The sequence below is a fragment of the Muscardinus avellanarius genome (assembly GCF_963383645.1).
Source record: "Muscardinus avellanarius genome assembly, chromosome: 11".
NCBI classification, from domain to species: Eukaryota; Metazoa; Chordata; class Mammalia; order Rodentia; family Gliridae; genus Muscardinus; species Muscardinus avellanarius.
Window position 1 is genome coordinate 36,184,806 of NC_137797.1, and position 60,948 is coordinate 36,245,753.

Here is a 60,948-nt window from a genome sequence, read left to right on the forward strand (position 1 = left end):
AATCCTCTTGTCTCAGGCTTCCAAGTTCTGGGATTATAGGCATGCACCACCACATCCAGGTGAAATTCAATAATAATTCATGATAAAAACATACCTCCACAAGGTAGATATAGAAGTACATACCAGAACCCCAAATAAAAAGTATATGCCTCAATACAATAAATACCATATGCAGCAAGCAAACAGCTAAAATTATACTCCATAGTGAAAAGTTGAAAGCAAATTCTCCAGCCAGGCTTGGTGGCCCACACTTATAAGTCCCAGCATTTGGGAGGCTGAGATGGGAGGATTGCGGTTCTCAGACAGCCTCAGGTACTGAGTGAAGCCTTTTGCAATTCAGTGAGATCCTGTCTCAAAGTAAAAAAATAATAATAAAAGAATAAAAAAATAGGGTTCTGGGTGTAGCTAAGAGATAGAATGCCCCTGGGTTCCATCCTCAGTACTGAAAAAAAAAAAAAAAAGCTGATTCCTCTATGATTGGCAATAAAGCAAAAATGTCCCTCTTTACCATTTTATTGAATGTTTTATTGAAAGCCTTAGCCAGAACAAATAGGCAGGACAAAGAAATAGAAATTATCCAAATTGGAAAGGAAGAAGATTAATTGAATTTGTTTGCAGATAAAATGGCCTTATAGAGAGAAAACTCTCAGGAATCCAAACAAAACTCTTAGATCTAATAAACAAATTTAGTAATGTTTCAGGATATAAAACCAAAATACATGTATCAGTAGCATTTCTATAAACTAACTGCCAACTGTCTAAAAACAGAAATTAAGAAAACAACCCCATTCATAATAATATAAAAATAAAATAAAATACTTAGAAATCAATTTAACCAAGGAGGTGAAAGATTTGTATACTTAAAACTATAACACAATAATGGAAAGAAGAAGATGCAAACAAATAAAAAGAAATGTTAAGTATATTATTAGAAAGAATTAATATTGTTAAAATATCTATATGACTCACAATGATTTACAAATTTAAATACAATTCATAGCAAAATTCCAATGGCACTCTTATTCAAAATTGGATGGAATGATAAAAGTCTCCTCATAGCTAATATAGTCTTAAAACATGAAAAACAAAACAAAAGCTTATATTTCAAAACTTACTATGAAGTGATAATTATCAAATCTGGCCTGAAACTAGACACATAAAGCAATGGAAGATAATAGAGAACCCACAATTAAGCCCATTTATTTGTTTTTAACAAAAAATACCAAGAACACACACGAGTGAATGTACAATATCTTTAATAAGTGGTTCTGGGGAAATGAGACATCCACATGCAGAAGAATGAAAGTAGATCCTAACCTCACACCATATACAAATATTAACTCAAAACAGATACAGGACTTTAACATAAGAACTGAAACTGCAAAACTGCTTAAAAAAAAAACTAGGTGAAAGAATATAACATTGATCTGGACAATGATTTCTTAGAAAAGATCCCCAAAATATATGCAAAAGCAAAAATAGACAAATGGGACCACATCAAACCAAAAAGTTTCGGCAGATTAAAATAATTAGCAGAATAAAGAAACAGCATGTAGAATAAGAAAATGTATTTATAAACTATGTTTCTGCCAGGCGTGGTGGCATGCTTGTAATCCCAGTACTTGGAAGGCTGAGACAGGAGGATTGTGCAGGTTTGAAGCCAGCCTGGGCTACTTAGTGAGGCTCTCAGCAACTTAGTGAGACCCTGTTTCCAAAACAAAATATAAAATAGGTCTGGGAATATAGCCCAGAGGTAGAAGACCCCTGGGTTCCCAAACAACAACAACAACAAAAAACAACCAAAAAAACCCTGTTTCTGACAAGGAGTTAATACTCAAAATAATATGAAACTCAATGTACTCAATAGCAAAAAAAAAAAAAAAAAAAAGAAAAGAAAAAAAGAAGACCTAATTTAAAAAAAATGGTCAAAGGATCCTAATAGAAAAATATCAAAATAAATATAAATCCCAGTACTTGGGAGGTTGAGATTGGAGGATCACAGTTTCAAGGGCAGCCTTGGCTACTTATCAAGACACTCAGAAACTTAGCAAGACCCTGTTTAAAGTTAAAAATAAAATAGAGCTGGGATGTAGCTCACAGTAGAATGTCTGGTTTCAAACTCCAGTAGAAGAGAAGAGAAGAGAAGAGAAGAGAAGAGAAGAGAAGAGAAGAGAAGAGAAGAGAAGGAAGAAAAGAAAAGGGAAAAGGAGATGTTCAACATCACTAAGAAAATGAAAATCAAAATATAGATATCACTTCACTTCACTTCAGTAAGTGAAGATATCACTTCACTTCAGTAAGAATGGGTATTATCGAAAGATAATGAATGAGTGCTGGGAGGAGATAGACAAAAGGAAACCCGTGCATGCTGCTAATAGATTGTAAACAAGTACACCCATTATGGAAATTCATATAAAGGTTTCTTTAAAAATTAAAAATAGAACTGCCACTATTAGGTATAATATATCCAAAAAGAAAATTAAGTCCATATACTGAAGAGACACCTGTATACCCACATTCATTGCAGCACTGTTTACAATAGCCAGAAAAAAAAGGAAACAACCTGCTTGCCTATCAACTGATGAATGGATAAAGAAAATGTGGTATATGTACAGAATGGAATACAATTCAGCTGTAAAAAAGTGTGGAGGTCTGTCACTTGGAATAACATGGATGGAACTGTAGACCATTGTGTAAAGTGAAATGAGCCAGTCACAGAAAGTCAAGTACTGCATAATCTCACTAAAAAGTGAAATACAAAACAGTCCCAGAGAAGCTGAGAGTAGAATGGCAATTACAGAATTATGGGTAATGTTGAGAGAAATTTATGGAGGCATATAAAATTTCACATAGAAATAGTAAGTTTAAGAGATCTACTGTACTATAGCATGGTGACTATAGCTAACGTGTGTATGTGTGTGTGTGTGTGTGTGTGTGTGTGTGTGTGTCTGTGTGTCTGTGTATTACTGGAATTGAACTCATTCTATTTCTGAGCTACAACCTGCCCTATATTATTACTTTTATTATTTTTGGTTTTTCATTTTTTATTTTTGGTGGTACTGGGGCTCCTGGAAACCCTTCTACCTCCAGGCTACACTCCCAGACCTATTTTTATATTTTTTTATTTTGAAACAGGGTCTCTGAAGCCAGTGTGGTTGGCTTCAAACCTGCACGATCCTCCTGCCTCTGCCTCCCAAGCGCGGGGATTACAAGCGCGCCCACCATGCCCGGCATTATTTTTATTTTGAAACAAGGTCTCACTAAATTGCTGAGGGCTTAGCTATATTTCTGAGGCAGACCTCACACCTGTTATCCTCCTGTCTCAGCTTCTCAAATACTGGTATTGCATGCATGTACCACTATACCTAACTAGCATACGGTATTTTTGAAAATTGGTAAGATAGTAGATGTAACATTTTATCACCATAAAAATGATAGCTATGTAAAGTAATATATATGATAATTAGCTAAATTTCTCACTTCACAGTATACGTGTACTTCCCAATCATATATATATGAAATATACATGCTTTTTGTCAATTTTTTTAAATAAAAATAAATTTCTTAATTTATCCTAAGATCTTTAACTACTAGTCTTCTTTTACGTCCTCAGGCCAAGACCTTCTTTGACTGTACCAGTCTTTAACAATCAGGAATTGTTTTGTGAGACTGAAGACAGAGAGTAGTAGATGATAAGAATTTTTTCTGGCTCCAGGCCCTTGTAATTGAATGCTTCATCTTCACAGTAATGATAGCAAATATTTATTGAGCCATTTGTTTCTCACAGTATTTCTAGGAGTTACAATTATATGCGCACACTTCTGGTAGAGACACAGAGGCACAGAGAATATGAGTAACCTGTAATGGGAGAGTGAGAATTTGAACTCTCAATGTCTACCTTAAAAGTCCGTACTCTCTACCACTCCGCTAGAAAGCTTATTATACTCCAATATATTGATTTGGGAGATGGATCATAATTATGGAGAGATTGCCTGGATGGGTCACTTTCTCTGCACATTTTTGTGTTTCACTACCTGGAAAAATGCCTTTTTGCCTACAATAGTATATATCTTTAGATATGGTAATGCAATCTCTCACATTTCAGGTAAGTTTGTCAAATGGCTTTCAATAAGTCTTAATTAGTTATTATTGCCTCATAGAGAGACCTTAATCCACAGTACAGTGGGTATATGCAGACATATATTTGATTTTAGCATTTTATTTATTTATTTATTTATTTATTTATTTATTTATTTATTTAATTTATGGTGGCACTGGGGTTCTTGGAAGCCCTTCTACCTCCGGGCTACACTCTCAGACCTATTTTTTAAAATATTTTTTAAAATTGGAAACAGGGTCTCTTAAGCCAGCGCGGCTGGCTTCAAACCTGTCTCTGCCTCCCAAACGCGGGGATTACAAGCATGCATCACCACGCCAGGCCTGATTTTAGCATTTTAAAGAATGCAATTTGTTGCAAATCATTTAATATATAAAGTTTGTGTGTGTGTGTGTGTGTGTGTGTGTGTGTGTGGTACTGGAGATGGAACCCAGGGGCCTTCTACCTCTGGGAGATACCCCAGCCCTATGTTTTTATTCTTTATTTTGAAACAGAGTCTCACAGAGTTGCAAAGGGCCTCACTAAGTAGTAACTGAGGCTGTCTGCGAACCATGATCCTCCTGTCTCAGCCCCCCCGAATGCTGGGATTACAAGCATGTGCCACCACACCTGGCTCACTATATAAAATTTTTACATTGAAAAAGATTTGGTTGTGCCGGGCGTGCACACTTGTAAACTCTGTGCTTGGGAGGCGGAGACAGGATGATCGTACAGGTTTGAAGCCAGCCTCGCTGGCTTAAGAGACCCTGTTTCCAAATAAAATATAAAATAGGTCTGAGAATGTAGCCCAGAGATAGAAGGGTTCCATTCCCAGTACCACCACCACCACCACAAAAAAAAACAACAACAAAAACAAAACAAAACTAAACAAAACAAAACAAAAAAAAAACAGAAACAAATTGGTTGTATGGTTTCTCTAGAAAAAACTTAGAAAGTGTTGAGATAATGGACACATATTCCACACAGAAACAATCTGCAAGAGTTATCCAGGTCGTGATGTTCATTAGCATCACCTGCTTTACACTGCCAGGCATTTTAGTTAGCAGCTCTTGTTAAAGAGTTTCACTAAAAAAAAAAAAAGCAAAACCAAACCAAATACTGCTATCACTTCACGAAGTTGTGATCTACAATATTTTTTAAATATTGATATCAAGTAGTCTATAATTGTAGTGACCTTATTTATTTAACATTCCCACATTAAAGTACATTCAAAATAGATGTATGCTGGGGCTGAGATTTCCAAAGGGACTGGAGTGTCCGATCACTGTATTTCGTATCTAGAGTGATCCCCAAAGGCTCTCATGCTAGATGCCTAGTCACTGGCCTGTGGCACTGTTGGGAGATGGTGGAACCTTTAGGGAAGAGCCTAGGGGCCTAGAGCAAGAAGTTAGGTTACTGGGGGTGGGGGGCGGGGTTGTGCTTGACGAGTATATTGAGACTCTGGCCCCTCTACTCTTGTTTTTGCTTTCACTGTAATGCGTTGTGCTGCCACAGGCCCATAGCAACAGTCGAGCAACCATGGACTGAAACCCCTAAAACCATGAGCCAAAACAATCTTTCCCTTTAGTAAACTGATTTTTTTCAGTTGTTTTGTCACAGTGACAGAAAGCTGGCTAATGCACATTGTAAACTAAATTGGGTGACTGTTTTCAGGAAACTTTAGAGGTACACGATTTATACCTCTTCAGAGGCCTGTTTACAATATGACTTCCCCCAGAGCAGGGTGTAAGACATGGTCTTTTTCTAACCTAATGTTGAAAATAATATACTATCATTTCTGACATATGTTTTATGTGTGTCACTAAAACCTATCTCCACTCAAGAAGAAGGAAATCAAATTTTTCTACTGAAGGAAAAAAAATAATCTGTAAACATACTATTAACACTTCAACACTGAGTTTCTTTCACAGTTCTGAGAATTCTCTGTTCATAAGTGTGGCAAAATGAATTAAGGTATAGTTTTTATGGGTAAGCATCACATTAAAATTAAACTTATTTTCATATTAAAATTCAAATCATTAAATTGTTATAACAGTATAACATTTTTGAAAATCCTTCCACCAATTGACTGATTTCTTGGATCATCAGGAAATCTAATATCACCTTTCCTTCCCAAAAGCTGAGACCAGAGGATCGTGGTTCACAGACAACCTCAGCTACTTAGTGAGGCCCTCTGCAACTCAGTGAGACCCTGTTTCAAAATAAAGAATAAAAAATTTGGCAGGGGGTGTAGCTCAGAGGTCAAAGGCCTCTGGGTTCCCAGACCCGCAAAAAAAAAAAGAAGGAAAAATTAAAAACATATTTAACTTAGTTCATGTTCTAGCTTTTGAGTTGCCCTAATTTTATTGTTCTCATAAGTTTTAATCTCAAAAATTAAGAGCACAAAGTCAGATCTATGACCATTAACAAGCTTAGCAAGTTCAAATTCCCACAGGCAAGTACAAAAATTACCCTAATGTAACAGGGACACACAGTACTTCCCAACCTAAACTCACAAACTTGCACACTTAGCTAGAATTTGCAGATCTATAGTGACCAAATGCTGAAAGGTTTCAAGAAAGTCTTCTCTCATAAGCCTATAGGTTTTTCCATTCTATCCTAGTGAGAAATATATAAACTTTGAATTTTCTTACGGTTGTATTTGAATCATTCTTAGCAACCCTGATATCCTTCAGTATAGCAGGACAACTCTCTTGATTGAGAAATTCTATAACACTGAAGCTTAAGTGAGAGTGTAGACTTTGGCCCCGGAACTTCCTAGAACTCTAGATTTAGGTACCAAGTCACTCACTTCTTCCAAAATACAAAGGGATAGAAAGAGGATATAGTGTTTTTTTTCCCCCCAAAATGCCAAAAGACACTATGATGTCCTTTTCTGAGAAAAATCAGTCCAAGTTAATCAGCTTCATATAATTGGTTAGTATGCTTGAGCTGTCAAAAAATATTACAGACAGGGTAGTTAAAGCAATAAGAACTTACATCTTTACAGTTATGAAACCTAGAAACCATGACCAAACTGCTTAACACAATTTCTGATGATTGCCCTCTTCTTTGCTTATAGGGAGATGGCCAACAGCTGGTTGTATCCTCACATCAACTTTTGTCTGTGTCAGCAGTAAGGGAAAGAACTTGGTATCTCTTCATTCTTTTAGAAACAGTGTCCTTATTTGAGTAGGGCTTCCTTCTTTTGATCTCCTTTAACCTTAATTACTGCTCTAAATGTGCCATCTTTAAATACAATCACATTGAGGGTTAGGGCTTCAACAAATGGATTTACACCAGGACGGCAGAATCCATAAAAATACTATTTTGGTCAACATTCTCATTACTGTGACTCCAAAAACCTGCTGACAACAATGTAGAGGAAGGAAGATTTATTTGCTTCCATTTCTGAAGCACTCGGGAGTTGGTACATGTCAAGTCAGATGAGGCTTTCGGATGGCACCATGAGCAGAGAAAGAAGGGCTCAAGAGTTCCCTCTCACATCATCTTTCACATCACAGAGGTCTGAGCTGTAAGCAAGAGAGAAAGAGAGGCAGGGGAGGCCGGGCCTGGTGGCTCACGCTTGTAATCCCCGCGCTTGAGAGGCCGAGACAGGAGAATTGCACAGGTTTGAAGCCAGCCGCGCTGGCTTAAGAGACCCTATTTCCAAATAAAATAAAAGTATAAAATAGGTCTGGGAGTGTAGCTCGGAGGTAGAAGGGTTTCCAGGAACCGCAGTACCATCAAAGAAAGAAAGAGAGAGAGAGAGAGAGAGAGAGAGAGAGAGAGAGAGAGAGAGAGAAGGAAGGAAAAAAGAAAGAAAGAAAGAAAGAGAGCCAGGGGAGAAGGGAGCATATATAATCCCCAAGGTCACATCCCCAGGGTCCCCTTCTAAGCAACCAAGCCCCACCTACAACATGGCTTCCTTGCCTACATGAGGTCTAGGGGAACATTCTAAATCCATACCATAATTAATATCATAATAATTGGTAGAAGTGCTCTCCTCTAATACATAGGAGGCTAAGATGTTTTCCACATTGTAGTAAAAGAAAACCAATACACTGGTGAATTCAAATTATACTCACAAAGTCTTTCATAAGTTTACAAAAATGAAATTCCAAACTTAATAGCAATTTAACTATCAATTAATTGAGAGTTTTTCAAAGGTAATGTAAGTGAGGTATGGGAGAGTTAGTTCAGTGGTACAGCACTTACCGTGCATGAGCAAGGCCCTAGGTTCGACCCCAAAACTCCACAAAGGTAACACAAATTGATACTTCAATCCTAATCCTCTTTAGTAGATTTACTTCTTCCTCTTCCTCCTATCACTCCTCTACTTTCTACATAGCTCAATTCAAGGAATAATATTTTGTATTTTTTTCTCATTCATCTTGAGATTTTGAAAGCCAGACCTGTGCCTTCTCATCTCTGAATAGCAGGCTTTTAATTTAGTGCCTTGCATATTCTACAATAGTATTTGCTATATCAAAGAACAAATTAGCTTTAAGTCAATGTTTCTGTTAAACATGAACCAAACAAAAGTGGTAAGAAATAATATTTACCAATCAAATTTATTAAGATTTTGTTTGTAACTTTTTAACATGAATAATTTCACTACTTTAATGTTTGATAGCAATTATCAGTATTTGTCATTACATAGTATCTTCAAATCCTATAGATTTCTATGTTATATTAAAACTCAGTTACATCGTTTAAAAAAAAATACACCAGGATAGTTGTGTTCTAACCATATTACTATATGAAGTTTGGAAATTAATTTGTTCTTTTTTGGATTGAAATTTTATAGCAGAAACAGGAGGCATTGTGCAGATAAATCCTGTTATCTATTTCAGTCTATAGACTTTACATTGTTCTATCTTATGCTTTAGTTGAAAATAAACTATACCTGGTTTATTAACTTGGTTAGCAAGGCCTGTTTTTGCTTCTACTCCATGCAAACATATGTCCTTGAGCAAGCACATTTATCCCTGGATTATCTCGCATGTTCTTCATTTATAGAATGAAAGACTTGACATGGAAGGTATCTATGTTTTTTACCAACCGTAAAATCAACTTTGCCTCTATTTTCACCCTAATTTTTTAAGTAATTATTCAATCACCATATGGCTTTCAACCTCAATTTTCTTAACCATAAAATTCTGATAGTATTTTTTTCCTGCTGACCACACCATGAACAAGTAAAATACCAAATATAGACATAGCCTGTGTAAAGCACTATATGACATCAGGATATCATTTACTGTAGCAGGTGAATGTATATTTAGAAGTATTTATATACTCATATACCCACATTTGATTTTATTAAAGTATCTGTTTCACAGCCTTCAAAACTTTCTTTGAAGTTGAGCATTTTCTAGCAGTAGCCAGCCCTACATGGATTTTTCACTTTTATCTCATTAGAGTTAATAACAGCCATGGCAACTAAGTGAAGAAATGTGGCCTTTTATTTAGGGCACAGGTATCCGGCCAACACCCAACCAGTCAGCTATTCAAATCCTGAGTTTAATTAATTAAAAGCTATTTTAAATGGACCTGCCTACTGAAGCTGGATGACTAATTAGACACCCTGCCTATATAAGTCCTACAAAGCTTAGGAGCACCATTCTGAACTTTTATAGAGAATCAAAAGAACACTGCTACCATAGAAAACAAGAGCTGAAACACAATCTCTGCCTTTGGGCTTTAACTAAACCATTCAGGTTTATATCTTCTGTACTTAAAACCTCTTAAGTTATTTCATAGTCCATGACACAGACTTCCAGTATTTAAAAGGTTTTGTGGGAAAAACCACATCCATTATAATATTTAGACACAGTTTCTATTATCATGGGAAAACTTAATACAAGAAAGAACTGCAGGAATGAGATGTTCATTGCAGAGAGTAGCAGTAGGAGCAGTTCTGGAATTCAGGTTAACTATTTTATTTCCCAGTAACTTTGAATTCTCCCCCTGACCCCCCTCTTTTGCACAGGGTCTTTTTGCTGCATCCTTCCTCTTCAAAGACTGTCATCCCAATTTTTTCCCACCCTTCTAGCCACCTCTAATTCTGAGTTCTCTTTTGCCCAAAGGAGGCAACTATGTATTTTATTTTAATTTTTTTGAGAATAGGGTTTTGAGTAAATCAGATAAACTGATTGACTATAACAAGGTATCTAGTATGTTATTTCCTCACCGATTACCATGTAAGTGGTGACAAATTGGTGCACAGCCAAGTAACTGTGTGTAATCCAAGATTTAGAATCTCGGTTCTGCTGTTCTTTTGATGCAGGCCCTCGGGAAAACTGGCTCATACCAGCACAGATGCCTGTGATAACTATACCAGCAAACTCATTTAATCATTAAAATGTGAAGAGAAAATTTCTAGTAATAAACATATCTCTGTATGAGATAGCTTTTATAAGAAAAGAAAAATAGTCCTTTTTAAATTTGCATTTAATGAGAAAGTAAGGGCATTGTTATTACTTTCTGTAATTTTCTTTAGATAAAAAAAAACCGAGGCTCAGGCAGGTTAAGTAATGTACCCAAGGTTTCTATTATTCTGTCCAGAGCTGCAATTTGGGTTTCTACCTATGTAGTTTCACTCCTTATGCTTTTAACTCCGGTGACATGTCTTCCATGTTCTTTAATGAAGCTGTGCATGCTACATCTAAACTTCAGAAAAGCTCACTAAATAAAGAGCCTTCAAAGCCAGACTACAGAATGTATGCTTGATTCTGAGAGAGTCAAAATAATTTAATCTGAGAACAAGAGCAGTATTTTTATGGAGTGTATGTGTATTTGTGTGTGTGTGTGTGTGTGTGTGTGTGTGCGCGCGCACACACACACACGTGTGTGGATTTACTGTGGACTGAACTCAAATGCTTTCTAACTCTGAGCTATGTCCCCAGCCTTATCTCATGTTTTTATTTTGAAACAAGACCTCCTTCAGTTGCTGAAGCTCTCACCAAATGGCTGAGTCTGGGCAGGAACTTTCAATCTACCTGTCTCATCCTCTCAAGTAATGGGATTATAGGTGTGCGCTACTATCTCTGGCCCTGTTTTTTATTTTAATTTTATTGTGCATATGTAAGGTAGACAACATAATGTTGTGATGCATATATAGTAAAATGGTTGCTATTTTGGGTCAAAGTAAAACATACATATTTTCACATAGTTGCCCATTTCTTCCTCTGTAGTCAGAGCAGTTATACTCCACCTGAGCAGTAAGAATTCTGAATGATCCTGTTACTAACTGTAACCCTCATGTTGCACATTTGCTTTCTAGACTTGTGCATCCCATGTATTTTCTCCCTTCTATACATTTTCTTACGTCTTCCAATCTCCTTACCCCACACTGGTAATCAAGAGTGAGCTTTCAAAACACCTAGCTTTAGAATGCTTTGGAGGAAGGTGATAATTTAGACATTGATATAAATGGCTGCGTGACTAAGGAAGGCAGTGTGCTCCACTGTGTGCGTGAATATGAGCAGCTCAGGTAATTCTGAAATTTAGTTGTCAGAAAAGGGAATAATGTCTTCTTAGGATGAAGAGAGGCTAGGTATATGCTTTAGAAAATGAACTAGACCAAGAATGTATATATTTGTTCCCTTGAATATATATTATTCAAAAAGCAGAGTTTTTTTAAATCAGAATGTATTTTTGTATTGTTCAGCTTTTGATAACAACTTGATATGTAGATTAAATAATCTTCATTTACTGGAGAAGAATAATCATTCATTTATTTCATTAGGTGTTATGCACCATCTTTCATTTTGATGCTTCACGTGTTAATCTAAATATAAAAGAGAATATGTATTTTTATTTATTTTGGCTGAATTTCATACTCATAGATGAGCAAAAGGACATTTAACCATTTTCTATCTTCTCCTTTTTATATTTAAGTAATGTGGAAACTATATCGATAAATAGCCCTCATTCTTTTCTGAATGCATCTTCTTTGTTCAGGAAAGGACTCATACATTCTCCTAGTTTTCAAAATATAATTTCCAAAAGTCCAACATGTGTTGATTTTACACAAATATATAGGGGGAGTGTCAAAAGTAAATTTAACTCATTAACGAAGGATCCATCAGAACTCCAAAGCTGGTCCAAAATAGTATTATAGATCAATGATGTATTATAGATCGCAAGGGTGCACCACCACGCCCGGCTCAATGTGGCTTTTTAAAATAGAGTTTTGTTAGTTGGGCAGGGTGTGCATGTCTGTATCCCAATATTTGGGAGGCTAAGAAAGGAGGATTGCAGATTCGAAGCCAGCCTCATCAATTGAGCAAGACCTTGTTTCAAAATAAAAATAAATAAAAAAGCCTGGAGGTGTAGTTCAGAGGTAAAATGTCCCTGGGTTCAATCCCCAGTACTGTTATTTCCCTGTTATTTTATTTTCTTTCCAAGTTCTAGCTTGATCGTTTTTCTATTTAGGCTTTAGTTCCCATATTTTTCTCTTCTTTGTTATTCCTCTGAAAGAAGATAACCCTATGCATTTCCCCCCAGGTTTATTAAGGTATAATATATACTGTAAAGGTTATTAATTTTTTTTTTTTGGTGGTACTGGGGTTCCTGGAAGCCCTTCTTCCTCCGGGCTACACTCCCAGACCTATTTTATATTTTTGAAACAGGGTCTCTTACGCCAGCACGGCTGGCTTCGAACCTGCGCGATCCTCCTGTCTCCGCCTCCCAAGTGCGGGGATTACAAGCGTGCGCCACCACGCCCGGCATAAAGGTTATTAATTTAATGTGTACAAACCCTCTGTGTTTCATTCCTATACATCAAAGAGCTTGTCATGAAAAGTATTAGTAGACTAGTTTATGTGAGAAATAACAACATCCTAAATCATCTTAAATGAGATTCATTTGTGATAACCTGAAACTCAGCATAAAATTATGCTAATAAAGACATAATACTGTTCCCTCTTTTTAACACTCAGTAATTGAAAAATACAATGTATATACATATGTAAATAAAGTTAACTAATGTGGAGAAGCAAAACTAGGGAAACGAGAAGACATCTGTAAATGCAAAATCCTTCACAAATTGACTGCAATAGTTTGACTAGTAAGTAAATGGCATAGCTTTAGGGGATTATATTTTGAGCAACTTAGAATTGTTGGGCAAACTCTTATAGTAATTTAAATCTATTTTCATGATGTGCTAACAAAATAAAATGAACAGAAACAAAAGTATTGCCAAGAATTTGTTGTACTTACCGTGTGTGGATATATATGTATATATGATGCATAATTTGTGCATATTTACTTAATATGTTCATATGTAAATATATACATATATAAACATAAACATAATATGACACACCTACATTTTTATTGTAAAAGTTTTCTTTGGTGCCATTGACTAGAGATCCAATTCTATCTCCCAGGAATATGAAAATGTAACTAAATTATAATACTATTGTAATTGTTCAATCTACAATGATTTGGAGTTTTATATATAGCAGATTTATTATGATACAAAATTATAAATAAAAACAAGTTTTAAATAATAAAATATATAAGATATAAACACACACACACACATATATAGAGAAATATACATATAATTTAGAGAACTAAAGAATTATGATAATAACAAAAAATATTCTTCTTAGCACTGTGGAATCCAGCATAAATCAGTAGGTATAAGAATTACAGAAAACTTGGCTGGGTGCAATGGCACTCACCTGTTATCACAGTACCTGGGAGGCTGAGACAGAAGGATCACAAGTTCCAGGCCAGCCTCAGCTACCTAGCATGACCCTATTTCAAAATAAAAAAAAAATACAAAAGGCTGGGCATATAGTGCAGAGATAGAGTGCCCCTGGGTTTAATCTCTAATGCACCCCCCCCCACACACACACACACTCAGACTCAGAAACTTTCACTTTATTTTTCTGTTATCCGGGTAGATGGGGGTTCCAAAGAAAGCTTAAGACATTTTTATGCTTTGCTGAGTCTCAGGGCGACTTAGAGGAACCCAGTCTTTGGTTTCTTTCCTCAGTCTTTCTCACTGTGCAGAAGCCCTGGCTTGGAGGTTGGGGAGCTGGGGATATGGGATAGGTAGTGTAAGGGATGGGGGGTCAGAATCCTAAGAAAAAAGTCCTGAGAAACTTCCCCATGGCTTCTTCCCTAGACAGTGCCTCCCTGGGCCTCAGGTCCCTGTCTCTGGGTCCACGCTGGACTTAGGCCTCAGGCTTCTGCATCCTGCCCAGCTCCCCAGGTCCTGGGTTCTTTCTATTCCAGGTGGAACCTGCCCACTCCGGAACCTCACTGTAAGCTTGAGTTCCTTGACCTTCTCTCTCTTTTCTAGCAGAGGCCCTGGAGCCTTTGCTGGCTCAACTAGAGCCAGGGATGAGGTAGGGGGTGGTGTTCCCAGGAGAGAGTCAGACAAACTCCCAGCTGGTTGCTTCGGAGATGTTGTGATAAGTCGGCCCTGGAGCCCTTTGGTCCTTCAACTTAGGGAAAATGATTTGGGGAAGGTAGAGGAGTGACTTGTGATTGTCATCTTAGAGGCTTAAAAGCCCCGAATGGTCTGTACGCCCACCTTGACCCAGTCTTGGCTCTTTTCCTCTTGACTTAAGGGACAGAGCTGGCTTCACACCCGGGGGCAGGGGATTTTTTTCTTGGGATCACTAGGCAGGGAGTTTTGGGCCCTGGCTGCTGCGGCTTACCACGATCAGATTACATTTCACAGACTGGAGCTGGCTAAGAGTTGGGGGTATTTACTTTTCAGCCTTTTATGTGTATTCACCTTGTGTGGCTGGGTGTGGGAAGCAGGGGGAAGGGTGTTTTCAAATGGAGAGAAATTCCCATTCCATGGGTATTACCGTGCCTGGGGGTTGGCAATTCTTAAAGTTCAGTTAGTGTGCACAGAATACAATAGAGTCTCTCTCTCTCTCTCTCTCTCTCTCTCTCTCTCTCTCTCTCTCTCTCTCTCTCTCTCTCTCTCTCTCTCTTGCCTCCAAAGTTGAAGCTGGGCAGGTCTCCAGAGTGCAGCAGCCTCAATAATCCTGCAGTTCAAAGTTAGGCAGCCAGCGGTTGCACAACTTCCAGCAACTCTTTCAGCCGGCTGCTAATGAGCTGAAAGCCAGGAACTTCTGAGGAGGTGAAGAGGAAGCTTCCAGGCCTCCTCCCTTCACCCTCGACATCCAGACATCCCCACCCTCAGCGCCAGATCACTTTGAGATACAGTCCTTGTAATTCGCCTGCCGGACAGACCATGGCTCCCTTTGGAAGAAACTTGCTGAAGACTCGGCATAAAAACAGGTAAAGCTCTGTGTGTGTGTGTGTGTGTGTGTGTGTGTGTGTGTGTGTGTGTGTGTGTGTAAGTGAAAGTTTTTAGTGGTGTTTAGATTCTGTTGAGAACTGCTTTTGAAGCACAAAGCCCTGGGGAGACAGGTCTCTTATGAATAGTCAAGATAAGGTAAGGTTATAGTTCAGTATTAATGGTATTTGCTAGCACAAAAATACTAATGAATGATCGTCTCTGATTCCCCCTTTTTACCTTCTGGCTTTCTGATTCCACAACTAATGTCAACCTTTTCTCTTTTGGCTACTCTGCACTTTCAAGGATAGTAGAATAACAAGTTTCTTTTGGCTCAGGCAAACTTTAGAATGTATGTGTAGAAAGGGTTAAAAGTTTCATGGAGCTATAACTAGAATCCACAGCCTCTAATTGGAATGAAAATCACAGCTGCTGATATAATCTGGACCCAGCACTGTTGCTTTGGTTTCCCCTGGAGAACAGAGCATTCCTGAACCTGGAAAGTTCCCAAGCGAAAATATTCTGTGCGGAAACTTTTGTGAACTGGTTCTTTTGAAAAATCTTCAAAAACTTGAGGTGGTTTTAGGCACTAAAAAGGGATTCAAGCAGCTGTTCTCCTTAATCCTTATTATGACTGGTTTACTTTGCTTTAATTTGATATTTCAAGCCCGCAGTTCCCATAGTATAAATATATGTACTTAAAACATGTGCGAACACACACACACAAACACACAGGCTTTCTTGGGCAGATATGTGTTTTCCAATCCTAGTAAATATTTGACTTATGCCTCAATTATTATATTTTTACTGCCCAAAAGTGAAGATAATTTGAGAATTGGGCTTTATTTTATAATACATTTGTTTATCGTAAGGGCTTCTCTGGGACTCTTCTCTCAATCATGCTTGCTTATACTTGTCATAATTTGCTTAGGGTAAATTTAAAAGGATACAATTATGTGGTAGGAAATGATATAATTATTTAAAAGTGTCTGCATGACAATATAGTGATACAACTTAAAAGTAAATCTCAAAACATCACCTACAAATGTTTATTTCAAAATTTTTGTTTTTAACCCGTTCCAAATATATTAATGATTTGGGTGACTGGAGTTTTTTAGAAATTAAAACAGTCATAATAAATACTATAAAATGGTCTAAATTTGTTTTATCAGATAATAGCTTGATAAGGTATAAACGTGGTATTTATAAAATAAGGATACTTTATTATGTATACTATAGTAAAAGCAGTTTGAGTGTTTTAAACAAGTAAATAATGTTTTTCAGAAATAGACTTTTGTTTTAATGTTGACAATGTATTTAAAAATATTCCAGAGGAACCACACCCTCCAAAAAAATCAGTTTTAATTGATTTTTCTATTGTGTTATTATGGTAGCCTTTTTTGGCATTTGTCTAAATGTCATCAAGAGGCATTAAAATACTTTGAAAAGTTTATTGTTTTATAAAACAAATCATTTCCTGATAGTTACATATTAAGAGTGTTTGCTTTATTTAGAAAAGTTAAGTTATTCAAAAATTCTGTCACTGGTATGTCAAATAACAATGTGATGCAATTTTGCATGCACCTCAGTTAGTTTTCCTTAGAAAAAGTACAGTATCCACTTGCATTACATCAGTTTTGCCACCACACCATCTAGTTTGCCTATAAAATAATTGTATGACAATAATTGCATTGTTGGGCAGGAAGCTAATCCTATCACTGAAAGTGAGTATATTAACACTTTCAATAGGACATTTTCTATGCAAAATTGTGGAAAGGTAGAAAGGAAAATTAAGATGTTTAATAGTGTTTCAAGTTTCTCCGAAAAAGAATGGAAGGTGATGTTGGGTTATGAATGCAAGCGTGGTTTTGGCAAATGTGGTTGGTAATAACGAGAATATTCCTAAGCTGTTCTAATAGTTGATTGCTTCTCTCCCTGCTTTATGCTTTTCTGAACTGTAAGAAAAAATCAAACCACAGCAGTAGTGAAGACAATAAAAATATGAGTATTTCAAATTAATTAGTGAATAAATCACATGGCATATTGAAATAGAACTGATATGCTTTGTTGGTGGTTAGCATTGCTATATTTGAACTCTGTTTTGTGTCATTTTTTAAACTTGTCAAAGCTGAAGCTGCAGGTAAAAACTAATTGCATGATTACCTTTTTCCTTTTAGTTCATAAAGTTCTATGATGTTTTGGCTAGTCCTAGTTCAACAGACAGAAACTAAATATTTTTCTTAAAGTATAAATGATTTATTCTTTTATCAAATGTTTTTGATGATAAAATACTTATCTAATAAGGGCTAATGCATTTCATTATACATCTTATATGTAATATATGGAATTTTATGTATATTGCACATAAAATTTTTATAGAACACAAAGGAAGAATTTGAATGATATATTTGTATGCCTTGTGATATGTAACAATGACAAGAAGTAATTGATCATAATTGGATATTTAATCAGCAGGAAAAAGAAGACCTTGCCAAAAGGAATGTGGGATATTCGAGAGCATAACATTTTGAGAAAGTTTGTTTACTGATTTTTGCTGCATGCCTTTTCATTTTTATTCACTCTTGGAGTAGGCTGACCAGTCAAGATTAAACCTCATGAGATGGGTCTGTAATTGTTCTCATAATAAATAGATATTTGAGACAAACAGGATGCAAATCAAAGTTCAAAGGATGAGGCATAAGAACTTCTAGAAAACACAAACTATAAAGCTTGAAGAGGGTGGGGCTGTGTCTGTCTAGACACCTATGTTTTCATGCCTAAGACAGCGCCGGCAAGTGGTGGACCTATAATACAGTTGTTTGTTTTATTATGTAAACTGAAATTATAATTTATACTTGAACTAGAATATAGTAATTATTTTATTCCTTATTCATCATGTGATGCAAGCTAGTATTATATAAAACTAGATATTTTAAAAGTCCTTGCCATTTGATAAGCTGGATATAGTGGCACACACCTGTAATCCCAGTTCTTGGGAAGCTGAGACAGGAGAATCACAGGTTCAAGGCCAACCTCAACCATGTAGTAAATCTCTTACAAACATAATAAGACCCTGGTCCAAAAATAAAAAAAAAAAGGGATGGGAAGGCTCGAAAGTAGGGTGCCCCTGCATTCCATCCTCCATACAAGAAAAAGACATTTGACATAATCCAAAACGCAATTATGCGATTACTGTCAAATAATTATATGACAATAATTTCATTATTTAACAGGAAGCTAATCCTCTAATTCTACTTACCAGATATTTTATAATTTTATGGTAATTTTTTATGAAATTTAAAATTTTTAAGAAATTATCATCAGAAAATATGAGAAAAATCCACAGTCCTAGAATAATTATACTTGTACATATGGATTTGAGCTTTTTATTTCAAACTTTTATAAATAAAGGATACAAAGCCAATCTAAAATTTTTGTTTAAAATCAGTTTTAATCTTTTAAAATTTTCTAATTATAGTATATATGTCTAACTGGAAGAATACAGTTTTCAGAGGGTCTCTTGGTCTTAGAAGAAGGATTATTTACTTTGGTTCCTGAATAATAGAATGTTCTGTGATAGAAACCTGAAGATTGGTACACACCTCATTAATCAGACCTTCAGTCAACACGAAGAATAAAAGTAGTGAAAAGTCTAGGTATCTTTTGAGTAAATTATTCAAGTTTCTTGAAGTGTTTTGTAAGAGTCAGTAGGAACCCTTTGTTTCTTACATAAAAGCCAGAGAGGTAAATAATGAAAGGAGAATCTACTTGATATCCATATTATAGAAAACCAATAGCCGGGCGTGGTGGCGCACACTTGTAATCCCAGCATTCGGGAGGCTGAGACCCAAGGATCCAGGTTCACGGACAGCCTCAGCTACTCAGTGAGGCCCTCTGCAACTCAGTGAGACCCGGTTTCAAAATAAAGAATAAAAAATGGGGCAGGGGCTGTAGCTTGGAAGTTGAATTCCCCTGGGGTCCATCCCCAACGCCCCCCCCTCAAAAAAAAGAAAAAGAAAACCAATAACTGAATTTTGATTACTAAACTATTTAAATATTTGTACAGGTCCATTTGAGATGTAGAACACTCGTTTAATCAGACATGTTACCTTGGTATTTTAATTAATAAAATTGGGAAGCAAGGCATTAGTTGGGACTTTTGCTATACTTTCCTAAAAGGAGGAAACTACCATAGTGAAAAAGTATCCCAAATATTTGCCAGAAATATAAAATTAGAATAGTACATGTAGGTGATTTTTAAGATAAAAAATACTGACTATAAAAAGTTTAAAGGGCCTCTTTTTCAAAAAGGCTATCTCTTGGGTCATCTTAAGTTTTTCCCTTGATTTTTTCTAAACATTTATCTATCACAAGTTGTATTAGCAGACAGCCTCATTATGTTGACTCCAAATTAAAAGTCCATCCAAAATGTAGTGTACACACTACACTATGTAGTGTGTGTGTGTGTGTGTGTGTGTGTGTGTGTGTGTGTGTTACTGAAGATGGAACCCTAAGTTGCTGAGAGTCTCAGCACATGGTTGAGGTTGGCCTCAAACCTGTGATCCTCCTGTCTCAGTCTCCCACATACTAGATTACAGGCTTGTGCCACCACACCTGACTCCAACTTTTAACAAATATATTTAAAGTACTACAGCTTATTGGTTTAGATTTTTGTGTAAAATTTGCATTAAAATTTGTATTTGAATCTATTAGAACATATCTGGCCAGGTTTTTTTCTTTAAATGAGGTATATTATATTGTCACCATGAATAAATAAATCATTGACTGCTTCATTAGAAGAAAGAATTACATTTTGCAATTAGGGATAACTTTTTGGTAAGACTATATTTTCTATTTAATTAGAATATGGTAATTAATGAATTCTGCAAGGTGAGGAATTATGTACATTTCGTGTACCCTTTAAATAAAGATTTGGAGTGCTCCCAAAATTAGATCAATAAAAGCCAGATATTTGAGCATGTAAATTTTCACAGTCCTAAGAGGTTCCTGAAAGATATTTCCCTTTTTGATACTTGATAACTTAAGTAGTTATTAGTTGACCACTAGAAATGATGGCTAGAATTCTTTATTCCTGGCAAAAACATCTCGGGAGTATTGGCAGGGTGAGATTGGGCTCCATGTTAAAACTTGAATTGCTACTCAGAGAGAGAGAGAGAGAGAGAGAGAGAGAGAGAGAGAGAGAGAGAGAGAGAGAGAGAGATGGAGGGAGGGAGGGAGGGAATATACGAAAAAATAAATAGAAAAAACCAAGCCAATTTAAAATATACACTATAAGATGTTATTTCTCTCGATGTCTGCCATTCTAATGCCAGGCACATGACAACGATTAAAGTTTTGAAATCTCAAATCGTATTTTTGGAAACAAGTTTTGAAAAATTTATAGTTAGTTAATGTAAGGGTATGTGTTTACCTCTTCCAGGTGTGTATAGATGCCAGTCTTTGACAAGGAATCTATTTGTCTCTAGCATATTGGTCTTATAAAATGAGTCCTCATGAAAGCTGTACTACATGTGAAGGGAAAGGCACAGCATGTTCCTGTGTTCTAAGGTTCCATCACGTGTGCCCGCTTAAGATGTTTGTAAAGACATCCGAACACAATGTTGACAAAACACAACATTAATTTCTTAACAGTCATCACTTTACTACTTTTATAATAGATTATGGTTCCTGTCCTGTGGATACTATTGTAATGAGACCTTCTAGAGAAAGTGTTTGTTTTATTGGCTATAACTGAAGGCGATAACTAACGAAAGTGATCACCCAAGTACAAAGTAATTACCTTATTTGAATGGAACAGAGTGTGGGGAAGTTGTTGACATTGGCAGTAATGAGCAAGATACTTCAAGAATAAGAATGCTCAGTGAGCCTGAAGTGTGCTAACAAACAAGGAAGATTCTCCTCAAAAGTTTATATCTGCAGGCTATAATACATCTGTTCTTATAAATAAAGTGACATAAAATTTCTATTAAAAAAGTCTCATTAACTATAGGCCCAGGAAGAGCCGGGACCCGACCTACCTTGTTCTTTACTAGATACCAAGTGAGTAGGTGCTCAAAAGATGTTAAATAAAATAACTCAACATATATTCTCACAAAATAGCCAGTCCTCATACAGAGACTGAATCACATTAGTAGATCAGTACATTTCTGTTGAATGGATGAATCTATGAATGTAAGATTGATCTCTTTTTATCTCTGCTTGTTGGTTCAAGTCCTTGCCTTCAAATAGTGAATGCAATAGCTAATAAACAGGTGGTATAGGAGACTTTCCTGGGCTTCTGGTTAAAAACAAAACCGGAAACACAAACAAGAAGATACATTATTATTTTTTCTCTTTCTTACCTCACCTCAGGCACCTTTAGCATGACCAGGTACTTGAGGAGTGAGCCTCACTGGAGGACAGCGGAAGGCTCCACTTCTAAGTATGGCATATTTACCCTTTCTTTTGAGATAAGAGAGTGAGAAGTATTTGTTACCTCACATGCAAGGAGGATGTATCCTCTTCATGTCAGCTTATTACAGTTGATGAAACAGAGGGAATGTGCTAGAAATAGAAAGAATTTTGGGGGGGCTAAGAATTTGCGCTTTCTAGTCACCTAGACTTTAGGACATACCCCAGCCATGTTACTACTAGTTGTGTGCCCTGGGGCAAATATTTAATTATTCTAATATAACAACAAAAACAATTAAATGCAAGAGCAAATCTAAGTTTTACAATGTTTTTGAGTGTGGGGGATGTTCGTGAATAAAAGAATATGCCAGCCTCCATTTTAAAATATAAGCTCGTTCTAGGGCCTTGGAAAGTAACTGTAAAAATGAGGGAGTCCTGGTGCTTAAGTTATATTAGCTTCAGGGTAAACCACCTCTTCTAACACTGCTTGTAATATTCACTATGTGCCAGACACTTTTCTAAGTGATTGACATAACTGGATTCACTTAATACTTAAACAATGCTCCGAGGAAGCTACTATTGTTTTACCTTTTTTACATATGAGGGAGCTAAGACACAAAAGAGTGTAGTAATAAGTGGCAGAAACAGGATTCAAAGATGAATCGATGCTCTAAGCTATTACCCTGAATGATCTAGTTAGAACTTAAGTTTTCTTATCTTAAAAATAGAGTTAAATTTGATTATATAGGAAAGACTTAGCTTAGTGTCTGAGGATATAATAAAAGTTCAATAAATATTGTGTGTGTGTGTGTGTGTGTGTGTGTGTGTGTGTGTGTGTGGTATTAGGGAATGGAACCCAGGGGCATTCTACTTCTGAGATACATCTCTAGCCCTACTGTATCCTTTCTTTATTTTGAAACTAGGATATCACTTATTTTGCAGATGACCTCATTAAGATTCATTAAGAGCAGGGCATGCCGGGTGGCGCATGCTTGTAATCCCTACGTTTGGGAGGTGGAGACAGGAGGATCCCGCTGGTTCGGAGCCAGCCTCACTGGCTCAAGAGACCCTCTTTCCAAATAAAAATATAAAAAAGAGCAGGGCATGGTGGCGCACGCTTGTAATCCCCGCGCTTGGGAGGCAGTGACAGGGGGATCATGCAGGTTCGAAGCCAGCCGCGCGCACTGGCTTAGGAGACCCTGTTTCCAAATAAAAATGTTATAATTGGTCTGGGAGTGTAGCCCGGAGGTAGAAGGGCTTCCAGGAACCCAGTACCACACACACACACACAAAAAAATTCATTAAGGTACTCTCCTGTCTCAGCCTCCCAAGTACTGGTATTATAAGAGTGTGCCACCGTGCCCAGCTGTAAGTTTTTAATATTGAAATATTGTGTGATGTTTTGACCTTGAAAACCTAACCTTTGGACGCTAGAATCTAGAATTGATCTATCATTACTGATATCTTTATGTATATATATATAAATATATAAATATATAAATATAAATCTTTCTTTGGGTTGTGATGAGGTACCTTATTCCAACAGATTTTTGGTTTTATTCTTACATCTCTGCTGAATCAAGTTAGAGCCATTGCTAATTTTTAATACATAGAACTATACATAACACAACATCATTTAAGGTTATTTACTTAAATATTTTCATATAGTTTAGATAAAAGAGAGAACATACTATTAAAATAGTTTTATTTTATCTTTATGTCATAAAATGAGAGCTTAAATTAAGTGTTTAAATTCCTTTCATGTGTAAGCTTCTATGACTTAAAAAAATATCCACTGCAGAGTAGAATTCATTGTTGTTGTACTCTTTATTACTTTTTTGAAGATAACTGAAAGAAAACCAGAATCACAAGCAGAGTTTTTTTGTCATGTTATTTCACCTAAAACATTTTGCATTAACACATAACCTCCACCAAGAAAGAGAGCATTGTGGTCAAAGTCCAATGTTTTTATTTCCACTTTTAAAAAGATGTAAATAGTTTATAAGTTATAATATGCAAGAATTATTTCACATTCAGCATTTGCTAATCACAATTCTAAGCTATATGGATCACCACAGCTATATGGATATTATAAGAAATAAAAGTATTATTTTATTTCTTTAGGACTGTACCAACTGTATTTGGTACTGTACCAAACATGCAAAGACACAACCTCATTCCTAAGAGATTAAACTCCTAATTGGAGAAAATAGCAGTCTAGTTAAAGAGCTCATGCATGCACTTTTTTTTCCCTAAAAGTCACTCTTCCATGCGAAATGGTCTTTGACAAGTTAAATAAAGTCATAGCCTCTACAATACAATTAAGAAAATAAATGAGAGTATAATATTATGGAGTCAAGAAAAGCTGTTCCTCTATAGAGCAGTTGCTCAATAATGTTGATGATTGACTCTAAGTAGAAGTACATGAGAGAAGAGTAGAGGTAAAGGAAAATAAAAGAAGCATCATAATTAGGTAGCATCTATTAAACTCCCACAGGTGACAGGCTTGAACAAGAGAAGGGAACACAGTAAGATGTATAAAAATATGTAGGAGGGGGCTGAATCACACCGAACTAAGACTGACTCAGATAGGATAATCAAAAGAACTAGGTAGCAGTATGGTCAGTTTGGCAAGTAACCATGATCTTAGTTGGGTTGGTAGAAAACAGTATTTTATGATTGAGATCACAATGGAAGTATTTAGAAAAAAAAACTTGGGATATGTTTCTGTAATGGTCAGACTTAAAGTCAACTGTAAATGACTGCTGTTCATTCTAATAATAATATATTATTATTATTATTATTATTAATCAGTTTATCATCTTATGGAATTGGGTTATTCTAGCATTTTCTACATCTTTTAAATCTTAATTCTACTAATGTGGATAGAGGTTCAGCTTCAGCCAATTTTCATGCCTGCTAGTTATGGATTGTGATTGACAGAAGCTTTGTGTCTGAAGCCTCTGATATATCCCATGGTGTAGGTGTGTCATAACCAAATAATGGCTGGAATGTTTTTTAGCCACCTCATATATCAGTAGTTACTATATGCTGCTTATTTACTCGGATCCCTTCAATCCCACTGGAATTATCTGCAGTTGTGGTTAACTGGATTTGGCATCTAAAAGGAGAGTTGTAGTTTTAAGAGACCAGTCACTCACAATAGAGCTTCGGAATAAACAACTCACTTTTGCCTAGAAGTTATAAGAAATGATATTGAAAAGCAGATGATTTCTGTTTCTAATGGGCTAGGCATAATAAGAACATACACAGATGAGAAAATGAATACTTAATAATTGGAAAACATACTTAACAAACTGTAGTGGACCTTTGAAATTCTGTTACTATTAATAATGCCAGGGCCAGGCATAATCCAGCAGGAGGTTAGAAAGAATTTGTCTTCTTTACTTCTTCTTTTACTCCCATAAAGTCAAGGATTTTTTCCCTTAGAACTATTAATAATAATCATAAGGCTTGAAAAAGCTACTTTTCTGAAAAGTTTCATCCATTTTTACTGGTTTTTAATTAGGGGAACTTGCTATAGTCGTGGTTTTAGAGGATTTAGATGGTAGCTTTTGTCATATAATGCTTTCTGTAGTCTATATACTATTGTTTTAAAATGTATTTTAACACTTAAAAATAAGTAAGTCATGAGCTATCTTATTCTGTCAGATTTGTGAACTAAACATATATTTGTATATATATATATATATATATATATATATATATATGTATTTTCCTTGTTGTAACTCAAGATGATAGTTAATTATTTTAAAAAGGAAATATTAAGTGAATACTATATTTTGAGATGGATTATAAAAGCTTAGTGATAAATCCTAAGGGGATTATGTGTATTAAGGAAACTGATGATTAATAGACACTTAATAAACATACAAGGAATACATAATAATTGAAATATAAGTGGGCTTTTTAAAGTGTCATGATAAAAATCCACATATTCAGCAACAAATATTTATTTAGTTTGTCATGTATGCCACATGTTATTCTAGATGCTAGGTGTAAAGTAGTAATAAAGACAGTTCTGTTCTTGTGGAGTATGTAGTGCAGTGGTACAGACAATTAACAAAAACAGTAAATGAATAAGAAATTTCAGCTAATGGTGACTGCTATAGAGAAAGACAACAGAGTGCTATAATGAGGAGAGGGGAGTGGTCTGAGAACAGGAGGCTTTTGAATTAAGACTTGAATGAACAAGAGGGATCACACACAAATCTTTGGAAGGAGACTATTTTAAGCCAATAGAGTTCAAAGTCATTGCAATGGAGCAAGGCTTGGAGTTATGGAAGAAAAGAAAATCAGAGAGCACGGGATCAAATAGTAGGAGATATAGTTTAGGACCTAGATGAGAATATGGTTATTGGGGTGTTTGTTAATTATAGAAATGCTGATTATACATTAAATGCCAAAGCAATCTACTAAAGAGTGTTTATCAGGGAAATGATGTCATCTCATGTTTTTTAAAGCTCAACCTGGCTCGACATATAGAGAGATAATTTCTGTAGGATTAAAAGAAGAAGAAAGGAATCTATGTAAGAGTTTAGTCGAAAGATAAGTAGGGTGATGAAAATAGAACAGGGCAGGAAGTAAGGAATGGGGTACACTTTGCAATTTACAGGGTTTGTGATGAGTGAGAGAAAATGGAAAATAAAAGATGATTTTGAAGTCTTTGACTTGAACAACTGTAAAATTACAGAGACATTTGTAGAAGGGGATGTTTGGGAGAGATTGTGTTAGAAATTAATGATTTTGCTTCAACCTTTTTAAGTCTCAGATGCCTACTAGGTACCTGAGTAGAGATATTCAGCTTGGTATTGTTCTCAAAGCTTAGGACTAGAGAGAACTATAGGTAGAATGATATATTAACCAACAAGAAGAGAGCAGTATATTTCTGTGGGTTTGACAAAAATAGTAGTATAATCAGACCCAAATAAAATACAAGATTTTTATCTAATAATGGGAGAAAATATTTTGCAGATAAAAAAACAGAAGGAAAGACTTTGACATGGTATCGGTGTAGTTTGTGGAAAGCTAAACAGACTACTTTATGTATTTTTTATCTTATTTTGCAGTAGAAATCCCTTAAAGACTTGAGAGCAAGAAAATAACATGATTATTATGCACCATAAAGATTAACCTGGAAGAAATATATTAGATATGTTAATAGAGAAGAGAAAGAATATGACAGGGTCAGTCAGGGGTGTTTTAAAGAGATCGCTTACCTAAAAATTGGAGGCTAGATATAAGAGTCACTATGGAGGCTGAATTTGTAGAAATTTAAAATTCAGTGGAGAGAGTCAGTGTTAGGATGGGAAAAGGGCATCAATGCTAAGCACAGTTTTGGCTCTTAGTAGGTGAGGATATAGGTGTGTCATTTATGAAGAAAGAAAAAATGGCAAGGATATTTTGGAGGCGGGAAGAACATGAAGGTGAAAAGTGAAAATTTAGGGCATCGCTTGAAGATTTCCAAATATTCCACCTACAAACACCTGGTGTTTGGACACAGCACACCTGAGATGAGACTGTGAAAGCTGCCATTCATGCTGCCTACTCGCAGCGCCACTCTTGGTCACAAAGGGCTGATTAATATGTAACACGCTACACCTGGAGTGGGGCTTTATAGGCAAAACACACTGATTTCCAGTCAAGGGTTCAGGCTGACTAATCCTATGTTAATCCCACCCCATCACTAAGAAACAGTAGTCTTTTTAATGATCCCTTAATTATTACCTTTGGTTGAACTTGCTTCTAAATATTTTTGAAACTTCCACCAGATTATAAGTTTCTTTCAAGTAAAGATTGTGTTATATTTAACTTTTTATCTCCTGGAGAATCTTATGCAGAATACTTTTGTAGATACTGAAGTTTAAGAAACGTTATTTTAAAAAACAAGTTTACATTTTTGGTACAGTTAAATTATTAAATCAATAATTGGAAAGCTTGTGGTATAAAAAGTAATGTAATAAATAGCTAAGTTTTCTCCAGCTATGATAATACCATCTGAACCACTCGCTCTGTCATGATAGTACAAAAAGAACCAGAGACGATTCATAAAGAAATAGACATGACTATGTTTCAATAAAACTTTATTTACAAAAACAGTTGATGTTACAGTTATAATAAATATCTCCCGTATATAAATTAATAATGCCATATTTAACTCACCTTACTCTAGATTTATAGACAGAGAAGTTTCCTTCAATTATCTCCCTACAATCTCCCTTCTCATCAAACTCTCTTTCAAATTAAAAAGAAAGAAAGAAAATAAACATATAATACCTATTATGTTGGACCTTTAGGTTTCAAAGGTGAAAGATTCAGTCCAGGACCTAATTGGCAAGATAGAAAATTCTATTACTAATTGTACACTTGATTCTGCCGAAGTATCAAGAAGAAGCACTCAGCTCCTTCTAGGGCTTGAGAAGAGGAGTTATTCAGAAATGATGAGGTAAATTTCCTAGAGGAAGAAGCATTTGAAGCAGAGCAAATAAGATGAAGAAATAGAAAAAAAGAATTTCAGGACAATAAAACAAATTATCAAAAGACAGAGTCAAATCTAAGCATAGGCGATTCAATTCAATACAATCTAGCCATCAATAATACAATATATATAACAATATATGAGATCTGCCAGATTTGCAAGAATTTAGTAATGGATAAGTCAAGTATATATTAAAGAATCCTTAGTTATAAGTTGGAGGAGTTGGATTGTGGAAGGAATAAGGGGAAGAGAAAGGGAAAAAGGCAGGAAGAAGGAACAGACATTTAAAATAAAGGACTTGGAAATGATTTGAAGATTTTAATTGAGGAAGGCACAAAACTGAATTTGCAGTTTAAACACCAGCAGTCTAGTAATCTTATGGGATACAAATGTGAAGGAGACAATATTTTATGTTAGTGTAATATGTAATGGCTTTCTAGAATAATATATAAAATAACAGTTGTATGAATTACAGTAGTGATGATGGCTATGCAAGCTGGTATTTTGAACATTTTGGAGAAAGAATAAAACAGAAACAGTCACTAGTTGTTAAAAGGGGGATGAGAGAGACAGAGAGAAGACTACTCTGACTTTGAGTTTTCAAAGTTGGGAGATGGAGTGGAGGATACGGATTGCCTCCATGAAGACAGGAAATCAGGAGATGGGATAGTTTGAGAGAGGAGCAAATGATGAGTTAATTTAGATAGGTCAAATTGGAGGTTCTTCTGTGTTGTGCATATATACATATACAAATAGATATGTAAAATATATGGTTAATCTCAAATAAATATGTAAAAAGTTTCTAGAGTTCAAGGGTAAAATAGACTTAGGAACTATCATATAATTGGTTAATATTATTGTGGCTTACACTAAGCTTTACCCCCCACCCCTTTTTACTTTCCATTTTGAGACAAGGTCTCACTAAATTGCCCTGGTTGACTTTGAACTTGGGAGCTTTCTGAGTCAGGCTCCCAATACTGGGATTATAGGTGTGTACTACTGTGCCCAACTTTAGAATGCTTTTCTTGGTGGGAGGAGTTATAAAGAATTGGTAGCCATGTGAATTTTTTTTTTAGTGTGTGTGGGGGTGGTCTAGGGATGGAACGCAGGGGCTTTTGACCTAAAAGCCACATCCCCTGCCCTATTTTTATTCTTTATTTTGAAACAGGGTCTCACTACGTTGTGGAGGACCTCACTAAGTAAGTATCTGAGGCTGTCCGTGAGCTGCCATCCTCTGGTTTCAGCCTCCCGAATGCTGGGGTTACAAGTGTGCGCCACCACGCCCCGCTGCCATGTGAATTTTGTCTTGCATGATACATACACCTAATGAATATGTGGAATAAGCAAGGTCCATGTGGGAACCGAAATGGAGAAGCCCAAAAAATAAAGTAAGAGCCACAATAGAGTGGCATCTTAGAGTTCCAAGACTAGAGGCTACAAGATGGAAAAAAGAAAGGTCACAAAACATCATGTTGCAAAGAGGTTAGGTCTGACCAGTTCTGAAAATGGCTACTGGGCTTGGCTGTTAGAAGGTTCTTGATAACCATAATATAAAAAATTAGCTTATTTGTGGTAAGTAGGGTAGTGCTCCATCACTTTGGAATGAGATAAAGAGTTCCTGGAAAGTGTTGAACAAAAGAAAATGATGAGGATTGCTATTTGAGTTTGTACAGGGAAGATGGTTGAGAGAAAAATGTGTTTAAATGAGGGTTGTTATGTGACAAGATAGTAGAAAGGGAATCAAGTAAAAGGTAAGAGATAAGAGTTTCCAGGACAGTTAAATTTGTAGCAAATCCTAGAGGTAGAGATAAAAAATTCAGAGCATATTAAAGATTTAGTTTAAAACCTTGGAAGCACAATTTACAATAGCCAAATAATGGAACCAACTTAGATGTCTTTGACTGATGAATGGAAAGTGAAAATGTAGTGTATACAAGCAATGGGATTTTACTCATCTATAAAGAACAAAATTAGTATGTCACTTGCAGGGAAATGGATGGAACTGGAGACTATTATGCTAAGTGAGACAGGCCAGTCTCAGAAAGTCAAGGGTTGAATGTTTTCTCTCATATGTGGGAACTAGAGAGAAAACAATGAACAAAAGGAACTTGAGGTAATTGAGAAGAAATAGCAGTGGAATAGTGGAAGGGGATAATAAGGGAAAGGAAGTAGAAAGAAAGGAGGGACTGATGAAAGGAACAGTTCAAATTATGCTGTGCCCATGTATGAAAGCAGCACTTCAAATATCACTACTGTGAACAGTGAGGGGGTGGGTAAGGTGGGATCTACAGGGAAATCCACTAAGACCTGTTTGCACATTTGTTTGTATGTCTTTGAACCTCAGTGTGATGTATCATTACAGTGAAATAATAAAAATAAATATAATAAAAAACAACATTGGAAGAAAAATGGGCATGTACTACTTTTAAAGTTATGGCCCTCTCTTTCTTTCTCCCTTTTCCTTTCTCTCCTTCCTTCCTTCCTTCTTTCTTTCATCCTTCTTTGTTTATATACTGGGGATTGATCGCAGGAGTGCTCCACCACTGAACTACACTCCAGCCATTTTTATTTTTATTTTGAAACAATGTCTCGAATATGAATATGTGGATATTGCTGGCCTTGAACTTGCAATCTTCCTATCCCAACTTCTCAAGTAGTAGAATTACAGGTGTGTACCTCATACCTGGCTTTTTCAATAGTGTCTTTTTAGTATCTCTTCTTTTCCTTAACAAAATGACATGACAGTTCCTGGCATAATCTTGTTTCTATAAATGGTTGATTTTCAGTTGCCCTATAAGATATTTATGTATGGTTAATGTGATAATCCTGATTTTATTTTAGATGAAGTTTTCAATTGGAAGTCACATTTTATTGCAGTTTTTTCATAGAGCATGTTCAGAAAATGAAAAGCCCACCCAGTACTGTTTGCATATATGATACTATCACTGTGAACTAGTATAATGCACCAATAAAAGCATTAAGAAAAGAAAATGAAAAGCTAAGAGGAAGAGCTTGCCTATGTTTTCAGCCATCTTGCTGGATCATTAAAATTCCTGCATATTTGAGGTGTGGTTCAAATATGCCAACCTATCTCAGAACACATTTTAAAGAGTAAAGAGGCTGCAGGCAGATACAGGCTTAAAGTCACTGCATTGGGAAATAGCTCCTACTATGAAGGCAAAACCAATTATGGTTTTGGCTGTCAAAAGGAAAACTAATGCTAATAGTTGAATAACTACAGCTGTCATTAAAGGCAATATTCAGATGAGATCCCTGTCCTTTTAATAAATATGCTTTGTTATTATGAGATATTTCTGAACAAAATACAAATCAGTGAGGAAACTTTAGATCCTTGCCAGATACAAGCACAGGTAACACGGGAAAGTAAACATTAGAATTTCCAATGAGCTTAGATATTTTCTCAGCCGTTCATCTGGTAAATACTACATGTTAAATATTTACATTTTGATTATAATCAGTTTCCGGAATTTGAACTAAGAGCTTCGTTTACTTAACCCCCAGTAGTCTCCAGTACACATTCTTTACACATTCCCTTCCCTTTCCTCTGTTTATGGGAATTATGCACTATAGCTACCCTGCAGTTGTGGAATGTCTAGGGTTGTTCTTATCCTGCTTGACTGGTTTATAGTATTACATCCAAAAGAATTAAACTGGCATTACTAAAGCATAAAGCCAGCAAGTACACAGACACACCTATCAAATTTTAGTTTTCAGGTTTCTTACCATTTATTTGTACTTATTAATCAATTTTTATTGTCCTATGTTTTCATAGAAAAATTAATTTTCTGAAAGACAACAATTTTCACACTACTTTAACTAAATCATTATTAATTTGTGTTTTGAAAAAACTATTTCTGTTGCACTACTTTTTATGCTTCACCTGTCAAAACAATGATTCAAATTTTCTTAGTGACCTATGGAAATATCTGCATTATTTATGGGTGAAGATTCTGTGTTGATCTTTTCTTGGAACTGACACTGCTGTGCTCCATAAATATGTAACTTTAAAAGACATTTGCCACATGCTGGGCCAAATTAATCTGAATCAATTTGTGGGTTAGAGCTTCTGTACCATTTGCTTCATTAATTTTATTTTTGCTTAAATTTTATGCTTTGTGTATATGCTTTGTGTAAATGTTATGCTGTGTGTATCTTTAAAATAAAGATAATCAAATTGTTATTTTTATTTCATGTATAGCATATTTTATTTCCTTAAAATACCTTTGATTTTTCTGGGGAGATAATTTTTTAAGTACAGAAAATAGCAAATGAGACTTAAAATGGATATAAGTGGTTAGTGTAACTTTTAAAGTTTGGGAACAAGTGGAAAACATATGTTTTAGTACTTCTCTAAAACTTTAAAGACTAGCAACTCTTTCCCAGATTCGCAATTAATGTGAGTCTTTTCACAATTTATAGTGTTTTTTTGATAAAAGAACCCACCACTATGTTTTGTAGAATCATATCCATTCTTTGTTTATATGAATGAGTTATTATTTTAATTTGTTATAAAGCAGGGTGGTTTGCTAGGAAATAAATGACATGTTTTATTTCATAAGTAAAAAGTAGCTACATTTGTTTGTTGAAACTTTTTCATGCAGATCTTGAAATTTCTGAGATGATATGCCAATTAAATTTAGTAAATACTCTGTAGTAGAATCACTTTTCCATTTCTTGGAGTTCTATGAGATAACATTAGCATATTATGCACTCTAAGAATTCCCCAAATATGTCACTGTGTTTACCCATGATTGAACAACCTTTTTCTCTAAAAGGACAGATAACAAATATTTTAAGATTTGCCCTTTTGTTTTTGTTTTTTTTTTTTGCGGGTCTGGGGATGGATCCTAGAGGCATTTCACCTCTGAGCTATACCCCCTGCCCAATATTTTATTCTTTATTTTGAAACAGAATCTCATTGAGTTGCGAAGGACCTCACTAAGGAGCTGAGGCTGTCCGCGAACCGCAATCCTCCTGTCTCAGCCTCCCAAATGCTGGGATTAAAAGCGTGCGCCTCCACGCCCGGCTTGCCTTTTTTTTTTTTTTTGTACTGGAGATTGGACCCAGGGCATTCAATGTTATTTTTTACTTTGAAGCAAGAACTTCTAAATTATGGAGGGTCTAGCTAAGTCGCTGAAACTGGCCTAGAATCTGTGATTCTCCTTTCTCAGCTTCCAAGTACTGTGATTACAGCCATGTGACACAAGGCCTGGATCATAAGATCTTTCTCAACCACACAACTTTGTTATTGCAGAAAATAAACAGCAGAAGATAGTATGCAAATTAATGAGGTGTTTTTTGTTTTTTTTTGTGTGTGTGTGTGTGTGGTACTGGGGTTTCTGGAAGCCCTTCTACCTCTGGGCTACACTCCCAGACCTCTTTTATATTTTTACTTGGAAACGGTTTCTTAAGCCAGCACGGCTGGCTTTGAACCTGCAGGATCCTCCTGTCTCCGCATCCCAAGTGCGGGGATTACAAGCATGCACCACCACGCCTGGCAATGAGGTGGTGTTTTAATGGAACTATGGAAATGCTAACTTTTGTTCATATAGTTTTTATGGGTCAAAATAATTGTCTCTTTAATTTTAAAAACATAATATATAACACATATAATACTGCTCTGCAAAGAATAATTAATATCTATACTGATATGTAAAGAATAATTAGTATAGGGAAACGGTTAATAATTTATTTTTAAGTAAATCAATATGGATGAAATGATGAGTATTTATTCATCTTCAAGATGGACATAATTATAGTATTTCTCTCATTTGGGGGAATGAGGATTAAATGAATACGAACATGAAAATTCAAAGCAAAGTAAAGCACATAGTAAGCATTCATTAAATGTTACTATTATAATTAATATTATTTTATAAACTATATGTATAAATAAGTACAATAACACAGATATCTCCAGATACTGAGAGTAAAAGGTATTTTGATATTTTTATTTCAAATCTAGGTTTTTCTAATTATAAGAATAATTGAAATGTTAAAAATTGCCAGACACCTTAAAAAGCTAGTAATCAAACATAAGGGCATCTGATTCTTCCCATCTTAAGATGTTCTATTTTTTTTTTTGAGTTATGCAGTACTGTGAAAATAAGAAAGCTTTACCACTTGTAAACTTATTTAACTTACTTTTTAAAATATTTTCTTTAAATCTGAGTTTAATTAGTCAAATATTTTATTCAGGTATCCATCAGAGAAACTATAATTTTATAGGTATGTAGTAATTTCATAGGTGCTTCTTAAGTGGATAAAACAAAACAAAACAAACAAACCCTCAATTTCCTTGTTCGACAAGTCCCTTGATTGACAAGAAAATCGGTCTTTAAATATTGCATTGTTCACTTATCTGCTTGAATTGATGATATAGCAAAGTACGAAATAGGTATTTATATTTTTTATGATGCCACAAATATGTTTCTCAATAGGATCACATGTCTGACCTAGATTTTATACCTTGTTTTCAGAAAAAAAATGAAATTCATTCTTTATTATATTACACACAATAAGTTCATCAGTGGTCGGACTCAATTTAACCCACTTAATCCAAACTTATTTTTTTTCATTTATTAGCTGAGAGTAGCTTTGAACTAGTTTTTTAATCTCTTGTTTATCAGTTTTTCAATCTATAAAATGGTTTAACAGTAGAAATCTATTTGATATGGTAGTGATGAAAATTAAATTTATGTATGTAAAGTACAGAGAAGAATGACTTGGATATGCTAAGCATATAATACATGTGAGCTATTATTACCTAGTTTGTCTTTCCTCACATTCTCCACTGCTATGTTCTCCAGTAACCTTACTATTTTTAAGCACCTTTCCCTCCACTTCCAAGCCTACACTGGTCATGTTTTGCCACAAATTCAGTGAGTCTTCCTTACAGATATAATTCAAGTCTAGCATCTGTGTTCTAACATAAATCTGACTTCTACAAAGGACTGTGAGAACTAAAAATAAGTTGAAGGCATTGAGGCCAACTCCTCTGTCTTTTTTATTATTTTTAAATATAATGTAACTTTGATTATTGTTTTTCTTCTCTTACAAGACATTTATTTATGATAATCAATGTTTACTATAGTCCTCAACATCAAACATCTTCCTCTCAACATATTTTTTCCTTCCCAGCTATAGAACAATTTCCTGAGTATAAAAGTCATCTTATCTTCCATATTTTCATGTCCACATTATCCGAACACATTTGTTAAGACCAATATTCCATTAATGAAGGTTAGAGCAAATTATAATATTCATGATACAAATTGTAATATTCATGATTCAAAATGGATAATTTATTTGGAGAGAAGCTAACTTGTAATATATTAAATGATTTACTTAGAACTTTGTTTTTAAAACAAATTTAAGCTTTTATCCTTAACTAATCTTGACTTAAAGTTTCTATTTATTTTGGGGGTAATTCCTTTCTTTCATTCCAAAGCCAACTAGTCATATTATACAAAATATATATTTACTCTCACATAATAATGATGAAACTAAAAGTACTGCATTATGTCAATATTAGTTGTAGTCTAATAATCAAAGATTCTTGGAAAAATGAACTATTAAATTTGTAAATCTTATCTTTTAGTTTAAAATTATGGTGAGATTTTATTTAACACTCAGCATACTAACTTATTATTTATGGCATCTTCAACATTTTTAATTTGTAACTGGAATAGACCTGAATTTGCAAACTCAAATAACAGTGTGTATTCTCTGACATGGAGTTTAATTTGGTAAACTTTCTTATTAGTCAAAGTCATCTTTTTTCTTTTCTTTTTTTTTTTTTTTTTAGTACTGGGGATGGAACCAAGGGTATTCCACCTCTAACATATACTTCCAGCTCTATTTTTTATTCTTTATTTTGCAACCCGCCGAGTTGCAAAGGGCTTTACTCAGTAGCTGAGGCTGTCCTTGAACAGTGATCTCCTGTCTTAACCTCCCAACCTCCCAAATGCTGGGATTACAAGTGTGACTTCATGCTTATTTTTAATTAATCATAATTTTTGTTTAAAGCAATTTAATAATTCACAATTTATTACCACATTTGAGCCCAAGATAAATATACTGAAATCAAATCTCTTATTTTAGCATTTCTATTTCTAATTATTATTTGAACCTCACATTGTGAAGTAAGTTTAACTCCCTCTGTATTATTTCCAGACACATTTTAAAATATGAATGCCATGCAGAATGATTGGATGAAGGGTTTAATAGACTGGACCTCACTTCTCATGAGACTTATTAACTTATTTCAGTGAAATGTTCTGAGAAGGGACTGCCTGAGGAGAATTTTTAGAACTGTCACAATCATTTATCTTTCCAATAAAATATTAATTATTGAAATCTGTATTTCCTAATACAGTAGATTTTTCCAATTTTTTTTATTTTTCCCCATGTTATTATTTTGAATTACACTTATCAGAATGCTGGACACATAAAGTTAAATAACATACATTCATCCCTTCATATTTAAGAGTTCCACATTCATGGGTTCAACTACGAATGAAAAATATCAGAAGATAAATTGTATCTGTACTGAACATGTATAGATCATGTTTTCTTATCCTTGATCCATAAAGCAGACAGCATAACTACTTACATATCATTGAATTATACATTACAAGTAATCTAGACAAGATTTGAATTATATAGGATGCTGTGTATGTAGTTAAAGTCCAGATACTTTATACCATCATGTAGGGGACCTGAGCATCCTCAGACTTTGGTGTGCTCTGGTATCAAATCCTTCAAAAATAGAGAGTGACTTCCTATCATACTAATTTTGTTTTAGTTTCTTACTATGACTTTAAATAGATAATGATGATGGAGTAAAATGCACTTCTATCTACTGAGTATATGAGATTGAATCAAAATTTATAAGGGAAATAACTATATTCAGGTTAAGAAAATGCTAGAAAATCCCAATTTTATTATTGGGTGAGAATTTGGGGTGAAGAGTACTTATATTCTGCTGCGAGGAAAAGCATACTATAGCAATATCTTAGCTTAATAAAAAAGTTGATAAAGTATTAGTAGAATATTAGTGGCTCAAGTTTACTCTTCAGCTGTCAGAGGCACAAAGAATAGCCAGATCTTTTGAGGAGTGAGTACAGTATTTTTTTTCCAATTCATGTGAAATATAATGAGTATATGACTGTTTTAGATTCCAGTTTGTCATCTGGCCAACAAAAGCAAGGTAATGTGACATTTACTGTAGTTTTTCTGCTAAGCTATATCAACAGGCTGTCTCTGATTTATTTTGTCTTATTGTCCATGCCTATTTCTCACCAGCAATAAATACATGAAAAACTGGTTTTCTTCATCATCTCTGAAAGTTGTCTCTGGGGATTTTTCCTGTGTCTTGTAAAGACCTCAGGTATTGTTTTGTTCTCCATTTGCTCTAAAATTTGGGGGCTTGGAGATCTCCTTTTCTAACTCTGATCTTTGCATGTCTCTTCTATCCGGGGCTGCTGAATAAACTACAAGGAGGGAGCAAGAGAGATGGCCAGTGAGGAGCCTTCTGCTAACTCCCCAGCCCCACCTCCGCCCTGGCTGTGCATGTGTCCCTGTTCATTCCAGCACACCAAATCATTGCCATCTTCTATTCACCTCACAAGCTACAGCCCATTTTTACTGAACGAATGTTCAAATTCTCTTTGGAAGAAAGATTTTCTAGAATGTAAATCTAGGAACACACAAAAAAAATCTAGGCACACACTAAAAATCTGTATACACACACACACACACACACACACACACACACACACACACATACAACGTCAAACCCAGGAACATTCTGCCTCTGAACTCTCAGCCCTTTTTATGCTTTGAGAGAGGTTCTGGACAAATTACTGAAGACCTTGCTACATTACTGAGGCTGGCCTTGAACCTGATGTAAGTCTCCTGTTTTAGCCTCCCAAGTACTGGAATTACAGGTGTGCACCTCCATGATGGATTTTTTTTTAATCCTGAACAGGGTTGTTTAACAGGGCTGGTACTGACAATTTTAAGCCAGGTAAATTCCTTGCTATGAGAATCTGTTTTGTACATTGTAAAATAATCATATCACTGGCCTCTAGGCCTCTATCTATTAAATGCCAGTAGTATTTTCAATTCTGATGTGAAAGCTGAAAATGCCTCCACATATTAACAACTATCCCCTGAAGGCCAAATTCTCTCATCATAGAGGATAACTGAGAGAATCTTCAGTTTAAAGTATAACTACTGGAAATGGAGACTTGTATTTGTGTAATCGGCTACATATACCTCAAAAAGACTTCATAGCCGGGCGTGGTGGCGCACGCTTGTAATCCCAGCATTTGGAAGGCTGAGATCAGAGGATCCCGGTTTGCGGACAGCCTCAGCTACTTAGGTGAGGCCCTCTGCAACTCAATGAGACCCGGTTTCAAAATAAAGAATAAAAAATAGGGCAGGGGGTGCCGAGGCGTTAGGCTAGTGCTGGGGCCAACAGCCAGCATTGGAACCTTCCGTTGAAGCAAGGCCGTTATTGAGGCCTCTGAGGCCGGGATCGGAGCCTGCCGAGGGGTTAGGCCGGTGCTGGGGCCAATGAGGCCGGGATCAGAGCCTGCTGAAGGGTTAGGCCGGTGCCGGGGCCACTGGCCGGAATGGGAGCCTTCCGTGAATCAAGGCTGCTATTGAGGCCTCCGAGGCCGGGATCAGAGCCTGCCGTGAGGCAAGGCCAGTGCTGGGGCCTCCGAGGCCGGGATCAGAGCCTGCTGAGGGGTTAGGCCAGTGCCAGGGCCACTGGCCGGCATCGGAGCCTTCCGTGAGGCAAGGCCACTATTGAGGCCTCTGAGGCCGGGATCGGAGCCTGCCGAGGGGTTACACCGGTGCTGGGGCCAGTGAGGCCAGCATCAGAGCCTTCTGTGAGGCAAGGCCGCTATCGAGGCCTCCGAGGCCGGGATTGGAGCCTGCCAAGGGGTTATGCTGGTGCTGGGGCCAGCGAGGCCGGGATCGGAGCCTGCCGTGAGGCAGGGCTGGTGCCGGGGTCTCGGAGGCCGGGATCGTAGACTGCCAAGGGGTTAGGCCAGTGCCAGGGCCAGAGGCCAGCATCGGAGCCTTCCATGAAGCAAGACTGCTACTGAGGCCTCCGAAGCCTGGATCGGAGCCTGCTGAGGGGTTAGGCCAATGCCAGGGCCATCGGCTAACATCGGAGCCTGTCTTGAGGAAGGCCAGTGCTGGGGCCTCCGAGGCTGGGATCAGAGCTAGCTGAGAGGTTAGGCCAGTGTCGGGGCCAGCGAGTCCAGAACCGGGGCCTCCCATGAGGCAAGGCAGCTGCTTGAGCCAGCGAGGTCTGTATCAGTCCACTGGGTAACCAGGCCACAACTGGGGCTGTCAAGAGTGGGATTGGTATTTGAAATGTGGCATGCACAGAGAAATATTGCAGAAAATGAAAACCAGATGCTTCCCCTAATCAGCAATAACTAGGAGGAAAGGGGCAACAGGAAGAGGTCGAGCTATAGAAAGGGCCCTATAGTGAAGCAATTAAGGTGACCAATCAGAGGGCATGGAATAGGGAAGGATGGAGCCTCTTTAAAAAGCAGGGGTAGATAAACATATGTATCAAAGTTAATCACCAAACAAGCATGGGATCTAGGGAGGGGGAGGGAATGAGGATGGGGGCTGGATGAGGGCTAATTGGATGATGTGTGCTTGTATATCCTTTCAAGTCTTGTATTCCAATGTGATGTATGATTACAATGCACCAATAAAAATAAATTAAAAAAATAGGGCAGGGGGTGTAGCTCAGAGGTCAAATGCCTCTGGGTTCCATCCCCAGACCAGCAAAAAAAAAAAAAAAAAAAAAAAAAAAAAAAAAAAAAATTCATATACCTTTTTATGCCACGGTTTGGTACTGGGTATTGAACCAAGGGCCAATATACCTCCAAACTACACACCAACCAACCATTTTTTGTGGATGTGTGTGACACTGGGGATTGAACCCAGGGACATTCTACATCAAAAGCTTCACTCCCAGCCCTATTTTTCTCTTCTTTATTTTGAAACAGGGTCTCACTAGTTTGTAGAGGGCTTCACTAAGTAGTGGAGGCTGGCCCCAAACCTGTGAAACTCCTGTCTCAGCCTCCCAAGTACTGGGATTACAAGCGTGTCCACCACACCTGGCTCACACCAACAACCCTTTATAGAAAAATGAATTTTATGACTGTTTTGCAACTGTACAGAATAGTGAAGATCAATTTGATATTCTCTCTCTTTTGCTGTGTGTGTGTGTGTGTGTGTGTGTGTGTGTGTGTGTGTGTGTGTGTGCTAGTGATAAAACTTGGGATTTTATGATTGCTGGGTGAATACTCTACCACTGAACTACATCCTCAGCCCTCAAACACAAAGTCTTGTTGTCTTTGCTTATCAGAGACTCAAGAAATAAAAGAATTTTACTTGGAATAACTTCTGTGCATGGTAGTTAGATTGTGTTAGCTGGGAAAAGAAATTTATACTATGGGAAAATGTATTCATAACACACAGATATATATTGTACATATTATATACATTATATATGTCACACCCTAGTGATCATCATACAGTGTTTGAGAAATATCTTTTAGAAAGCAATTATTTTAATAACAGTATTTTAATGAAACTTACTGATTTGAAAGTGGAATCACTATAAAATAGTTCTCTTGCTAAACTTTGTACTTCAAATTCCAACTGAAATTTATTGTCTACTATATAATATGAAGAAAAGTCGCCCTTGATTGATTCCTTGATTGATTTGGTGCCTTTTCTTCTTTTGACAGCTGAATAAAGAAGTCCTACTCATTTTTTCTCTGCCTTCAGAACAAATTTCTATAAATATATATTTTGTTAGATTCTTAGTTTGGCATTACAATAACACAGCTATGATACTTTATCTTAAAACTTTAAGATTTAAGTTGTTAATTTATTCTCTGATGGTTCAAGAATAATAAAAGTTTAGCAGATGTGTGTTGAAAGAATAATTTTGTATGGCTGTTGACTTTTTATTATAACCAACTCCCTTTCATTTTTTATAATTTTATAGTATTAAAATTAATTTTTAATGGAGAAATAAGCTCCAGGTAGATAGCAGAGTCAATGTAAAAAAATCTCATGTTCAATTTTACAATATTATTTCAGAGTGAATATGAAAAAGTATTTGTATATTGTCTAATACATGTTGCTAAGAGTTCAGCTTAGTACATAAACTCTCTTTATGGTGAAGGTATTCTAAAAAGCCAAAACATGAATTAGCTGTGGAATAATAATTAAGTATATGCATAGCTTTTTAATGGAATGTTCGACTTTGCCTCAATGCCAGTCAGGATCAGAGAGTTGTAAGTCAGGGGAGAGCAAAAGTATTTTTGCTTCATCTGTAATACAGAGTACACAGTGATTTTTAAGGTGTCTCTTTGTAGGTAAAGAGTTACTTTATATTGTTAGTGTACATACAAAAGAAAAATTGGTTGAAGCTGGTGAGAAATTTTGTTGGATTGGTTAGAAAATGCTTATAAAATAATTTTGCAAACTACTGTAGTAAGTTTGATAAGGCTAATGAATAATAATAATAAAACACACCTTTCTCCACATTAGACAATAAGGGTGATCATTTTATTATTGTTGTTAAAAATCTATATTTATACTGTAAACAATTTTTTTTTGTAAGTGTGTGTATGGGAGGGGAGTACTGAGATTGAATCCCAGAACTTTCTACCTCCAAGCTGTACTCCTAGTCCCTTATTATTTTTTGTTTCTAAACAAAGCTCATTAAATTGATGAATGCTTCACTAAGTTGCTGAGGCTGGCCTTAAACCTGTGATTTTTCTGTCTCCCAAGTAATGGGATTACTGGAGTGCACCACCACACCTGACTAAACCTGTACACATTTTTAAAGCTTTTTAACTCTGTTATTTCCAGTAATTTGTGCAAAAATGTGAGAAATGTACATTGACATATTATAATTAAGATGAGGGGAGATTAGAAAATAATTCGAATTTAATCTTTTTTCTTTTTTTGGCAGTACTGAGGATGGAACCCAGGGGCATTCTACCTCTAAGCTACGCCCCCAGTCCCTATTTTTTATTCTTTATTTTGAAACAGGGTCTCACGAGTTGCAAAGAGCCTCAGTAAGTAGCTGAGGCTGTCCACGAACCAACCACGATCCTCCTGTCTCAGGCTCCCAAATTCTGAATTACAAGTGTGCACCACCATGCACAGCTCAAATTGTAAAGGTCTATTAATGATGATTTAGATAAAATCTAAAATTAAAAATTTAATACAATCATTCTTACTACATATTTTGGCAAATGTGTATAAATGATTCTCATTAATATGTCTGAGGAAAAAAGGAATTAAATATCTATAATGTAGAAGGCAAAATTTATTTTGTATGTTTTAATAATTTCAAAATATTTTATAATTATAAACTGTTTTAAAATAAATTAAACAGAAGTTCTGTTTTGTAAACCATGAAACAGAATCTTTCTGTGAGAACCTTATGCATTTAGTACATTAAATTTAATGTAATATTAAAACATATATAAGCATAAATTGTATGTGCATGAGAGATGTCATAAATAGGTATAAAATAAAAATATATTCATAGTAATCAGTTTTGTTATGAATAAAAGGGGAATTTTTCTTTTATTTACTATTTCTAAAATACAGTCTATTTTATTTTATTTTATTTTATTTCTTTTTTTGTGATACTGGGGATGGAACCCAGGAGCCTTCTAACTCTGGACTATACTACCAGACCTATTTTATATTTTTATTTGTAAACAGGGTTTCACTAAGTTGCTGAGAGCCTCACTAAGTAGCTGAGGCCGACTTTGAACCTGGGCTATCCTCCTGTCTCAGCCTTCCACATACTAGGATTACAAGCATGTGCCACCATGCCTGGCTAAAAAGAGTATTTTTAAATCAAATGCAAATAAAAATAAACACCTATTTAGGTTTTCCAAATATTTATTTCATTGTAAAATTTCTTTAGTTTTATTGACTGTAATACCAGAAGAAAAATGGAGGGTTACCTTACTTAATATTATGTAAGGAAACATTTTAAATTGTTATTATTCATTGCTTTTGCTTGCCTAAACAGCTAGTAAACTATTTCATTCTATACCATGGAGATAACTGATTTACATCTCTTTGGGCATATAGTGTACTCAAGAATCTTCATGGATGATAAAATATTAGGAATTCCAAGTTTGTACATTGAAGCCAAACCCTGACTAGATTATAGCTTATGAATTTCCCATCTTCATGAAATCATAGGAGTCAACAGTTTTGATTAACCTAAACTTCCAAAGTTAACTGATAGAAACTTAATTTAAGTAAACATACATGCACACACCACCCAGTTATCCTCTACCCATTCCCCAACCCATTCCCTCCCCATCCTTCCTTTCCATACTTGGCTTAGTGGTTGACTTTGATATGTTTAAGTACATCATTTGAACATACTGGATTAATAAAATATTAAAAATTTTTAAAAAGAAATTAATTTGAGGACTATAGTTACTTTACTCTTATAAATGCACAATGTTTGAGCAAATGCCATGCAGAAATAATACATTTTGTATCCTTTATTTTAGGCAGACCCTTGTAGTAAAACCAGTTAGTTTATAACTAACCTATACTTAAAAGAAACTGTGGTTATTAGTGTATAGTATGGTCTCCCATGCAGGTGCCCACCTATGGGTTACTTCTTCCCAGAGTGTCCAGAGAGAACCAGTCCTGAAACCACTGTCCAGGTGAACTTTGCCATCTGCCTTCAAATGCTTTGTCCCTATTCTCTTAATATTACAGACTCAGATGCATACAATCATCAATAATTATCTTTATCCTGGATATTTAAAGGGAAGAATGATAGAATGAAAAGAAGGTAAATTTGTATTTTACCTTAAAGCATTCAAACTAGGACTGTGATTGATTATAGCTGGCGAAAAAATAATTCTATTGGAAATCACATTGAATTCCAAGAATTTATTTAAAAATAAACATGGAAATTTTATCATTTTATGAATTGGGAAATATTGGTAAGCTGATAGTCATATAGATATGACTAGTGTAATGTATTTTCAGGGATTAGTAGTAGGTTAATATCTAAAATTAAATTTGGAAGGAATATTCCTACTTCCTAACTTTGTCACTTTAGACAAGTTATTTGCCCTTTCTTTGTCTTGGTTCTCTCATCTGTAAAACAGGAATGATATTTGTAACTTCCATATACATGCGTTCTTAACTTTAGGGATGCTATAAGTCAAGAAGAATCTAAAAGGAAAGTGATTTCGGTGGGTAGGCAATAATAAAGAAACATTTCTAACTATTTAACAAGATAGGGTAAGAGCAGAGTGTGGTGGGATAAAAAGAAAAAGAACAACAATCAAATTGACAGTGCGCTTGTTTATAAATAAAACTAAGGCACTAGGATAAACATAGAAAATAGAAGTGAATTGTGCTCACTTCTTCATCAGCACATGTACTAAAATTGGAAAGATACAGAGAAGATTAGCATGGCCCCCGCTCAAGGAAAACATGAAAATCTGTGAAGTGTCCCATATTGTTCTATAAAAAAAGAATATAGAAGTGAATTATTGGAGTATGAGTTTTTATAGACTGAAAACAGAATAAAGCTATATGGTTCTCATTTTTATGTTTGTAGCATGTTATCTCAGCAGTTTTACATCTTGTAAGATGTTTATCCTTCATTCCCAAGGATTACACACAAGAGAAAGCAGAGCAAAAGCAAACAACATTTTTAGACATATATGCTTATTTTGAAATAGCAGTGTCCTGTTGCCTTAGAATTGGAGGTTACAAACAATGTATTTGAATCCATTAGATAAGAATTGCTTATTCTATCATATTACATGATAAATCAAGCAATCTAGTGTGTTTATATTTTCTTTTTGTGTGTGTGAAATAAATGCTATTGGTGGGGAATATGTCTTATTCAGCATAAACCTAATATAGCCAACAAAAATTGAAATCTACAAATTAGAAAGATTTCAAAAGAACAAAATTATATCATTTTCAGAGAAATGGATGGAGTTGGAGAACATTATGCTAAATGAGATTAATCAATCACAAAAAGTAAAAAAAAAAAATAGATACTCTCCCTAATATGCAGAAGCAAAGGAGAAAATGGGTCATAGGAAGAACTCTAGATGAAGAAGGAGAAACCATAGATGAGCAAATAAGGTGACTTATCTGAGGGGGGAAGAGGAAAATTCCCTTATGTACATCATATACATTGACAAACATACCAAAGTCAATCAGTAAGACAAACATGAGAAGGAGGGAGGAGAGAATGGTGTGGGGATTGGGGAAGGACTAAATGAGTGATGTTTACATGTATGCCTCTACCATCTTGTAGCTCATTAAGATGTATGACTAAAATGAAACAATATAAAAAAAGATTTCTGAGAGTTATCATGAGTAGGGACCACCAGCACATATTACTTTTAAACTTTTCTTTTTAAACTTTTTTTTTGTAGATTTCATTATTTTACTAGATAGTAAATTTTCAAAGGTTGGAAAAGGAACATTATATTTAGTCCCAGTTATAATGTCAAATGTTTTGCTCATACAGATGCCTAGGTGTGCATTGATCTATGGTCAAATGAAAGCAATTATTTCTATAAAGTAATGATATTTAAAATGTCCAATTGCTTTATTTATGGTGGATATTTATTTATTTATTCTTTTTATTATTATTTTAATTTTTGCCTTATGAAATGATACTGAGGGCCATTAGTCTATGTCACTCTAGCATTTGAGTATCACTAATATTATAAGAAACTTGGCACTGGAACCAATGCTATACAAAATATTGCCTTTCCAACCTTACTACTGTGTCTTACAATGTGCCAGTGATACTCTCTTATAAATTACACACATTTTTTCTATCATTCCCATTTCCCATGACAGTGCTAGCCACAGAAGAGGCGCTCAGCAAATATTTGTCGAGTGAATCGACAGAAACTCAGAGACATATTATAAAATCACTATAGTTTTCAAAATGCTAAGCTTGCTATAAAACAGACTCTAGACATGATGAAGCATAAACACTGGTTGTGGAAGATTTATTGCCTAAATACTGCAATGAATGGTCATTACTTTTAAATGTGTTCAGTCAAGTGACAGAAGTTTTGAGAATTACTTGTTTTGAGTGATGGTTATAAAAGTTCTCCAAAAAAATTTAGCAATAGCTGACCCAACAAAGTATAAGAACATTTGGAAGACTTTAAAAATTAAAAGAAAAACTTGGAGCCAATGAGACTGAAGTATAAATAAAAGCTCTTACTGTTTCATATGTGACATGAGATTGGTAGCATCATTTTTTTTTTTTTGGTGGTACTGGGGTTCCTGGAAACCCTTCTACCTCTGGGCTATACTTCCAGATCTATTTTATATTTTTATTTAGAAACAGGGTCTCTTAAACCAGCATGGCTGGTTTTGAACCTGCGGGATCCTCCTGTCTCTGCCTCCCAAGCACGGGGATTACAAGTGTGAGCCACCTTGTCCGACTAATAGCAACATTTTTTACTGTACATGGTGAAAATGCTGCTCCTGGTTTGCATGAACTGAAAACTAACAGGATCTTTAGAGGAGGCCACAGGATACAAGAACTTGATCCTTTCAAAGTAGGAAGCATCCTATCAGAGTAGAGGGGTCATGGGAGTAGCAGGGAATTACCATGTATGTTGTTATTCTTATTCTATTATTCAGAAAGATTCTCTGTTCCTTGCTTTACCTTGTTTTTCACAGTTCTAGTGCAAGGACACAGAATTTATAGGTCATGTGTCACCTTTAGCTACAGATCCACAACTGATGGTTCCCAGTCCCCCCCCCCCAAAAAAAAAAAAAAAAGAAAAGGAAAGAACAGGGCATAAAGAGTACTCTATAAAGAGTACTCTACAAAGAAAACTGCAAGGACTTTTGAACATATGAGAGTTTTGTTTTGTTTTTATTTTTAGCTAAAGGAGATGCTAAGGTTAGCCAGAAAGTTGCTAATCAACTTTGCTGCATCAACTCAGAAACAAGATTTTTTTTTTTTAGGCTTAGAAAGTAACACATCCCTCCACATATTACTCCTTAGCTGACCACTGAGAGAAGTCCTTCCTTGATCAGTTGGGTGCTCTAATAGAACATGTCGCGACCCTAAGGCTCTGAACAGCAGAGCCTAGGGAAGAAACACACGAACGCGACTTGCTGATGATGCTTCCTCTTTAATGCTTCCCCTCTTTAATGCTTCCAGCAGGCAAATATATATCAGTCTCATAACCCCTCCCTCATCACTCCACCAACCCCAAGCTTCCCACAGCTAGGGCATGCACATTTCTAACCCTCTCATAGGCGGGCTGGTGGTAGCACGAGGCGCTGCATCACTGATCATCCGTAGGGCGCCTGATAGGGCTCACTGCGCAGGCTCAGGGCACCGCCAGCCTCGCGAGCCTTGTGACTCGGCAACATGCCTAGGCGCCATCTTGAGCCACCGCCCCATCCTGGTCTAGCCGAGTGGGCCCCGACATCTCCCCCTTTTTGTTTTATTAAAATTAAGGCTCAGGACCGTGCCTGTCTTAGGTTGTCGAACCTCAAGGATCATTCTTACCCGTCATTGGGAAAGCAATAGCATGATTACTCCCCTGTCTTAGGTTGATATGATCCCGGGGACGATCGTACCCGTCTTTGACTACCGATCCAGCATTTTGAGCCATACGTGAGGAGATGAGCCAGCTTCAAGGGCAGCCAGAGCTTGCACCAGCATGTTCTGTTGTTGCACAGTTTGTTGTCGAATACACCTCATATATCCAACCAGGACACAGCATACTACCACCAGCAAAAAAATGCCCAGAATGCCATGCCACCCCAATCTCTTAAGAAGCCCACTGTCCCCTGTATCAGGTCCATCCATTGTTGTACTGAGGCAATCTCCACGCGGGTAGATTTGATCGCGACAATGGACGCTCGAAGTTCTGTCATAGTTTGTTCAAATTTATGGCTCCAATTTCCCAGAAGCATTCTGCCTATCTGTCGGGATAGATTGCCTGCACGGGAAAAATTCTGATACTGCACAGAGGTTATGCATAATCCAGACAATTTTTGAATACATGGTACCATGGCCATCTGTCCCAAGATGTCGACCTGTTCTTGTAATAGGTCCACTCTTTGGTTTACCATCATTATGCCTGATTTAAGCTGCCCATTTCTTTCACTCCTCCCTTAAAAAGAATCTTACAGAGAGCCTCTTTGACTTTCATAGCAGTAACCTTAGACCCCATGATAAGTCTTGCTTCGTCGCAATCCATGAGCTTTCTACTTCGTCGCTAAATCCTGCGAACCTACACAGCTCTGTGCCTGCGAACTTACCCCACGGCTTGCTTCGTCGCAATCTGCAAACTTTCTACTTTCTACTAAATCCTGCGAACCTACACAGCACTGTCCCTTCGTTGCTTACCTGTGAACTTACCCCATGGCATTCCCCGTATGTTCCCCGGCGTTCCCCATACGAGCCACCACTTGTCCCGTCCCTACGGCGTTCCCGGGTTTCAGCTCCACTATGTCGCGACCCTAAGGCGCTGACCAGCAGAGCCTAGGGAAGAAACACACGAATGCCGACTTGCTGATGATGCTTCCTCTTTAATGCTTCCCCTCTTTAATGCTTCCAGCAGGCAAATATATATCAGTCTCATAACCCCTCCCTCATCACTCCACCAACCCCAAGCTTCCCACAGCTAGGGCATGCACATTTCTAACCCTCTCATAGGCGGGCTGGTGGTAGCTCGAGGCGCTGCATCACTGATCATCCGTAGGGCACCTGATAGGGCTCACTGCGCAGGCTCAGGGCACCGCCAGCCTCGTGAGCCTCGTGACTTGGCAACATGCCTAGGTGCCATCTTGAGCCACCGCCCCATCCTGGTCTAGCCGAGTGGGCCCCGACAAGAACACTCTGGTTCTGCTGCTATCAAAGGCATATTTATGTGATAAAGTTTTTAACAATTTATTTGTTTCTAGTTTAATGCACATGTCTAACTAAACCAACAAATTTATAAAGTTGCTTTTATGGTATACTGGTTAAAACTGCAGTCCCTGAAACCAGCATCTTTTTTTTAATTTTTAAATTTTTATTGATGCGTGGTAGTTATACATTGTAGTGAGCATTCAAAGTGATACGTTCATCTATGTACACAGCATCTCAGTGCATTTTTCTTCAGCCCCATCTCCCTGCCCGCTCCTCCCTCCCTGTACATACATTCATATACAAATACTTTTTGGTCTTTTTCCTTTCTCAAGCCTCATTTTCTCCCTCTCCTTTCTTCCTCTGCCCCTAATCCAATTCCACAATTCTACTGGTCTCTCTCTTTTAAATTTTATGAAATCTCTTTCCTTTCCTATTTTTTCTCTAGCTTTCACATATGAGAGAGAGCGTACAGCCCTTGATTTTTGCAGACTAGCTGATCTCACTTAGCATAATTTTCTCTAGTTCCATCCATTTTCCTGCAAATGACATAGTTTTGTTTTATGGCTGAGCAAGGTCTATTCTGCATATATACCACATTTTCTTTATCTTCCATCTGTTGATGAACTCCTAATTTGGCTCCATAATTTGGCTATTGGAAGTTGCACTGTTATAAATATGGGTATACATGTTGTCACTAAAGTATTCTAACTTTAATTCTTTTGGAAGCACACAGGAGTAGTATGGCTGGGTGATATGATGGTTCCATTCCTTATCTTTTGAGAAGCATCTATACAGATCTCCATAGCGGTTGTTCTAATTTATAATTTTGCCAACAATGTATAAGTGTTTTGTTTTTCCTACATCTTCACCAGGCTTTATTATTGTTTGTATCCTTGATAATTGCCATTCTCACAGAAGTTAGATGGAATCTCAGCATAGGTTTGATTTGTATTTCTCTAATTGCTAATGATGTTGAGCACATTTTTATATATTTGTTGAACTCTTGTATTTCTCCTTTTTAGAAGTGCCTATTCTGAATATTTTTTGTTTGAGTTATTTGGTCTTTGGTAATAAGATTTTTTTAAATTCCTTTATAGAGTCTATATTTTAGTTCTTTACGAAAAAGGATCTGGTAAAGATCTTCTCTCATTCTATAGTCACTTTTTTTTTTTACTTTTTTATGTCTATCTCAGAACTAGAAAAGCAGTCCAGAAATTCATATGAAAGAACGGCTAAAGCAATTCTGAGCAATGAGAACCATGCTGGAGGCATCACAATATTTAATTTCGAATTATATTACAGAAATATAGTAACAAAAACAGTATAGTTTGGGGGAAAAAGATTCATATACCATTGGAATAGAAGCCACAGAGACAAATTTACACAATTAAACTAGCTGATATTTGACAAAGGTGCCAAATATATACATTTGAGAAAAACAGCCTTTCAAAAAGATGGTTTTGGAAAACTGGATATCTGTACGTAAAAGAATGAAACTAGATCCCTGCACACAAGTCAACTCAAATGGATCAAAGATTTAAAAATTAGACCAGAACCTTTGCAATTACTAGAAGAAAACAGGGAGCCAGCTCTCCATCATGTAAGCCCTGACTTCCCTGATAAGACCCTAAAGCTTAGGAAATAAAACCAAGAAACAATACATGAGATAACATCAAATTTAAAAAAAATGAAGTTAAATCAAATTTTAAAAAAATTGAAAACATCTTTCTCTCTTGAATTTGAATTCTCACTGCACTACCAGCTATGTAAGCTTGGCACACTGTCAACTTTATCTATAAAATAAGGTTACTATCACTGACTGTCTAATAGAATTGTGATAATGACATGACTTAACACATAAAAGAGGTTAGAATACAGCCTGGGATATTTTAAGTGCTTCATGTTTGATAGTTATTATCTTCAATGCTGAGTATTTTTAATAGCTTTAATGGAATTATTTTAGCATTTATCCCTAAACATTAAAACAAAAGAAAGTTTTCTTTAAACATGGGATCTATCAGCATTATCTTGTAAGGTTGATAATTATAACAATCATTTAATTTTATTATTTTTATCATTATTAATAAAAGGTTCAGAGCTGGGTCTGAACCTACAGGCCTATAGTCCCAGTACTTGGGAGATGGAGACAGGAGGATTGTGGGTGTGAAGACAGTCTCAACAAGTAGTGATGATCTCATCAACTTAGTGAGAACTTGTTCCAAAATAAAAATAAAATAGAGTTGGGGGTGTAGTTCGAAGGTAAAATGCTCCTAGGTTCAATTTCCAGTACCAAAACAAAATAAAAATATATAAATAAAATTCATATGAAATTACTTGTAATTTAACATGCAGTAAATACATAGAGAGCTAATGCTTTTTAAATTATACAATATAAATAAATGCCTAAATATATAGTAAAAAAACTATAGTAATTTTGAATATGTATATATGACTAAAATATCAATGTAATGATTTATTTAGAATTACTTTGTTCTGTACAGCAATACACAGACACTACTGTGTACTTTGAGAAGATTTTTTTATTTTTATATATTAGCTACTAATAAAAATATAAAAATGATTTTGTTACCCTAAATTCTAACTTATATTTTGCTGCTTAGAATCACTGAATGAAGAATTATACACATTGTCAGAATTTCACATTCACTTAAAAATATATTATTCAATATGGAGTCTTTAAATGTAAGAGATTTTTAAGAGAACCATCACAACTTAGTATAGATTTTGAGTAATCTCCCCTTAAAAATTTTACTTGCAACAATTAAATGCTTAAATTTGCTACAATCACATACTTAAATACTTTTTTGTTAGAAGATATACCTAATATCTTATGTTACTTTGTGTTATTGATTTATTCTCTCACCTTTAGTAATCATTTATTCACCTTAGGATAGTCAATGTCCAAAGTATAACTAGATTATTTAAAGTAAAGTTCATAACGTAAGATTCATAGCTATTACTACTGAAACAAATATAAATTCTAAGGGCTAAATGATTCTAGCATCCAGGGAAACTTTCTTTGGTGTGTACTTCATGGCACCACATACTTAGAGGTAATATATAATTAAATGATTAATTAGTTTGACCTAACTTTCACAAGACTTTTTCTATTCAAAAAACCTATGCTGCCATAAATCACATTAGAGTGTAATTCATTTCATATCTCTTGTTTCTTAACATTCTTTTAAGATGAAGAATTATGAAAGACACAGTCCAATTTGATTTATAATCATGATGAAAAATATGATTTTCAAAATTCTCCAATAAGTATACCTTAGAAACAATGAAACTTCCTTGCTGTTTTTACTCAAGAAAACTGTTTCCTCTCTAGAAAACTGCCACCTCTTGCTGCAATTTGATTTTGTTTGCCCCACCCCCAAATTTCTACAGTAATTTAGTTGCTAAATCATATGTTAATACTATTAAGAGGGTAAGAGCTTAATCCTTATATATTGTTTAGAGATAGGGACACTGAATAGTGTTTAGGATTATGTTCTTTAGGGTGGAGCTTTGGTGATTGGATTTCAGTAGCTCTACATGGAAGATAGACTACATACATTTAGAGACTTGAGCTCTCCATCTCTTGCCATGTGATGCTCTGTGCCACCTTGGGAGTCTGTCAACAAGAACATCATCATCACATAAAACACCTAAATTGGTCCTTAGAAATGTGAATCAAAGTAATTTCTTTTCTTTACAAAGTACCTTGCCTCAATATTTCATTATATGATGAAAAACAGACCAACACAACTTCTTCCTTATACCACAAGAAAAAGTACTATCAAACTTATATATGTGTGTGTACACATATACATACCTGTAAACACATACATATGCAAATATACGTACATGTACATGTAGCCTACATATGTTTGGTAGACTATACATGCATATGTACATGGATGTGTATATGTATATAGATTCCAACTCTGAACATTTTCTGTTATCTCTACAACTAATACTCTAGTCCAGGAGGCCATCACCTTTCTACTAGACCTCTATGATAGGCTTCTAACTCAGCTTTTCTTCCTCTGTTATTTCATTTTTTTCATTTCATTCTAAAAACAGAAGCCAGATTCAAAAAAGCATAAGACCATATTTCTCCTTTACTTAAAACTTCCCAATGGTTTTCCATTAAAATTGCACCACCCAATTGCCTTACCATGTCCAGCAGTTTTTCCTTTATCTTTGACCTCAATTGCCAATCTTCCACTTCTCCTTCCTACCAATGATCACCTCCAATTTCATCATCCTCAGTCTCCAACTACATTTGCATTCTTTTTGACCCTTGAAGATACTCATACATTTCTTTTCACTTTCTCTGGAACTCTTGGCTTCTGATTAGTTCCTCCATGTACCTAATTAAATGCCACCTCCATAGGTAAGTCTTTCCTAAGCTTTCTAAAATAGACCTCTCATTCTTCCAAGACAGTTACTATTCTTTCATCCAGGGAAGTTTGCTTCACAACATTTACCATTATGATACTATATTAGTTACATATTCGTGTTTGTGTTCTGTCCTCTTTATTAATATATCTGTAGTATATTCAAACATGTCTGGCCCATAGTTGGTATATAATAAATGCTTTATTATATTAGTTCGTATATAATAAACACTTGCTTTCAGCAACTAAGTGAAACTCTTAGAAACCTACTGAGATTTTGTTTCAAAATAAAAATAAAGCCTGTTGGTGGTGCATGTTTATAATCTCACTACTTGAGAGGCTGAGAAAGGAGGATCATAGGTTCGCGGCCAGCCTCAGCTACTTAAACTCTCTACAACTTAGTGAGACTGTGTTTCAAAATAAAGAATAAAAATAGTTCTGGAAGTATAGCTTGGAGTTAGAATGTCAATAGGTTCCATCCTCAGTACCAAAAATATAAAAATATATAAAAAATAAAAAGGGCAGGGGGCATTGGAGATGGCATGCTCTAGGGTTCAATTCTAAGTCCCCATAGACAAACACTTGCTAAATGAAAACATGACTGTTTTCAATATTGGACTAGTTTTCACTCTGTGACTCCAATATCATTCAAACACCATCACTATTCCTACATACATTTTTACATGGTCCTGTTCTGATCTTAATGCCCCAGAGGGGGAAAAAAAGTCTTATTTTATATCCTCTCTGTTTATTATCTTAACTCTAGGCATTCTAACTGTGCATGTATTGCAGTTAAATTCTAAAGACATAAAAAAAAATAGCTTTGGTTGTCTTTTATTGACAAATTGCTCTTTCCAGAACCTACTAGGACAAAATAAGAAAAGATACACGTCCCACAGTTCTTATTATTTTTATTGGATTTAACTCTGATTCCTATATAGTCACAATCTCAAAGTACATCTCTCAGTCAGGCTAAAGTCTAGAAAGGGTATTAATGTTAAACCATCTTATTGAGTTCACACAGGTGATGACAGAAATGTAATGTGCTTTGTTTTTCTTTCAGATCTCCAACTAAAGACATGGATTCTGAAGAGAAGGAAATTGTGGTTTGGGTTTGCCAAGAGGAGAAGATCGTCTGTGGGTTAACCAAACGCACCACGGCTGCCGATGTCATCCAGGCCTTGCTGGAGGAACACGAGGCTACGTTTGGAGAGAAACGCTTTCTGTTGGGGAAGCCCAGTGACTACTGCATCATCGAGAAGTGGAGGGGCTCAGAGCGGGCCCTGCCCCCGCTCACCAGGATGCTGAAGCTCTGGAAAGCCTGGGGGGATGAGCAGTCCAACATGCAGTTCGTGCTGGTCAAAGCAGATGCTTTTCTCCCAGTTCCCTTGTGGCGGACCGCCGAAGCCAAATTGGTGCAAAACACGGAGAAACCGTGGGAGCTCAGCCCAGCAAATTACATGAAGACATTACCACCGGATAAACAAAAAAGAATAGTCAGAAAAACATTCCGGAAATTGGCTAAAATTAAGCAGGACAGCGTTTCTCACAATCGAGAGAATATGGAGACGTTAATCCATCTGATTATCTCCCAGGACCACACCATTCACCAGCAAGTCCAGAGAATGAAAGAGCTGGATTTGGAAATTGAAAAGTGTGAGGCGAAATTCCACCTGGATCGGGTAGAAAATGACGGGGAAAATTACGTTCAGGACGCCTACTTAATGCCCAGTGTCAGTGACGCTGAGCCCAAGCGAGGCCCTCAGGATGAGGAAAACCAGATCCTGGAGGAGCTGAGCGAAAGCGACGGCGTCGTCCACCTGGAGGAGAGACTGAAATACTACAGGATACTCATCGACAAGCTCTCTGCAGAGATCGAAAAAGAAGTAAGAAGTGTGTGCACGGACCTGAGTGAAGAAGATGCAGAAGCGGCGGCCGCGAGTGAACTGGAAGGCTCTAATTTGGAAAGCGTTAAGTGCGATTTGGAGCAAAGCATGAAAGCTGGGTTGAAGATCCACTCTCACTTGAGCGGCATCCAGAAGGAGATTAAGTACAGTGACTCACTGCTCCAGATGAAAGCAAAGGAGTACGAACTGCTGGCCAAGGAGCTGCACACGCTCCACGGCAGCAGCAAAGATGGGTGCCAGTCAAAGGAAAACCCAGGGACGGAAAGTGAGGCGCCCAGCGGCGGTGGGGCGGTGCCTCCCTTCGCCCCCAGGGCCTTCCAGGTCTACACTAACACTAACGACACGGACTCGGACACCGGCATCAGCTCCAACCACAGCCAGGACTCAGAAATAGCCGTCGGCGATGTGGTGTTGCTATCCACATAACCCCAGGGCTTCCCCCTGATCTGCCTTAATGTTGTTTATGCTCGTGTAGTTTCATGGAAATTTTTCTTTAAATACAGCTTTCAGGAAAAAAAATATTATATATATATATATATATATATATATATATATATATATATATATGTGTGTGTGTGTGTGTGTGTGTGTGTGTGTCCTATTATTCAGTTGTTATGAATAAAAAATAGTGTTATCTGTTGTTTTTAGGAAGACATTTCCAATGTGACTTTCACTATTACAGGTTCAAGCACTGTGCTGTGTATGTATCAGAAATGCGTTCGAATTAGCTCATAGGTTCATCACACAGGAATTGTTGAATGGGGATTGTTTGAGCATTTTCCATGGCTTCTATGGGAAGTGTTATATATTGACTGTAGAACAAAGCTCAATATTACACAGAATATTAAAACGGCACACATGAAGAAGTGAAATTAAAATGCGCAGTAATATTTAAACAGAATGTTACATTAGAATATTTAAATTTATGAGGCATAGGATAGCTATTATGTTGTAACTACATTTATTCAAATCTTGGTTCTTTTTAATACTTGTACAACGTATCAAGTCTGTCAGTTCCTCAGTCCTTCTTCCTATTTAAGCGGGAGGCTGTTGGGACTTATGTGAGTCCTGTTAGTGTGGCAGGGTGGGTACTGATAAGGCAAGACCAAGGGCTGCATACAAATAGTGTTCTTCCAATGAAGCCTGAAATTATTAAGAGCTATGCACAGGCTTTTGGTATCTGTTAATCAAGATCTCTGAGCCAAATCAAAGTTGTGTGCAGACTCATTCTTTGAATGAGATACAGTGTCAGAGAGGAAATCAAGGTGTCAATGATCCTGTTTATACCCCATTTACATAAATTCAAGTACTGAACTAAGTTGAAGTGCTAAACTAAGTTAATGTGATTAAATTCAGCATTCTATATACATAATTATTAGCATTTTTGTCTCTGAACAAAGAGAGGGGTACATACATGAAGAAAAGATTTGTTTTGGTGAAATATCCAGTTGTCTTCTTAGTACTTTATTTGTGGTGCTTTAAAAAGCTTAGTACTTTAAAAAAAAAAAGTGCTAGCACCATCCTATACACAATAGTAAAAATCCAAGACATTGAATGAATTTTATTGGTTCTTTCTTGACTGACACTTATAGTGCTATACATTTTTGGTTGCTTAGTTTTTAATGAGAAATTTCTTTTCCCTCCTGCCTTTCCTCTCTTGTTCCTTCTGATCTGCCCTTTCTCCTCTTTTCCTGTCTCATTCATCTCTTCTTAGCTCCATCTCTTTCTTCCTTTCTGCCTGCCAGGGAACATGTGATGGGATGATGTTGAAAGTAAGTGTATCATTTTATTGTGCTGTTAACTGAGTCTTGCTGCATTTTAGTTTTTCATCAGCAGAAAATTGTCCTATATGTTAGGGTATATAAGTAAAAATGTCATTTCATATAGTTTTAATATGTGGATATCTGTTAAGAGTCTCAGTAATTCTTTTCTCTTCCCTTTTATTCACACTGTGGTGCAGTTTTTGTTTGTTTGTTTGTTTGTTTGCATTGTGGTACTGGAGATTAAACCCAGGGGCATTGTGCCTCTGAGCTACATCTCCCATTTCATTTTATTCTATTTTTAATTTGAAATAGGGTCTCACTAAGTTGCAGAGGGCCTTACTAAATTACTGAGGCTGTGTCTACCTGTCTCAGCTTCCCAAGTACTAGGATTATGGGCATGCACCACCATGCTTAGCTTATGGTGGAGACATGAACACAGTATTTTTTTTTTTTTTGGTCTTCACTTTTAAATGTGAACGTAGTTAATTTTCTAACAGCTATCATACTAAGATTTTTAAAATCTGATATTTCTTAAATTTTCTTAATTCATTCTTTCTTTTCTATGTCCCTGTTTTTTCTACTTTTATTAGTGAAAATATTTAGAATTTCCATAGTGTTGTACTTTTGGGAAGCATCTATTTTTTCTTTTATCAAGATTTTTATAGGCCATATTTGAAGTTTGCTGATAAGTAAAAGAGCAATTAGAAATGCTAAAAATAGTAAGTAATAATGCTAATCTGGGAAATATACACACATATATATATTTATATTTGAAGCAGAAACTCAGTAATCATCTATGAAAGGAAAGTTAACCTGCCTAATATTCCATAAAATCATTAAACAAAATTGTGAGCTATTGGCATATTCATTGTTCCATACTAGAGATTAAATTCAGGTCATGATAAATAATAAACCAATTGTTAAATTGTTTTCCTAAAATGAAGCTAATCTCTATGGATTACTTTTATGTTTGTTAAGAAAATAAAGGAACATTGTTTAGCCTCCTATCTAATGTGATTAATTTCCTCATTCCAAAGAGGTCTTAAAAGAAATAGGAGAGGAAATATTATTTCTATTAAGAAACTTTGAACTATTTTCTGTTTTAATACTGGTAAATACAATGATTCATTCTAAAAGTCATTTCTTCCATATTTTAGAGTAAATAATGTTTAAAATTACTGTTTAAAAATAGAATTTATTATTCAGGTTTTGCCTCTCATGGAGCCAGCAGCCTTGGGTTCTAATTTGATAATGCTTGCTTGCAATTCAACAATGCACCTTTGTCTCAAGATGACAGGCAGGATCATTTTGTGAACCTAGACTTTATTGGCATTTCCAGAAGTTACACATACCTGCATGCTGTGGCGTCATTGTACTTGGGTGATTATATTTTAAAATAAATCGATGGCAGATACTTAAAAAAGTAGAATCATTAATTTTTAAATTCACTTTAGGCTTTCTATTTGATCTTTAGTTATACCTATAAGTATGTTTGATCATGACAATATAAAATAATTAGTCACCATGGTTAACCTTTAATTTAGAATGATAAATTAACATATCGATACAAATAAAAATACTAATGCCTAATGCCCTCATGCTTGGATACTGAGCTTTTTATTATTTAGTGAAAATTAGAGTTATGAATATAAGATTTGGTAGAAAGTTTAATGCTTTCATTATTTATAGAAACTGTGAGATATTTGCAAGTTCTTCAGTACCTGACAGGTTAACTATAAAATGGTTATATGCAGCTAGAAGAAGCAAACCAAAACCAAAACCAACTACTCTTCATTCCTAGAAGCAGGCCTTGCTTTTCTTCTTTTCTTTTTCTTTCTACAATTGGGATACTTTTTTTCACCCTCCATATTCTATACACTGAAATGTTCACCATTTCTGTAGGCTTAAATGTCCTCTTTTCTATGCAACAATTTGTTCCATTAAAATAGTTGTACTCTCTTATCTCTGAACCTACACATTTTTAGATGTACTTTTCATTTTCTGTAGCTCCTCTGTTCTATCCTGGGTTATATTTATTAATTGTACTTATCAAACTCCCCTTCCCAGTGGAGTCTTATTACGCTTTACTGTCTGGCTAACTTCACTCTCTTTTATCAACTTCTTTGCCTCCTCACGCAGCTTTCTCACTCAACTTTAGAGTTGTAGGATTTTTGTGTGTACTTTTACATGGTGAATGATGTTTGTGCATTTTGTACATGAATATGCATTTTAGCAGACTTACCACATTAACAAGAATTCTGCCTAAAAATTTGGGGAGGTAGGATATGATTTACCAATGTGGCATTATTTCTTAAGTTGAAAACAAAAATTGCACATTATTATGGGGTACCGTGTGGTGCTTCAGTACACGTATAAATTGTGTAATCTTTAATTCCGGGGAAGGATATAATTTTAATTTTATGTTTAATTCACAGAATTACTGGTGCAAAACAACTCCAATGTTACCTTGTCAAGTCAATTTAATGGCCAAGTTATAGAGTTTTTCTTGGCATTGTGTACTTATAAGGAAGATATATTTTATAGAGCTGGGTTTGAAGCAATAAACACACAAAAGAACTTTGAAATATCAAATAAAATATTTTATTTTTCTTCTTAATTATAAAACAATATGACCCCTAATTAGTGTGTAGAAGCTATTCTAATCCATTAAATTTTTATTTTTATATTTATTTAAACATCTATTGTACATGACAAAATATATTTCTTTGGCTGCATTTTATAATTTTTCAAAATAGTTACCATGTTCTATTTAAAACATATTTTTCTAATGACAAAATAGCACCTTTTCAATCCTAATATAGAGTTTTAAAAATATTAGTCTATTTCTTTTCATGCTGCCTGATTTGTTTAATAAGCCTTATATGACAAATATAAAATATATATATATCAGTTTTTTCAATTTGTAATTTGTAACTGATCCAGAATAATAAAAGAAATAATTGTACCCTTTCATGTGATACTGTCTTTCTGAGTGTCTTTACTTGGCTATATATATTAAAAATAAATTTTAGGGGCACCGGGCGTGGTGGCGCACGCTTGTAATCCCCGCGCTTGGGAGGCGGAGACAGGAGGATAGCGCTGGTTCAAAGCCAGCTGCACTGGCTTAAGAGACCCTGTTTCCAAATAAAAAGTATACAATAGGTCTGAGAGTGTAGCCCGGAGGTAGAAGGGCTTCCAGGAACCTCAGTACCACCAAAAAATAAATAAATAAAAAAAAATAAATTTTATATAAGTGTGATCTATATAATTGCTAAACACAATTTACTTGAAGATCAGTTATTATTTCATGACAACATAAGTATATAGCAAATAAGATATTAAAAAAACCTTTTTATGTAGTTCCCTACATAATTATTTAAGTTGTCATTGAAAAAATGTCCTTGCTTTTATGCTGATGCTATGTTATGGCTTCTTTCTTAAAATGAAACCACTTTAAAGTGAAAATATTCAAGAAACTGTAAATCTTTAGTAGTATTGTCACTACTTTTACTTAAAATAAACCTTTAATTTTCACTGATTTTAATAATTAAATCACTTGAAACATAGGAAATTTGCTAACTCATTCTAGG

The 60,948-nt window shown here is 35.8% G+C and overlaps 1 protein-coding gene across 1 annotated transcript; it reads left to right on the forward strand.

The window, feature by feature from the left end:
- Positions 1–15,329: 15,329 nt before the first annotated feature.
- On the forward strand, positions 15,330–56,021 carry RASSF9 (Ras association domain family member 9; the record flags this gene model as incomplete). Its single annotated transcript, XM_080706024.1, has 2 exons — positions 15,330–15,376; positions 54,752–56,021. The coding sequence occupies 2 exons, from the start codon at positions 15,330–15,332 to the stop codon at positions 56,019–56,021; spliced, it is 1,317 nt and encodes a 438-aa protein (XP_080562150.1).
- Positions 56,022–60,948: the final 4,927 nt, after the last annotated feature.